The sequence below is a fragment of the Pelobates fuscus genome, chromosome 9 (assembly GCF_036172605.1).
Source record: "Pelobates fuscus isolate aPelFus1 chromosome 9, aPelFus1.pri, whole genome shotgun sequence".
Lineage (NCBI taxonomy): Eukaryota > Metazoa > Chordata > Amphibia > Anura > Pelobatidae > Pelobates > Pelobates fuscus.
This window is the reverse complement of record NC_086325.1, coordinates 73840780-73912868: the sequence shown is the minus strand read 5'-3', so window position 1 is coordinate 73912868 and position 72089 is coordinate 73840780. Positions and strand designations below refer to the sequence as shown.

The following is a 72089-nucleotide window of genomic DNA, read 5'->3' as shown; positions in this document are numbered from 1 at the left end:
TTGAAACTGCATTTAGCTTAAAGGATCACTCCAAACAAGAAAATCACTTTAGCTTGCTGAATTTTTTATGTGTACAGTGTGTCTTGGTTTTCATTCTTTTAAAAATGCAGAATTCCATAGAAGTTGGCACTTTTATAAATAATGTTTTTTTTATGTATAGATCATGCCCTTGCAGTTTTACTGCTTATTTTATTCACATTTCGGAGTTAAAGCCCTTTTGCGTCTGACAACCAGTCCTATTACTTGCTGCTTTTTTTTTAGCTCAGCTGAGATAAACTCAAGTACCAGCAATTTCTCAGAGCACCTGCTTTGCCAAGACTTCTCATTGAGCTACATTGGGAAGTCTGTGATAGGACAGCCACAGAAAGTCTGGGCACAGTTAGAAGGCAAGGGCTTACCAAGGCTGACAAGAGATCTGCAGCTTTTGCTAACTGGTTTTTGATATAACTCAAATAAAAAAAAAGCATAATCAGATGTTTTAATTTTGGTGTATATGTGAGGGCAAATAGTAATATCAGGCATAAGGCTTTTGCCTATACTAATAGTATTATTTTAGCTTTAAAACACTGTTTATAAAAAAAACCCCACAAAAATGAGGTGCTCACTATATACTTTAAGGCAGCAGTAAATCTTACAAAGATTCCCCAAAACCTTGTAGGAATAGAAACAGAAGACAAATACAAAAACTAGATAACCGTGCCTTAAAACACAGTAATGTACAAAAATGCAGTCAAATATAAATCATATGTACTTACTTTTTTTTTATTAAAAGTCTATGACTATAAAACTTTGCTGTTATACAGTGCATGGTATCTCACAGAAAAAGGAAAAAGAGAGTCAATAATAGTGCAGTATAACCACACTTCTGACGAAACCTCCAGAGTGAAACGCATAAAGTGTGGCTCTGTCTTCCATTTGAATAGCTTTTTATATTTATATTTTATCCTTTTAAATATAAATGTAATCTATTTTGAATTATTATTACTATTATTTTTTTTTGGCTTCCTGATCAACATATATCCCAGGTGGGGATCATAGCACCAAAGCGCTTTATACTAGAAAAAAATAACAACACGCAGTACATCACAGTTGAGTTGCATATTTTCCCCATCACAAAGGGAGAGAGGGGAAAGAGAAAGCAGACAAAAGAAGGAAGAAAAGGAACTCCTTTTCCTTCATCTCATTACATTATAACATTACTTTTATAACATTCATTAACATTGTAAACATTTATATTCATATTATATAATATAGAAAAATTTTCATGTTGTTTTATTAATGCTTCAATTCAATGAATGCCTTCCTTTCTAGTTTATCCTATTTTCATCTATCTTACAACTGTAATATACTCAATTTAATTTGTTGCAGTATCATTTAATTTAATTTAAAATTTCCTTAACCAAAAACATAAAAAAAAAAGTAAAATGGCCCCTGTTTGCCAATAGAGGCCTATGCACCCCTGGGAAAATAGCTTTTCGGTGCCATTAGCTGCCTAGGAATCTTCAAGGAAAGTGGCCCCTTCTCAACAATGGACTCCCAGGAAACTCCTGAGAAAGTGATCCCTGCTCGTCGAATGTTTTTTCCTGAATACTGGTTAGGCAGAGGACTTGTGCCTAGGCAAATGGTTTCTTAAAGGTCAAATAACAATTTGCAAAGGCAAAATCTTTTTCTGCCATAAATCTCCTAAATAGGGTCACTGTAATTTTCATATATGTCATATAAGTGGGTTAATATGGGTTGGAGAGAATATTAGGGTCCGTTTTTAGGGGTACCTAGAGTTATAGGTACAAATCCCTTTGTCTGTATTAGGAACATGGGAATGTATTTGCAATTTGGCTAATGACAACCTAACAGTATTTTGTTGGTGTTTGGCTCTTGAATTTGTAAAGTGTTTGAAATTTATGAGTCCCCACTAGAGGGTACCTTTGCAACATTTTTGGTGTTTGAATCATACAGTGTGTCACACTCTTGTACAAGCTAAAAGTTTTCTGGTGCAGTTTTTGCAATTGTGTGAATACACCTGTGGCATTTGTTTGGAGCCCATAGATTTGTGCTAGGACGTGTCCTTAGGGTTTGCACACATGCCTCTTCATTATGAAGGTCTATAGATATCTACCTACTTCAATAGTACATTATGCCATATTGAACACAAGGTAGCATTGTCCTGTCCCAAGTTGCCTCTTTCACTAAAACCACCCAGAGGACACCAGCACCTGGGCTTTGTGAAGCCTGGAGCAGACCTGCTAGGAGGCATGTCAGTTACCAAGATAATGTTGTTATTTTTTTATTACTTGGGTCTTTATAAACAGATTATAAAATCAGATTTCATAAATGCAGATTGTTTGTTAAAAAGACGTTTCAATGTAGAATTTATTAAAGGAACATGCCTACATTAAAAAACTATATTCGGTTTTAAAATTCAGTTTTGGCCACATCTATGCCAGGTACTTACTTTTTTTATACAGCAGTGAGTCCCTTTAATTCAAGGGAGGCTGTTAGTGGTGATAGTCTCCTTTTCCTGCTTGGATCAAATTTTCGCGACCATTTTTCGCAAATTCAAAATCAATTACCACAATCATTCAACAGAATGCTTCTCATAGGGAAGCACTGACTAATTATTCCCATAGCGTTCCGAAATAATTCATAAAAGTTAAAATTTATCTTGAAATCAGCATTTTTTGACATGGGGATAAGAGGGAGCTGAAATCCTTTAGGGATCTGGAGTATCGCTCTACCTATATCGACACATTGAATCGGAATAGCTGAAAGATCAATTTGAAGGTTTGAGATACAGCAGGAACAAAAATGCCTGCATGCTTATTAAACAGATGAAATGGCAAGTACGGTTCAAATTCTGTTTTTAGATATTATTTTATATCTTGATAGCTTCATTCCATCTTTTACTGACTTTTAACCTTTGAACTTTTTGTCACATAATTAGATTTTGCATTTTTGTGTACGCTCCTAGTGGTGGAATCAAATGCTTTCTGGGCGCCAACATTTATTTAGAAGAATGTAGTTCATGCGGAAAATTGTTTATACTTCGTGTCCACATCATATATCTGTTGCAGTTTTAGCTCCTCAATGACACGCTTAAAATATGATACCAAAAGAGTCCTGTCGTGACCCCAAGACTTTGTTAACTAGTTGCTGTTTTGGCTGGGGTGCTACAGGGCATAGCAAGCATCCTTGTCAGCAATGAAAATGGGATATTCATAAAGAAAAGGGGATTTTCGCAAATGAGCTGTTTTTACTTAAAGGGACACTCCAGGCACCCAGACCACTTCTGCTCATTGGAGTGGTCTGGGTGCCAACTCCCACTACCCTTAACCCTGCAAGTGTAATTATTGCAGTTTTTCATAAACTGCAATATTTACATTGCAGGGTTAACTCCACCTCTAGTGGCTGTCTATTAGACAGCCACTAGAGGTCACTTCCTGGGTTCTAGCACAGGTTTCCTGTGCTAGAGCGTCGCTGGACGTCCTCACGCTGTGTGAGGACCTCCAGCGTCGCTCAAAACCCCATAGGAAAGCATTGAAATTATTTTTCAATGCTTTCCTATGGGGAGACGTAATGCGCATGCGCGGCATTTCCGCGCATGCGCATTAGGTCTCCTCGGCCGGTGAGCGAGATTAGTCTCGCCCACCGGCCGACGTAATCATTAGGATGAGCGTCGCGGAGGTAAGTGACTGAAGGGGTTTTCACCCCTTCAGTAACCGGGGATTGGTGGGTGGGAGGGAGAGGGACCCTCCAGTGCCAGAAAAACGGATCGTTTTTCTGGCACTGGAGTTTCCCTTTAACACACAGTAATTATATGGGCAGTGCCAGTGAGGAATATCATCCAAGATTATTCAAACAGTGCAGTAAGGTGTAAAGAAATGTATGGCATATTATATACTACTGTAATACAGAAAAAATACATCATAAAATCATTATTCCATCATACAGGTTATGTTACAAATGATGTGATAAGAAACGGGATTTTTTTTATTTTTACGTTAATACTTCTGATTTTAAAGTTATTGTTCAAGGGGAACTGTCAATTTTTGGGAACTCACACTGTTCACCTATATCTTGTGTTAACTATTTTTACATAGGACGGCCCATTTTATTTCAAATGTAAAGATTTGGCAATCAACATTAGAATCCAATCGAATCCTGGCACGACAATAGCACATAAAGGATTGGAGGAGGAGAAAAAAAATATCTATGTTTATCTACCTCCTCATACTATGTTCAAAGACAATAATATAACAATGATTGACGAGGAGCCAAGATGGTGGCATCCAGCTCCATGATCCATCAGCAATGTAGATTCCTGCATTCAATTTAATTTTTCTTCCCTCACAAGTAAAATGTATATTAAACATTCTAGGAACTCTTCAGAAACGCACTGGCCTTACTGAATTTCAAACATGACTGTGTAACTGCGCAATTAGCCAACATGATAAAGAGATATATACCCTTACTGAAGATTACATGGTTAGACATAGAACATTGTAAGCTCGTTTGAGCAGGGTCCTCATCAAGCTATTGTTCCTCTAACATTTTGTAATTGTCTCATTTATGTAAATGCTAATAATAATACTAATAATAATGATATGCTTCCCTGCTATCTCTGGCCTCTGAGCAAGAAAATAGGTCACCTCGTCCACGCCCCAAGCAGTAAACTTTGTGTGAGTTTGGTTACTGTCAGGCTCGAATTTCTTACTAACAACAATGACTATATCTCTGATTTCCAAGTTATTGAAACACTGACTTTGCTCAAGGAATAAGATCTCTTCATATTTGTCCCACTTGAAAGATATTTTACACACAATGGATCTTTTAAGCTTGTTAGGCAAAAACAAAAGCAATCTCCATCGCCCCAAATCCAACCCTTAAAGTAAAACTCCAAACACCTTGCTGTTTGCTTTTTTTCATTTTGCAAAAAGTGCTGTCCTGTCCTATAGAAAATGCAGTAAATTAGAAAACAACATATACGTAGGTCTAGGACATTGATAGGCAACCTTCGGCACTCCAGATGTTTTGGACTACATCCTCCATAATGCTCTTACACCCATAATGCTGGCAAAGCATCATGGGAGGTGTAGTCCAAAACATCTGCCTATGCCTGGTCTAGGACAACCATACAAATGAGAACGGAGCTTAAAGGAACACTCTACTGCCAAAATATATAATATACATAAAAATAACTGTTTAGTAGATATACCCCAAAGGAAAACTTGCAAGCATTACATTATATATCTAAAAACAGCTAGCAAAACCTTCAGGTTTCTTGTCTGCTGCCTTTGCAAGCCCTCCCCTTCTGACCGCGCCCAGACTTTCTGTGGCTGTCCAATCATCGACTGCCCAATGGAGCTCAATGAGAAGTCTTTGCAAGGCATGTGCTCTGAGCTATTGCCGTAAGTTTAGTGCAAATAAGCTAACCAAACCAGGAAGTAACAGAACCTCTTGTCTGCTTGAAAAGCCAGGGGGTGTAACCCGTATAATTTATAAAAGTGTTAATGTCTGTTGAAATCTGTACTTTTTCCAAAATGAAAAAAGAGAAACTCACTTTTTTTTATTGAGGCAGAAAATGAATGGGATACAAAATAAAGAAGAGGGGATGCACAGTACTTGTACAGGATGGGAACACGTTAACACAACAGTACATCTCCTACGAATGGCAGCCTCATTTTATATTAAGCAAGCTTTTTCAGAGAGATACTAAACTGCATTAAATAACAATTGTGAGAGTAGCTGTGAACAGTGCAAGTGTATCGTCAGCGGTAAATTAATTAAACAAGTGTAAGGCAAATGAGAAAACAAAATCAATCTACGTTTGTCGTTGCTTGTCTGGTTATGGTAACTAGTTAGGTCTAAACGTTTAGGTACATGCTAGTTTGTGCCCAGCTGTATTCGCTTCGGTTGCTGTTATGTGTGAACTCAGAAAGCCTATCCCTATAACAAGGCATATAACAGTTGCTTTTAACCTTTGCTTTTATCAACAGCGATAAAATTTGTGGGAGTATATGTAGGTGCATTAGGTAACTCACTGTTGCATGAAAAGACGGTGTTGTAGTGTAACTAGTAGTGCGAGCATGTGAGTAGTGAGAGTGGCTAGACATAACAATAAAATAGGCATTTGCATATAGGCACGTTCAGGTAAGTGAGAGTCTCGTAGTGTCCCTCAATGTGGGGACTGACTGGACCAACTGGTGGCTGCTTACTGTCCCCTTGGTGGCGTGCCCGCTCATGAGGCACCGAGTTAGTCCTCTTAGCCGATGCCCTTTGCTGCTACTTGACTCTTGCCTGCGGCGTTTCACTTAGGGGCGCTTCTGGATCGGGAGATAGATTTATTGTGTATTGAAATGTCAGGCCAATCACCACCGTAGGGTATACATGTCCCGTTTTGGGGGGGAATTGAGTCTAGTTTAGCAAGTTCTTAATCACATGTTCCATGGGGTGCAGGTGTGTGCTCGCCGTCGCCTCCCGAGCCGACCCCAGGGCGCAGGTATAGTTTCATCCTCATCCGATTCCCGTGGTTGGTAGCCGTGTAGCAATCGCTTGGTCTTCCTGGAGGCCATTCAGGCGTGAGGAGAGTGGTAGTTGGAAGCTCCTGTCAGAGTGGAGCCCAGGGGCCCCGCCGGCTCTGTTGATGATGGCGGTGCTGCTTGTGCCGTGGCGGATTCCGTTCCAGCCCCAAGCCTTTTGGAAGGTCCGCATCTGTGTGCCACAGACCCGGGTATGCAGTGCAGCCGGGTCTTCCCCTTTATGGGCGCCACGGAGGGCCCGGATGGTGAAACGCCGCCTGCGGCGCGTGGTCCTCCGGCGTTGTGGGCGATGCTGTGGGGGCATACCCCATTTGGCCTTCGGCCCAGGTGGGCAGGTAGCCTGGATGGCGTGTGCTCCAGGTCGGAGTCTGCCCGAGCGGGGCCCGCTCGGCCCTTTCTTCTTGGCCTCCCTCCACTCCCGCACACACCCTGGCACCTGCAGTGCCATGCGCTGCTCCAGTCTCTCCCAAAAGCGCTGGAAAGTTCAGTCTTAGGAGGGCACTAGGTCGCGCAGAGCGGGGGATCGGCCGCCTCACCCGTCCGGCGATACTGCTAGGCCTCACTCCCGATGTCCTCGGCGGACGCGCCGTGCACCCATGGGCTGCAGACCCGGGGTACCTCGGTTGGCTCCGGAGGTGAGTGTGATCAAGCTGCAATCGTTTGTGCGGTTCCTGGCTGGCTGGAGTGCAGTATTTTCGGCTAGGAAAGAAGATTGTGCTCGGAGCTCTCACGAGGCACGTCCAGCCGCCATGAAGCTCAGGCCCCGCCCGAGAAACTCACTTTTAAGCCATAAAGTCTTTCAGCAAGCTAAAGTGCTTTAGGGGTCTGGAGTGTCTTTGTAAATGACTAGATGCTTTTTTGTGTGGATTGAATCAAACTGATTGGAGCGAGTACATCACACTGTACACTTTCTCCACCCTGTGTACAAAAGTGTGTTAGATAATGTACCAAGGAAGGCCCTTACTCCAACTCCTATCTGTCTGAGACATTGGGTGGTGCAATAGTAACAGCAATGATGGTTAATTCACCAGTCACTGTACTTGTAGTGGAATAAATGTAAGACTGCGTTAAAGAACTTTTATTAATTTCACTTCAAAGTGCGAACACCAAATGTTTTTGTTTCACTCAGGACCTAAATGGATCTGAGGTGGGGAGTAGCAACTGATTGTCGAGGTTGTCATTACAGGTAAATCAGTGATTTAATCTCCCTGAATCCCACCACCATTAAGTCAACTATTATCAAGAGCCTGCCATTATTATTTAATATCTTGCAAACTCCCAAGGGGTGGGAAATGGAGTCGAGGAAACTACCATCCTGTGCACTGTATATTAATTCACATACAGCCGGGGGAATACAGGAGAACATTGCACAGGCTCCTTCCTGGTTTAAGACAGGGTACCGGGGGATGGGGAGGGGCAAATGCTATTACAAAAGTTATGACAAAAAAGCTGCTTCAGTCACTAACATTAAGAAACTGAGAAATCCCTCTGTCATTAAGGGGTTACAAGCTTATATTGTTTTTTTCTTTTCTTTTTATAATTGTTTGACTTCCCTTGTTTGTTTGTGTTTGGTATTTACGCTGTTTACAGAGAATAGTCCAGTTAATTCTTGCATCAGCTGTGTCTTTGCACAAGTTGACTTATTGACCCTTAAGGATGCACTGTGGAGGTCACAGCACACACAAGGCATTACGACAGCCTGTACTCTGTGTGTATCCGGTCTGGGTCCAAGCAGCTGTTCGATTCCCATTGAAGGTTTGAGCTATTAGATCACTTGTGACTTGTATCTTATATCTCCAGATGATCAGATGTATGTTGCTGAAATATCCTGTATTTAAAAAAAACAAAAACCGAATATGGGAGGGTCTCCTATTATAGACTTAATAAATCTAAAACCAAGGCCTTAGCAATAAATATGTGAACCCCACAAAGTAACAGCTAGGATGCACACACCAATTTGATTGGAGAAGTCAATATATCACTTACTTAGGAGTGAAACTATCACCCCACACCCACAAACTGGTATCCTTGAATTATGTACCCTTAATCCACTCATGCACAACTATTTTCCAATAATGGAAAAACGTTCGTCTATCTTGGCTAGGCAGACTTAATACAACTAAAACGATGATACTCCCAAGACTTCTATATATATTTCGAATGTTTCCAATACAAATAGCCCCTATTATAATAAAAAAAAATGCAAACTACGCTACACACGTTTGTCTGGGGACACCTTAAACCTCGACTCCCGATTGCCCTTCTCCAACTTACACTCCATGATGGAGGAATGGGATTCCCAACGTTGATAACTTACTACAAAGCTGCACTCCTAGAGCAAGTGGTGAAACTCCATGTCCTTAAGGGCACTCTTCAGTGGGCGGATATGGAATGTGCCAAAACCCACACTCGCCAGCTCCAAGATATCCTATGGATCCAAAAAGACCTTAGGCCAGATACTTCTGCACTATACCCAACCACCATACTCACTCTACAAGTCTGGGATGAATTGAGACACTCTAAAATAGACAGAACTAAATTCTGTACACAAGCCCCTATTACGGCTCTTGAGACACTGTCTATCTAGTTGTCCTTAAAATCTTGGACAGCAGTGGGAATAGGTTGTATCCAAGACTTATGCTTACAATCAGTTATATTGCCTTTCCCAGAACTACAAACTAAATACAAGCTACCAAACTCATTAATTTTTCCATATTTACAATTGAAAAGCATTCTACACACGCAAGTGCGAGGAGCCCAGAAAGACAAATGTCCCTCGATGGACTACCTTATACTGATACACAACAGGTGCTATCTAACGCCTAATAAACCTAAAACTATATCTCTATGCTATAAAGCCCTGCTAGATACGGCATTACCGAACACTTTTTCTTATGTCAAGCAATGGGAAAGGGAGGGATTACCCCACACTACTCCAGACTGGTTGAGGTCTCTCAATGCCCTGAAAGGTATCACACAGTGTTTCTCACATATTGAGGCCCATAAAAAGCTGGTATATAGATGGTATCTCACCCCATCCCGCGGAAACAAAATCTATCCAAATGTGACCCCATTGTGTTGAAGATGTAGAAACCACATGGGTAATATGCTACATATATGGTGGGAATGCCAAGATATACAACCCTTGTGGACCATGGTACAAACAATGATATATGACTTACATGTCACGGACCTCCCACTCACACCGCTCATAAGCTTATTATTGCTGTTCCCTGACCAATGGAGGGCAGAGTCCAGACAAATTGCAAATATAATTATACTAGCAGCCAGAAAGCTTATAGCATTGAATTGGAAACAAACATACTGCCCTTCCAAGAAGGAACTTATTGAAACAACATACCAATATTATTTCAGATATGAAACCCCATCCACAGACTCATGCAAGAAAACCAAACACATAAGCAAGGTTTGGAAACCGTGGCTTAGCCTTATCTACAAACAGGATACATAGAAACAGAGTTGACAAAGTCATCACCAAGTCCAAGTTTATTCACAATCCCTCCCCCCTTTTTTTTGCTCATACTTCCCAATATAGCTAGGTTTCCAAAATTACATATTCGTAATCGATACAGAAGATACAACCAAGAAAATTTTGCCACCTCGGACTCCATTAAGGGTTCAGGAGAAAGAGGATCTCACAGGGAATAGCAAATACACGTATTGATCACTAACAATGTATTGCTGTGTTGTTGTCAATGCCGATTGGATGTGATGGATGATGTGCCTCAGCAGATTTACCCTATATATCACCCCTTCTTGCTTTCTTTGAAAAATTAAAAAAAACCCTCCCCCCCAAAAAACAAAGCAAAAAAAACAAACTAATACATGCGACGTGTCTCTACTGATCTAACGTTTCTCCTGTTACATGCTTCAGAAAGTACATATTAATAGAATTAGATATTTAATATCATATAACACCAGATGTCATTGTGAAGGTATAATACATGTTTTATACAAGAGCACCTCACAGCCTCCCAGCAACTTTCCGACCAGAATATAGGATAATATTATTTTACAATAAAATCATTTTTGTAGAGTAAAACTTGTTATTTCCTGTAGAAGATTGTTATCCCACATGGTCTGTATGTGTCTGGTTACACACTGCACAGGCTTCATCCACACACATATACCCATCTGAATTTACACATTCAAGCACACATACACTCTCACACTAATGTACACACACAATTTCATACTCACATACGCATTCAGTAACACACACAATCCCAAGAGAGACAATGTGTATGCAGGGTGGGCCAATACAGGAAGCAGGAATGTGATGTCTTATCAAACATGAAGAGTCCTGACAGATCATGCTCACTCTCAGGACTCTCACCCTATGTTCTGCAGATCTACAAAAGACGAGGTAGTGGGATGAGCTGACACAAATGGAGACTGATGTATAGAGGGACATGAATACACATATTAAAGGGGAGATAAGGGGACCGAGGCACAAAGGGACACATCTGGATATAGACACAAGGGTGGATTTTGGCACGTAAAGATAAGGGAAGGCATGGAGACAAAGACACAAGGGGGTTTTAAAGACAAAGACACAAGGAGTAACACAAGGAAATAGTCACTACAGGTGATATTGACACAGGAGGACATACCCACAAGAAGGAGTACTGGGGACAAGGGAGAAATATGGGTAATAGGTGCAAGGAAAGAACATGGATTATATAAATAGGCACAATGGAGGAATATAGATGATAGACACAAAGATGGGTATAAGGAAAAAGACCCATTAAAGGAATATGAGCAGAGATGGACATAAGGGGAGATGGAAACATTTGGTGGTGAAGTAGGAATTTGGGGAGAGGAACACAATTAGAAGAGGGGAGATAACGGGAGTGGATATTGAACGAGGGAAGTTGTGAAGAAAATTATATACTTTCTAATTCGTATTTTTTTGGTTCGGTAGATAAATCTACCGAACACTGACAACCCCCCTGGCTCATTAAGTTCAAAGAAAACCACAGGAATTTGCGCTCTCCCTATGTGGCGCACAAAAAGAGGCAGCGGGACTTGGGCTTCAAGTGTCTGGTAATCCAAATCGGACAATCGTCTTCCCGAACGCAGGTCAACTTCGCGAACGCCTGCTTCTTTTCCCCAACCAGCCACAAGATAGCTGTTGGGTAGGTTTGTTCTCACGAACCCAGGGAACAAATGCTACCTATGAGCCAGGGGCACTGTTCGTGGATTTGTTCGGTTTGGGACTCCCGAAATTGACCGACCGTTACCCATGAAACTCAAATTCATTCCTGTTTTACCCTTCATCTAGTTCAGGCTGATGTTTGGGTATGTGTCTGATTACTTGGCGGATTTACTTTTATGCTGTATTTTCGTCTAGAGAACTTTTGAATCAACACCTGAACTGCGAGCTATAATCACTCAGCCTCTAGCAGTTCGGGAGAAAGCGAACGAACGGGTATCTGAAATACCAGCGTTCTTAACAGAAGTAATTAAAGAGAGCTAATTATGAAAGACGTGAACTATGAGTTGGGAGCAGATGGAAGTTTCATTTTATGTTCTAATACAGGTAGAGGCAACAAGTGGCACTCTTGATGTTGAGGGCTACATCTCCCATGATACTTTGCCAGCAATATGGCAGTAAGAACATTATAAGAGATGTGGTCCACAGCATCTGGAGTGCCGAAAGTTGCCTACCCCAGTTCTAACGAATGCGGGTAGTACGTTGTGTGGGTGTTCATGAGTTGGGCTTTGGTGAGTGTTAGTTGGGGGATGAATCTTCTTGGGCCAGCCCTTTTCACACTCTCTCACACTCTATAATATACACACAAAGTACTACTACTACTGCAGGAAATACAGTAACTTTTACAGCAACACCATGTACTGAATTGATATTTGTAGCTGAGAAGCTAGAGGGGGAACAGGGATCAGCAGGGAGATCACTGCACTAGGGGGCGGCAGAGGGTAAGAGGAAGCTGCATTGAGAACTAGCTGCGGGCCCGGACTGCACCCCTGACACTCACAGCACCCTCACTCTCACACACACACACTGCACCCCTGACACTCACAGCACCCTCACTCACACACACACTGCACCCCTGACACTCACAGCAAAAGGGAAAGATGTGTAGGGAGACCTCCCCCAACACACACAACACACTTAGCCATTGCACACTGCAAGGCTTTTCCCTACATACAACACTCATCCTTCTCCACACACACAAAATTCTATCACCACACACACACTCACCCTGCAACACCGCACATACACAACACTTAGCCAACAAACCAACATACACAACAGTGAGCCACCAATATTCACAGAACAAAGTAAAGATGGCACTCATCAATTTTAAATGTAAAATGGTTGATTTCTAAAAACATTTATTGTAGTTTAAAAACATATCACTGTGAGTATTATTTCTGTGAAACTCAGTTATACAATCAGACAGATTAACAATATGGAGTTCCTAGAAAAGAGAGACATTAGGATAGAAAAGAGTTGCAGGTGAATTTGGGCACAAAATAAGGACTCTCTTTTAAATATGGACATTTGGGAGGTATGGTGATATAAAGATGCTGGGAGGCAAACTCACATAAATCATAGCAAAAAAAAAAAAAAAGCAAAAAACAAGCCCTCACGTAGTCCTGACTGTACCAATTTATTGGAATTACCACCAGCAATGTTCCAGCAACGTTTCAGCCTACTCACCGTTTCTCAAGTCTAAGGCTTGAGAAAAGTCTGTGAGTGGGCTGAAACGTGGTTAGTGTAAATCCAATAAATCTGTACAGTGAGGACTATGTGAGTGCTTGATCTTGTTTTGCTATCACCACCATTTACAGACCAGAGCCCAGTGATCTAGAAGGGTACCGCAATCCGACAACTTGCCGAGGGCCATGAGAAATCTGGCTCTAGCACATAGGTAGTTAAATGTGGGTGATACGGCCATGTCCCTGTTTGATCCCAAGGCCTTGAAGGGTGTCCCAGTCAGGCACCCTGCCAAAGATCTAGAGTGATCTTAATCTGGCTATGAGGAAATTAGGTCATAAACTAAGTTCAGGGAAAGCAATAGTAAATTAATTACGAAAAGTGATTGTGTAAGAAATGCTGCATTGATAGACTACTTACTCGGCATCCAAAACATGACAAGTTAGCATGTGTTAGCACTTAAGATGGACCGATACCATGACGTACATGAAAAAAGTGTGTTTATGCTATTAGCAGACAGCCCCTAGCAAAACGCAAGGATTAAATTGACATTTAACCTTTCTAAATACTTAGCTAACTGGGGTCAACTACCTTGTCGTAGTTTGCTCAGTTTTTCCTCATTAATCAAGTCAACTCTTTTGAAGAAAACCTGTGTGTTCTGGTATTTTCAAAACAAGGTTGAGATGAATTGAGGGGGGGGGAGTATTGCAGACTAGGCCAATTCTCAGGGGTGCGTGGAGTAGTCTTGGTTACCGGGCTGTATAATACTATTAGTAGAAAAACACTGGGTTGCCATAGAATTTACTGCCCTATTAAAGAACAGCTGTCATTAAATTTTCACTTCTCGTTAATTGCATTTAATGACACTATTTTTAAATGAATTATATTGAGGGTTTTTTGTTTTTTGTTAAACAAAATTTCACTTTTTTTATCTGCCTGAGAAGCCATGCTGGGTTAGAGTTTGTAATATTTGTAAAACAATACTTTTGCAAGGGGATAGGGAATATTACTGGCTACTCTTTTCATTGAATTTTTTCCCCAATGCATTTATTTTCATTATTTACTTATTTTAACGGTAGAATAGAAAGTGTATTACATTACCTTGGATGTGATTTAGACAGATCCCACATTTAACAGTGATATTGGCAGGTGAAATGATTTAGTTTCCTAAGAATACATAAGAGATCAGATGGACACGTACAAATTTCCATTGGAGTGTCGAAGCCAATAAAGTCAAGTGAAATTCCAATGAAAAATGAATCCTGTACTTTCAGATAGGGCCATTTGGCGCTCGTCTATTTTATATTCCATTTATTGCAAAATCAAAAAGTATTATCTTTAGCAAAATTTGTATTTATTTTTTTTTTAGCTAATATCTACTTTAGAGGTAAATGAGGGCCAAATTAGTAGAGTTGAGAATGGGTAGTAAAGTGTATGGAATGAGTATTTTTCCAACTGATTGTCCTATATTTTTTATACTTTGATCCTCGGTTCACCACATTTCACTGGTAAATAAGTGAAATCTGTAAATTTTTTTCTGGTTCACGTTAGAAATTGACAAACGTGTACTAAGCTCAAAGCTGCTGCTAGCGAATATGTAATTATGAATTTAGGTACCAAGCACCCAGTCGTCGTTGAAAATATTTTCAAAATTGTTGGGAAGTGAATCGTGGAGCTGCGTGTCTGGATAATGAAAGTATGTGCAGTTGTGTACACTGAAAGCATACCTGAAATGCAACTGGTCACAGGTGTCTCAGTTCTCTGTCAGATTGTCCATGAGCAAGAAATAAAGGATTTAGAATATTCAATATCTGATGCCTATGTAAACTGTATGGAAGATGTTGTGTTCTACCTTTTCAGTAATTAAAAGATGATAAACACGGGTGGATAAGCATGCTAATATGGTTCTGTGGTGTAAATATGTCTTTAACCCCTTAAGGACCAAACTTCTGGAATAAAAGGGGATCATGACATGTCAGACATGTCATGTGTCCTTAAGGGGTTAAAGAAAACTTTCCATAATTTGCCTATGATTAAGTGCCATGCTCTGCGAAACGCAATGGGCAGCTGATTTGGGGATATGTTTGCATTTTTTTTTCCAGTTACTTTGGCTCAAGTTTGCTGTATCATCAATTTTTATATATATTTTTTAAAATAAACATTATTTTTTAGCAGTTTAACAAATTATGGACAGTTTTCTTTAAAAACATATCTACAATGTGGAACAGTATTAGCAGACATATCGACCCTTGTACTTTTTCTGTATCTATGGGATTAAACATCCCTGCTTCAGGACGCTGGGATCCACTGCTTGTGAATGGGTAAGCGTTTTCCAATATTTGTGTGTTCTATCTAACTTTTAGATTTTTTTATTTTTTTTTGATGCAGTCGTATTTGGATTCCAGGATTTCTTTTTCGAGAGTCTATCTGAGTTTATCTGTAATTAAAATATATAGCAATATGTTAGAACCCTGAATGATATATCAAATTCTTCAGTTTCATTACAAATGAAAAAGTAATACGTGGATATTGAAACATTAGGCTAATTTCTTTGACAGGAGACATTCAAGTTGATGTCAGACTAGTTTGTACCGTATATGCACTGTCTCCAGCTGTAGGTTTGATTCCACACTACATCTGCCATGAAGTGGTGCTTACTTTATAGGTTTTCAACGCATGTGCAAACTCTGGAGATCACGGCATGACCCTGATACTTCAGTGGCTTAATGTATCTCTGCTTTTGTACCCTGTTCAGGACATTTTACATAGAGGATAGGAAACACAAATCATAGGACTGTGCACTAGAAGCCATAAGGACTGGACATCTGGTGCCTTCTTCAGAGAAGCATCTGATACAATGCTGGAACCAAGGACAGATTTGTAGGTGCTCCTTGGTAATACAATAAATACTTACAATATTTATGTAAAAAAATAAAATGAATTAAACATTAGGAGGCAGAACAAGCTGCCATTGAGAGACACGCATGAAAATGCGGTGGGTATGGAGGAAAGAGTCAACATACCTGTGACGAAGCTCCTATACCTAGTCAGCTTACTCGCTGCCACCAAGGGACCCTGGAGTGCTTGAGATCCAGTTGCTGAAGCTTGACTAGGGCCTCTGAGCACCTTTTCCACCTGACCAGACTGCAGCTCTCCTTCCAGGCAGGTATCGTCCCCTCTGCCTTTGCCTATTCAGCTCCTCTCCCAGATAGGCATCCACACCTCTGCCTACACTGTGACAGCACTGCCTTTACAATGGCACTTGTGGCTGTCAGGCCTAGCTCTTTTTAATATGTCACAGGACTCAGGGACCAAAGCAGCCAGCCAACAGGTCTGAAGACTTTGTTACTGGGATCCCTGAATAAACTAACCAGGACACACAGTTCCAAATGGAACCAACACACACTTTATTTTGGACAAGGACTTGCCTTTGGAGACTTGTAATACCTCCAATATATAACACAATCACAACTTTCTAAACTATGGAAACAGATGCATTTCCCTAATTTGCATATTGTAATTATACAAATCAACGCACTTTTTCGGTTTCACCAACAGAGGGTGCTGGAGAGTCATGACAAGTCTAAAATAATCCCCATTTAAAACAAGGGAATCCCAACCTTACAAAAATGGCAAACCTAAACCAGGGGGGAAAGCAGGCCAAATGTCTCCCGTTTACCTGCTTCCCAAAACAGAACCCCATTTTAGGCCAGGGCCCACAGGTGGTGGGAAGGAGGCTGACTTGCAGTCCTCTCCAAGAACCAAGGTAATGGAGGACTGGTTTACAATATCAAATAGGTAAAGATTCCATGAAAGCAAATAAACGTTGCTTAAAGCCTTGACCCTTTTGTATCCTGCCATGCTTTTGGCACTCTAGGCAGGTGCCTACCTTACGGCATATACAAGCATGTCCCTAACTGTAGGTCTATGAGAAATTCAGCTTCTATTACACAAATTCCAAGGGCTATATTTGTTAAAAGTGCATTTTTTTTTTCAATTAATACAAATATGTGCTTTTTTAGATACACAAAAAAGGATAAAACAGGGATGTACAAGGGATTTATGAAGGTCAATAAAGACACAAAAGGTGGGAGGAGGTGCGGAGCAAACTGCAGTTGGGGCGTTTTTATTTTACTTTTTTAAATATGGAATTTAAATAGTTTTGCCTCTGGTGGAGACAGTGTGTGTCCCATCCAATTAGAATAGCTTATCAGAGATGGTAACAGGAGAATGAATGCAGGTTGACAGTCTCGCATTGCTACTGTAGTAATGAACGTTTTTATTTCAAGTGCATTCTATTTTATCCCCAGACTAAATGTATTCTGATTTCACCTTTTAGCTCTACTAAAACCACAAGGTTAAAGATAGAAGTCCAGAGTCTGTTTAGTACAAGGAACAATTTTGGTGCAAATTAGGGGGTGGGATCGCACTTAGTTTGAGTTCTGTGTGTAAAGCGATATTTTCTACTTATTTCTGATCTCTATTGGCACGGTAACACTTGAGATCACCAGCCAATCTGTCGGGCTTGGGGGCACCTCTGAGCATATTTGGTGGATCTGGTCTTGCGGCCTACCTGGTGCAGGAGTTCTCCCCACCTGTAATTGATTCCACAGCCTCTACTCAGATCCCCGTTCTCCACCTCTACTAGTGGGGGCTATCCCGGCATTCTCCCCCTATGGCATTCATGCTCGTTAACCCCTTTGGTTCTTTAGAACACAACCTGCCTGTTTGAACTCTCTTAATATGTCGGTTGACCATGAGTCAGAGGACACCCGTCACACAAGTGATGGGCTTTTTCAAAGCTTTTGATCTTTTATGCAACACTTTTTGGGCAAAGTTGGAGTCCCAACAAAACTCTGGGTGCCCAGGGATCCCACAGTCTCATCTGCTGAGATTATAGGCAGAACCAGGTCTGTGGTGGAAGAGCAGGGCCTGATTGTGCTACTGAGGTCTTAGCTGCTGACCTTCTCTAGGAGAACACTAGCGGGATTTAGTCCCTTACACCACCTTCAATACACGGATTTCTACACCTGGAGTGTCTGGTCTGGCAGATATTGTGTATACAGTGCTACGGAATCCTATGGCGCTATATAAATAATAAAATAATAATAATATGACCAATAACCTACCTGGTGGCTGGTTGGCGGTTATCCTGGGGGCTTCTGCACCTAAGGACTTCTTAGCTACAGGACTCATGGAATCCAGTGACCTTGTAGTGGGGATGCAAGGTATGTCTGCCTGTGTAGACATTGGCTAATCCTGCGATCCAGCATTCGTGATCGAGACTGCTCTGTTCTAGATTACTTCTAAGCCACGATCCACGCCGGCTCTCTATTAGCTATCTATTTTATAAATGCTCTCAGCATTATTTATATTTTGCTTTTTTTATTTTATCTGGAAGATAACCTAATTTAGCTGTATAATAAATTGCAAGATCAGTTGAACCAGGAGGTCCTCTGATACTAACCTCATGTTTATTCTCTAAGTGCTATTAGTTTACATAGATACTCTGTACCAAGCTTGATAACTAAATGAAACCAGTGTATTATCTTAAATTGTTTCGCTGCTCGGTATTGTTATTTTTGTCTCCTCTCTATTACTCATCGGAACATCTTGCTGTCCTTAGGCAGACGTATATCTCCTATTATAAAATGAGGCACTGTCTGAATACATATTTATTGCTTAACATTGTTTTTCATCATTCATTGTATGGTCTCACTTGTGTGAGGAGTAATTGCCTCAATAAAAAAAGATTCACAAAATCAAACATATGTTGGTGCACATCGCATAAAACATTACTTTTCCACTGATTGCTACAGATAAAGTAATTTACTTGGGTGGGTATGGTTAAATGGCCCTAAATAATTCAAAGTCATTGTGCAAGCAAACAAGAATCCTATTTTTAAAGTGTTACGCAATGGAATATTGTCACATACAGATTAAAAAAAACAATAACACACTTAAAATATAATTGTTTTTTAATATAAAGGAAGTAGAAATGATTTGTCAGCAAACAAAAAAAAAAGTATGTTACCCACTTGGATTTATCACAAAGCAGCTACTACAGACTTGACTAAAAGCATAACATGGTAGAATGTTTCACAAAAGGTGAAAAAAATAAAAAATAGAAACATACTAGGACCATAATTTACAAATTTACCCTGCTACAAAACTGTAGATCTGAAACATTAAGAGTACACTCTAATATTCTATTATATTTTAACCTCATCCAGGAGGATATTTATTCCATCTAACACATTTAATTATTTAATAGTAGAGCAGTGTTATTCAAATAACAAAATCAAATTAATTGAGAAACTTTTTCCTTTAAATACTTATTTAAGTTTCATTTATATGAGCCTTGTTAATATTTGTTTGTCACGAGATGTTCCAAGAACTTTTCCTGCCAACTCAATGTGTATTCTGAGGTTTAACCCCTTAAGGACACATGACATGTGTGACATGTCATGATTCCCTTTTATTCCAGAAGTTTGGTCCTTAAGGGGTTAAAGGAAAACAGATGTTACATATTTGTTGCATTTTAATATACCACTTACATGACAAAAATTGAAGCCATGTAAAAAATAATGCATACGACATCTGCCCCATTTGTAAATGTTACTTTCACTTCTGCATGGTGACGTCTGGGGCTTTTCTTTTTTTTCTTTTTTTCTACTCCTAACAATGTAGCTACATGCATTGGCGTGTCGACATTGCTGCTGTCTTGAGTATACAATCTTGTGTGCATGAACGAGAACAGTGACATCATACGTTACATCAGAGGTCACATGCACAAGAGCTCCCTCAAGCTTGGAAAAAGAATGACATCAATTGGCATCAGCACTTAGTATCCTGAAAGGCAATAGGGCAGGGGTAGGTAACCTCTGACACTCCAGATGTTATGGACTACATCTCTCCTGATGCTTTGCCATTGTTATAGCTGTTAGAGCATTATGGGAGATGTAGTACACAACAGCTGGAGTGCCAAAGCATGTCAATCCCCAGGGGTTCCATGGCACAGATGTCATGGCCAAATTTCCACCAGCTACTGGCAGTGGATATTTTGAGCCCTGATATCAAATTACATGTATTTTTTTTTTTTTTTTACAAACCTTTATGTTTTCATTATAAGAGTGCGTTTGTTGATTATTCATTATCGGCATGTGTATAGCGCCAACATAGTCTGCAGTGCTTTACAATATTATGAAGGGGGAAATTTTACAATAAATGAGACAATTACACAATGTTACTGTAATAATAGGTTGATGAGTGCCCTGCTCGAAAGAGTTTAAAATCTAGAGGATCTAAATTGTGCTAATGGCAGATTTTTGCAATGCAATAGATTGTGTTAGAATTGGTTATTATCTGTCCACAAATTCAGTTCAACCAAAACATGTAAATCTACAGGCAAAAAGTGGCCAATTCTGTAAATGTGGAATTACTGTTGCTTATTTCCATAACTTAGTTCTAAATTTCAGCAGTTTGGTTACATTTGTACAGGCTGAAATCTGGAATACATTCAATCTCATTTTGGAGGGTACTTTGCAAAATCCAGACATTAATAAATCTTGTGAATGATGGTAGTCTCTTATTGTGTGAATTGGATCGGGGCATTTGGACTTTATTATAACAGTCCTGGTTTTCTTAGTATTTAAAAAGGAACAGAATAAGGAAATGCCTAAATCCTGAACTATTGTTGTGTTTTAAGGACTGTGTTAGGAATCACTGGTCTATAAGATTAGTTTTGTATTGTCTAGGATTAGCACCAATGATGTACAGACACATAGACAGTTATGTGAAAAGTGCACAATTAGCTAAAAACATATCTAAACATCAATAAACTGTTATTATTATTTTTATTATTATTAACGTTGAGTGTGTTTTTATTCCGCGTATCTATGCATTAAGAAATTTGTGCACTTGTTTATGTACATCATTATATATATCTGGACACATCATTGTGAACTTACTACAACTAGACCGTGACCTAATTTTTAGACATAAGAGTTGTATTTATCTGCTTAAAGTTGCAAAAGAAAAATAATCCCTTCTAACTCCATCACCATCTTCCTCTCACCTCCGCAATTTATTTCCCATTTAAATAATTGCACCTAGAAGTATATAGCCCTGCCCATTTAATAAAAAAAAAAATAATTGAGGGCAGGATGGAGAACTGCTCAGTGCAATTTATTTCGTAGGTGGAAAAGTTAGCCATTTTTGGTTATGTTTCTTGATAATTTGATTTGCTTGACCTCCAAACTGTAAGATGTTACAATATTGTTCATTTTCTCATGAGTTTCCTCCTTTTGAAGACCTAGACGTGTTGCAAAATATTAGGGTTAAAGATATTCCCACGATTGGCAATTTATTTGTGTCATATCCCTGCTATATTTGTACTGGTATTAAATTCCACATTTCAAGAAAAACAATATACGTCAGTGCACTCTGCTATATTTTCATATATATTGTTATTTTAATCCCGTGTTAAGGTTTCTGCATTATTTAACACAAATAAATATATCAACACTCAAATATATACCCTGCTACTGACCTAGAATTTGAGGGCAAGCCTTAAATTTAGTTTTTCCAGGGATGTGGATATTTTTAAAGCAATCCAATCAGAAAGAGATTCTACAATGCATAAAAAGGGTATGTATTCACAAATTAACACGCTTACTGTATTTATTAGATGACTTCATATGGGGGGGGGGGGGGGGGGAACCTAGATGTTCTGGACCACCTGTGATTTTGTGATTTTCAGCTAACTTCTGTCCATACAACACATTACCATAGAAAGCTACGGATTTGCAGTATGTATTTTAAAGATGTAAAAAAATTTTTTCTTTATTTCTTTCTTTATTTCAGTAGGGAATCATGTTTTAACATTTTGGGATTGTAACGGTAATTTATGCAGATTTTAATCATAAAAATAAAATAATTTGCAAAATATACAGGCTTGTGATTCACCCTTTTACTCCTCAAAATGATGGAAGGGTAGCACCCATGACAAGTGTGCCATGCACTTACATTAAAGATGGCACAAATCGTTTGCACAGCAACTGGAACCAAATAATATCATTGTTTGATGTTTCATACACTAGACAAAATTCTTAAAGATGTTCTATTGAATTTCCGTTCAGGCTGTGGTCAGAGGGTAGTCGTCGACTTCACTTTAGATGACAACACCTGTTTGAAGCGTCTTTTCAGATCCTGCATGTTGGGAGATCGGGGTCGCACAAGATGAAGTCCCCTGCGTTTCTCCCCATTACAGCTGAAGAGCATCTTGCCTACTTCTTGGCATAATTGGTAAAAAGCACCATATACTCCCTCATAGTTTTCACGGGCAGATACCTCAGCATAGGATCCGGTCAGTTCGTTAGCCAGTTGGAGACCCTCGTCAAAATCCACTTGTCTGGCCCTCAAAAGGTCAGCTTTATTGCCCACCAGAAGAAGAGGGATCTTGGTATTGGGGTGAATTTTACGTAAATGCTGGAAAAGAGGTCTAATCACCCGGTAGCTGTTGTAGTCTGTGATTGAGTATACAAACACAAAACCATCTGCCCAGTAGATGGATCGATTGATTTGTTCCTGGCAGGAAATATTGTCAGTTTCATCCTAAAACAGAGAAAAACAAATAGGAAACACTCAATCACCAGTGATTTTCTGCCCGTACCTTTTTCCCTTGTCCATCCTTCTGTCATTTGAACCATACACAGATTTCATGCTGCTATCATGTACATTCATGGTAACAGAGGTTTAACTAAATATCAGTGGATACTATGCATGGATGTTTTCAAAATATTTAAACAGCATCCAGCTATCTCCCAACCCAGACTGTGCTAAATCTGGCCACCATCCCTGGTTATCTAACAGGAGAAAGAATGGTGGTCCTCAGTGTTCTCCCTTCCAGTGCTCTTCACTCTTTCTCTCATATCTTCGAGTTGACACACAATAATATTAATTTTAGTCATATTTAAATTAATCACAGAAGGCTCTGATATCTATGCTACCCTCAGTATGAGGAACACAGGGGTTACTAAACTGAAGGACCCCATATGACTTGTATTCCTCATACAGGGCTTCAGCCCTCGATGCCTCCTCCCCACCAATGCCCCTGCCTGTCTCCTAGGATCCATTAAGCCATGGTTCTGAAGACATCTTTAAGAAAACACCATGGTCGACTGAAATACATATATATATATATACACACACACATTATAATTACATTTGCACAGGATCCGTTTTAACAAAAAGTTTAACATAACATTTTTTTATGTTGTATAATTCATGTTGACAGTTGGGTTATGAAAAATGGTCTCCAATTCTTATCTATCCAGTTTATTTCAGTATATGTTTATCCAGTGCTGATTTGCTCTATTGCTAATTATGAGAAAAAAAGTGAATCTCTAAAACAATCTACATATGATCAATGGGGCAATAAGAAAACAACTCACAGGCTACACTTGCAGATCTGTGTAAACACATGCCATGAAGTCAAATTTTTATCTGATAGATAATGCTACATGCAATAATAGACGTTTTACACTCTCCAACGTTTCGCAATTTTACATTTACTAAACTGTGCTAAAGTGCTGCAGTTTACTAGTAGAAGATATCTCTTTCCTGTAGTACCTGACACATGCCCCGTCACTGACAAATTTAGCCAATAAAATCTACAACTTGGCATGCTATATTCTAATTCTAGTAGAACATGATTATTAGTGTTTATATGTACTGTTAAACAGCACTGTTGTTTGTGTACTAATTCTTCCAAAAAAGCAGAATAGGAACTTTAAATGGCATTGTTATATCCTTTGTAAGAAACTTGCATTATTTGATTTTTGCCCTTACAGTTAACCTATCATCCACTAATTGCATGAAAGTCCATCCTGGTGAGATCAACAGCAAATGTATAAAGCAAAACATATAATAACCCGAATTGTTTTTCTTCTCTTACACTATAGAGACTATAAACAGCAGGGCGACTGTCTCTCAAACTCTAAATCAGGGGTGTTTGAGAGATGTTTTAAAACGGAAGGCTCCATGACGCTTTGCCCTTCCTAATGGCATGCAAAGCATCATGGGAGTTGTAGTTCTATAATCTAGGGATCTATCGTTTGGGCACTCCTACTCTAAAGGATACAAATGGTATAATTATTATTATTATTATTATTATTGGTTATTATTTATATAGTGCCAGCTTATTCCACAGCGCTTTACAATAAGAGGGGAATTTACCAAATGAGACAATAACAAAATGTAACAGGAACAATAGGTAATTGAGGATTTGCTCAAACGAGCTTACAGTCTAGAGGAGGTGGGGTATAAAAACACAATAGGAAGGGTATTGAGAGAGACAGCAAATAGATGTGGTAGGAAAATAACAGAAGTGGAGGTGAGATTGGAGTGTGGCCCTATAGGAGAGAGCGAGTGGAAGGTTTGAGAGATAGAAGTTACTCTGCCATAAGCAATCCTGAAACAATGGGTTTTGAGGGACTTCTTAAAGGATTGAAGACAAGGGGAGAGTCTGACAGGGGTAGGCAGGCTGTTCCAAAGGAAAGGAGCCGCCCGTGAGAAGTCTTGAAGGCGTGAATTTGCAGTAAGGGTGCGAACAGCAGACAGGAGAAAGTGACCAGTGGAGCGGAGAGACCGAGAGTTGGCATACCTAAGAATCAGTGAAGAAATGTAAGAGGGGCTAGAGTTGGTTAGGGCTTTATAGGTAAGGGTTAGTATTTTGAATTGACATCTGTAGGGTACAGGAAGCCAGTGTAAGGATCGCCAGAGGGGTGAGGTGTGAGAGGAGCAACAGGAGAGAAAGATCAGCCTGGCAGCAGCATTCGCCACAGATTGTAGGGGGGCAGTACGGCTTCTGGAGAGACCAATTAGGAGGGAATTACAGTAATCCATGCGAGAGATTACTAGAGCATGAACAAGCTCCTTGGCAGCATCTTTTTTTTTTTTTTATTCTTTATTTTTGTAGTGCATATCAAGAATTCCTTGGCAGCATCTTGTGTAAGAAAGAGACGTATGCTGGCAATGTTTTTAAGCTGGAATTGACAGGTTTTAGCAACCGACTGGACATGAGGTGCAAAGGTGACGCCAGGATCTAAGAGCTAAGGGATTCTGCAATGACTTTTAGGGATAGACTGTAGCTGCATGTGGATTCCAAATCTATAGTTTGTACTATAACATAGATGGTGTACAGGTTAAGATTAAGTGGAGGGCTTAAAATGAAACTGAATATTTTTTAAAATATACACGTTGGTATGTAGTATACATGTCAGTGGCGTACACACAACCCATGGGGCCCTCCCCCCCCCTGTGCTTACTCTGCGCGGGCCGGGGCCACAACACATGGCGGCGGGCACCTGTACGCGGCAGTATGTACGCCCATGGCATGCAGATACACATACACTTAAAGGACCACTACAGACACCCAGAATACATCAGCTCAATGAAGTGGTCTGGGTGCCAGGTCCCTCTAGTTTTAACCCTGTGGCTGAAAACATAGCAGTTTCAAAGAAACTGCTATGTTTCACTGATGGTTAATCCAGCCACTAATGGCGGTCTCATTGACAGCCGCTAGAGGAGCTTCCGCGATTTTGACTGTGAAAATCACAGTGAGAAGACGCTGAACAACCATAGGAAAGCATTGAGTAATACTAGCTAACAGACACACACATTTACTGACAGACACACACTCAGTGACAGACATACATACACACTCACTGACACAGACACATACACATACACACTCACTAACAGACACCATACAGACTCACTAACAGACGCACACAGTAACACACTCACTGACACACACAAACTAACACACACAAACACACTGACACAAAAACTTACACACACACTCTAACACTAACACACACACTCCCTACCTTTGGGACTGCTGACTGAGGGGATTCCCTGGGGTCCAGTGGTGTTGCTGGGCAGCCGGTCACCGGGCAGGCTGGCAGGCGTGCGAGGGAGCACTCTCCCCTGAGTGCTCCCTGTTCAGCTCCCTTGCGCGCCGCATACTGATGCCGGAGCCGGAATATGACGTCATATTCCGGTTCCAGCATCAGTGCGGTGCGCGAGGGAGCTGAAGAGGGAGCACTCAGGGGAGAGTGCTCCCTCGCGCGCCCGCCGGGTGACACCAGGGCCAGCCTCAGGGGGCCCTGAGGTGGCCGGCTCCTGGTCCCCCCAGGAGAAGAGGCTGGCCACACTGGGTACATCGGTATGTACGCCACTGATACATGTATATATTATATTGCATTCCCTGTAATCATCGCTACTAAGTTTGGTGTCGCGTAGTGCAATGACTCATTTTGTCCCCTCCACCCTACCATGGGCCTTCTCTGGTAACAGACCACATGACATTCCTGGTGGTCCACTTGTGAACTCCTCTGGTCTGCACATTCACCTGGTGCAGACATTGTGTATTTTTGTAACAAGATGTCACTCTGAGTGTCAGAGCATTGGTGCAGGTCACCACAGCAACTTTTTAATACTACCAGCGAAAGTGCCGGAGCTCGCAAGATCAACGATCTCCCTCACCGGCCCATTGATGGAGACTGCAAGTTCTGCATGGGCCAACCAAAGCATGTTTTGCCATGGCACGTGGCTCCATCTATGAAATTATACATAGCACATAACCAGAATGAGTTTCAGTGCACTTAACAAATGTAACAACAAATCACTGAATATATATTTTCTTCCCAAGTAGAATTTAAAGCAATCAGTCTACACTCCTTACAATTAATTGAATCAACAGCTGCTAAACAGATGCTATAATTACCCAACTCTATAGTAGCATGCAATGGATTCCCTTGATTAATGGATTATCAAAGTGAAACACCAGTAAAGCCACCCACATGGCAGTACGTGTAGTAGTGCAAAACTAAAATAACAATTAAACAAAATTAGCAAAACAGTCCATTCTAGAACCTACAATGCAGGGTAAAAAAGAGGCAGCAAGCCACATTTGCATTGCATATCTGGAGATACCATCAACCAATCCTGTTATTAAAAATAAATAAAGAGAGGGGGGGCGGGGCATGACTGCCATGCCGGAGAGTCGCATCTTGCCTGGGCTCCTCTCCTACTCGGGCAATACAAGCCATTATTAACAAGTTCAAGCTGAAAAAAATCACTCACCCACCGACTTATCTGCACCCCGACCTGCCTGCAGCACACAGCGGAGGTTGGAAGCGAGACAGAGGCACACCGGCAGCAAAATCGGACACATGCGGCCTATTCAAGTGTGGATAGAATGGGGGTAGAGTGTGGATAGAATGGGGGTAGAGTGTAGATAGAATGGGGGTAGAGTGTGGATAGAATGGGGGTATGGGAAGCAGGGTTTATTATGGCGGCAAATTTTAATTTAGTTTTAGTCATAGTCTTTTGACTAAAAAGCCATTTTAGTAATCTGAATTATTTTAGTTTTAGTTGACAAAATTAACAGTGATGGGAAGCCCTACAGAGACAGTCTCCTCTCCTTATTTATGAAGCAGATGATCAGACTGATACATATTCTCCTGGTGTTCTATTTGACTCATTTTATCATGAGCAGCACAGCGCTACGGAATTTTGCTGGCGCTATATAAATAATAGAATAAAAATAATCATGAAATCATGCTGATGATGTCTGTAATTACCAAAACATAGATATCTGCCCCTTTCATATAGACATGAACAGAAGATCATCCCCCTCACAGCCAAAAGTGATATACAACAGGTACATGTGTTAAATTTCCTCTTCCCAGAAAAATTCATTCTGTGGAAACCAATTCTGCTGCTAGATTAGTAATTGATTAATGAGAAAGTTGTCCCAAATGTGAAGGTGATAGTTGGCAGATCAGTAGCTATAATGACTGCCTCCACCCATTAAGTAGCACTGTTCTTATGCAAGTGATAAATTGTGTACACATATTATTAAAATCATAAACCCTGTTGACATACTGAAAATAAATCTGCTTTAAATGGCGTTTAGGTGAAAAGCCAGGAATTCTTCATGTGTAAATCTTATTATGTGTCCTTTTGGTTGGGACAGTTCCACTGCTTAGAATAATCTGGCTATTTTTGGCAAAGTAAAAAGTCTGGTGATCTATTCGAGACCCTTGGGCTAGGAAAACATAAGAACGCAATACTGCAGTTCTCACGCTTGGAGGGAATATTCTTGTTTTACCCAATTTTAACTGATTTCTGTCATTGTTTCATTTTTAAAAGCAAACTTTTTAATCTTAAACAGGTTGGATTACTCACTAAACTCTTTTAGGAATGAAAAAAATCTGAATGGAAAAATTGCCAGGTTGTGATTATGGCTGTGTTTGAGAATTTATCAGAGCTAAAAATAGCTGATCTGGGGGGTGTGGCTTGGCTACGGATGGAGTAGGACGCACCCTGCACAAGCTCGTAGGCCCCAACCCGCACAAGTTGCCACCCCAGGACCGTTGCACATAGCCCCTACGGGTCAACAGCCGAGTCCCAGGGATGACTACCTGTCCACGCCACAGGGCCTCCGAAGCACCCTCTCCTGGCTCCAGCAGCTTAGCGGGCTCCACTCAGGAATCCACAAGGGGAGAGACACTGATGTCTGCAGACCTGGCGGCGATATCCGCAAATATGTTCACCCACAGAGACAAGACCGAAATGGTAACTGAACTCCACTCCTTTATCTGCGAGAAAATCACGGCAGTGCACAGAGATCTCTCAGCACTCGAACAGCGGGTAGATGACTTGGAGGAAAACCGCCTGCAAACATCCCAACATCTGCAGGCCACAGAATTGGCCACATCACGGCAAGGTTACATAATCCTGGATCTCCGGCGCCAAGTGGAAGATCTCGACAACAGGGGCCAACGCAATAATATTTGCGGCAGAGGCATGCCTGAATCAGAAGGGGAATCCCCCCATTGGCTACTATCGGGCCTGTTTGCACATATTTTAGGGGAGGAGGCCCCACCAGAGTTTGGCATAGAGAGCGCCCACAGGGCACTCAGAGAGCCCAGAAGAGATGGCCTACCCGAGGACTTGATCTGATGTCATTTCAGCTTAAGGAAACTATAATGAGGGCAGCAAGAACTCAACGTACCATCAGATACATGGACTCCCAACTATCACTTTACCAGGACCTATCAACCCTCTCTCTGGACGCACGCCGAGCATTGAAACTGCTCACCAGCCTGAAAGGAAGATACACTACAAGTGGGGATTCCCGTTTAGCCTACAAGCCAAAGTCGACAACCACTGGCACATGGTACGTTGGCCTAACGATGACCCTGCTTTTTACGGTCTGTGGGCCTACCGAATGTACCAATCCTGGACTGGATCCTAGTTTACCCACTGGCTCAGCCTACCGGCCCGACCGCAACCACCAACTTAGCCAAGGGTGCCGCGCCTAGGCCTCGCCAACGAATAAGGAGACAAGTGGCACACCCCCAGCCGTGCGGCCCCACAGAGACTTGCCTCGCACCCTGACCCTCTGCAGGCACCAGGACAGTCAGAGCCGGGTATGTACTGTACACCCTTGCACCCCGGCACACTCCCATTGGCCCGAACTGAATATATTTTGAGGAGAGCCAAGACTGGGTGGTGAGTTGGTTGGAGAAGCCCTAGGTCGGCAGAAGCCCCCTCAATCCCACACTGGGCACTACAAGGCACTTCGGATTTGGGTGGGTGGGGAGCCGCGGGGAAAGGATGGCAGACTTATGGGAATCTGGCTGGAAACCCAGGAAACCCGCAACTAGGGCAACTCCACCATGCACTGTCATACCTGGCACCCTGGCCCAGGCCGGGCCGAAGGAAATAGTCAGTGGCTGCATGTTAGGGAGCCCTTGCCGACAGGGGGGTTGCGTCTGGGGGGGAGGGTGCCGCACGCCTTTAGCTCCAATAAAATCTAACTCGTACCAGGAGTAGTTATGGTGCATAAGAGATACAAAAAATCAATTAATATTATATTTGCTAAATTATAATAGTCCCAACAGTAGAAACAAAGTTTGTATTTTAATCTCATTCCTTTGAATACTGTTTCCACATAGATATACAACTATGTACCTATATATACACAGATAAATGTTTAGATAAAAAATGTAACAGAAGGGGGAAAATTCTCTCTCGGTTATATAGAGGAAGGAAGTAAACAAAATAGTCTATCACATATATATCTAGAAAGGCTGGATAAATCAATAGCAGCACACTAATTGGTCTGAAGGGTATGTCAACTAAACGGTGAGAAAATATTACATAAAATAATTCATGTAGAATACACCTCATGCAGTAAAAATGCAGTCTAAATGCAAAATAGATACAAATTAGCAGCAATAAAGTATCAAAGTGTAAGTCCCAGAGTCCACAAATGTAACAGCTCATACCAATAATAAGCAGAAAATCCCTGCTATGGAAACTGCCAGGGAGCCTGCCTACTAAACTGCAAAATCTAGTATCAAAACTAAAATCCCATTGTTATAATAGTTTGATACATCGGATTTAAGTGGGTATAATCTTTCATATGTAAGAAGACCACCAGGATCTGGATAGAATAGAAAGTGCAGAGACATCGTGCTTTCCAAATAAAAATGTATTAGTACATAAAATAAGTATTAAAATCCACGCACAACTTCTGCAGCACCATTAGATACGCTCAAAGAGTCTCAATCCTAACAGCCTGGGTGCTCCTGTGTGACTGTCTACTTTGTGCCAGCTTGGGAGACAGCTGGGGAGTCCGAGATGAGAGACGGCTGTTTAGATGATAACCGTGTTCGTTCCACTGCGGCTCGATGTGCGTTCCTCTGTGCAGACAGTTTCCAGATAGTGAAGATTGATGAAACCTTATGGGTTTCATCACACACTGCTGAGTACACACAGACAGACTGCTGAATGCACACAGGCTGCTGAATACACACAAGCTGCTGGGAAATCGGAAGGGAGACGGTCAGTGCTCCCTCTGGCCGCAGCAGCCTTAATGCAGCCCCCAGCATCTCTCTCCAGCCCCCAGCAGCTCTGTCCTAAATTCCCTCAGACTGTAACAGGCAGTTACAATCCGAGGGAAAATAATAAAAGCACATGGCCTTGCAAGTTGCCGGGACTGTCGCGAGAGAGTTAATTGCCCGGGACAGACTCCAGCTTGCCAGGACTGTCCCGGCAAAAACACAATAGTTGGCAACTATGCTACACACAACTACACCACTGCTTTCAGTTGGCAACAGTACATATACACAGAGTGGTCTTTTATTGTGGCCAGCCTTAGGCACACCTGTGCAATAATCATGCTGTCTAATCAGTATCTTGATATGCCACACCTGTGAGGTGGATGGATTTTCTCGGCAAAGGAGAAGTGCTCTCTACACTAATTTAGACAGATTTGTGAACAATATTTGAGAGAAAAAGGCCTATTGTGTACATATAAAAAATATCAGATCTTTGAGTTCAGCTCATGAAAAATGGGGCAAAAACAAAAGTGTTGTGTTTATAATCTTATCCGGTATAAATCCAAATTCAAACATACAAACACTGCCCACAAAAAAAAAAACCCTGCAAGGATGGTCAAATCTTAGTTCTCCAGTGGCAACACATCATAGGAGATGTATGACAGGTGGGAATCTGCATTTTGGCTACCCTTGCGCTAAGGGCACCTAAAAATGTTTTTGCACCAGAGCCCTCATTACATATGTTCTGCCACTGCCTCTCTTACTTTACACATTACTTGGGTCTTTGCAATAGCACATACATAGTACACATTGCTTGGCAATGCAATAACCCATGCACATTCCTGTGGGCTCTGTAATACCCCATACACAGTGCACATTGCGTGGGGCTCTGTAAAACCCTATACACAAAGCACATTGCTGGAGGGAGCGGGGCCCTGTGATACATGGCTGGGGGCTCTTCAATACCTCATACACAGTACACATTGCTGGGGGCTCTGCAATACCTCATACACAGTACACATTGCTGGGGGCTTTATAATATCCCATACACAGTGCACATTGCTGGGGGCTCTGTGATACCCCATACCGAGACTGAGTCAGTCCTTGTAATTCTGGTAACCAGAAAATCGATGGCTTTACTCTCTCCAACTTTCTGTATCTTCCTTTCCTGTAACTTCTTTTATTTAAACACCCCCTGTGTGCAGGTATGGTGGAACATAGAAATAAAAGTATGCAAAACATAACATAAAATAAAAAATAACCTTATTGTGTTTATGAGAATTTGCAATACTGAAGATATAGCAATACAATGGAAAGTTATCTTCTACAGGCCAGAGTCTCAATCTCTTGTCACCCTATTATGGATATAACACATACTAGTGTTTTGGGTGTAATAGTAAGCTACCAAAATATGAAGAATTAGAATTCATTCATACAACATAACACTCATTTAGAATACCTAGAAAGATGATATTTTTATCACTCCTGGCTCATTAGAGGCTGGAATAGGCTGGTAAAATATGCAGACCACCCCAGCAGCATTTTAATCCATCAAAATGTTGTCTAATTCATGTGAAGGGAAAAGCACAAGATATATACAGATCATTTGGAATTTAAAAGCCACACGATGATAGCTCATTTCTTAATTGGTTTCTCTGTAATTTTAAAATGCTTGGTGATCTGTATGTATGCTCCTGTGCTGTATGCAATGCTCTCCCTTTCACAGTAAGAAGCGTGGAAACTTAGCTCCTTCTACATATATAGAGTTTTCATGAGTCCCCGCTGCACTAGAGCCTTGAATCTTGTTCTTCTACCTTTACATAAGCCAGTCATCATTTTGACATCTTGACATGCTGCCAGTAATTGGGTGGGTTAGTAGCAGAAAGCCCCAGCTTCCATTAAGCTAGGAGTTGTTAAAATGTCATCTTTGCATATATGTTGAATGTGAATAATACTGTGATGACGGGAGTATAATGCATAGTGATGTGAGATGGTCCTGTAGAACGGAATGGATATTGGAGTTTAATAGAAGAAAATATGCCTATTTTAAAAAATAATTTTACCACAATATTGCTATGTCTGCAGATATGCAAAGTTCTTATGTACACACAAGGCAACTTATTTTTAGGCTATACTTCGCTATAAATATTCCTTTACACACATCATTCCACCACTCAGGGGCAGCAACATATACAGAGGTAAGATACACCAAGAGAGCAATTGTAAGTAGAGTGAGAGGGTAATTGTCAGTAAGGTATTACACATATGTCAACAGAAAATGACTAAGAACTGTTAAGTTTGATAATTCCAGTTTTGGCCTCCCCTGTGATGCAGGTCCATATGTCTGTGCTGTGAGTGTCAATAAAGTTGTTGCTGCTCCTGTTGTCCGTGTTGTTCTTTTATTAACCAAAATTTCCTCTTTGTTGAGCTTGATCTCTCTGAGGGAGTTAGAAAATCTGATTTTAACTATGTATGTTTTGCAATTACAGTGAGGGGAAAAAAGTATTTGATCCCCTTCTGATTTTGAACGTTTGTCCACTGACAAGTGTATAATTTTAATGGTAGGTGTATTTTAACAGTGAGAGACAGAATAACAAAACAAAACGCATGTCAACAAAGTTATAAATTGATTTGCATGTATAGACCGATCATTTCTTTGTCGGTGGACAAACGTTTAAATTAACAGGAAATCAAATCATTTTTCCCCTCACTGTAAGAGCCCATTTAAACATTCTGTTTGGTATGTCAATAGAAAACCCTAAGAAATAGGATTTATGAATTTTAACAGCAAATTTGAATTTTGGGATAGATGATAAGAGTGGGAAGAAAATTTTAATTTTGGGATGAAGTGGGATGAAGAGAGTTACTGGATGGAAAGGGGTGAGTAAACTGAAGGGTCAGTGTACATATTTTTTTGGGCTTGACCTGTCTGTTAAATTCTAACTTTGCTAGAAAAAGAAATATGTAAATCAAACGGAAAAAAAACATGCTTACATCCAGAAAGGTTTTTTTTTTTTTTTTTTTGTTTTTTTTAAAATTATTAATTAAAACACTGTAGGCACTATGACCATTTCATCTTATTGAATTGGTTATGGTGCCTGGAGTCCCCTGGCACTGTTCCTCCATTCATTGTTAAACCATTTTTGAGTAGTTTAACACTGAAAGAAGGTCCCTGGCCCCCGTAGCCCCATGCCCATTGTGGGTGTGTCTAAAGAGAGAATACACAATTTTTTCTAGCTATACCAATTCATATCAGCAATGGGCTATGTGATAGGCTAAAAGTGGTCAGTTGGCACTCTTAACCACTCACAGCTGTCCATTGCTGCTCGGCCAATGCTTACTCATTAACCTGAGCAGAGGGGATGGGCTGCTGTGAACTCTCGTATATCACAAAATCATTAAAAATAGCTTAATGCTGAAAGAAAGGATAGAGCCAGAAGACCCCAGACACTATAACCACTTCAATAAGATAAAGCAGTTACCGTGCCTATAGTGTCCCTTTAATGATACAAATATTTGCGACAGTGTGGCATGCTACTGAAAAAATTCACAAAACAATTGTCCGGGGGAAATCAGTCCACAGTTGATTACAACTGAACCTAAATCGTATAATAAATTCAATTTAATATGTGCAAAAATGTCTTACATGGAACATTGGAGTTACAATCAATCTGAAAAGACTGTATGTTTGTTCACTCACTGCTTCAATTTTAGATGCACGTTTGCTCAATCCTTATTTCTGTTTATTTTTCACGTCAGACATGTAGTTGTAGTCCAGCTGTTTCTTCTCCAATATGTTTGTGGCCATGGCTCTTTAATTGCAGTAAGATTTACATAGGCAGTTCAGTATCCATGACCTCCATGTTATCAACTGATGGATGAGTTTGCCCTGTGTTTTGAGTCAGCAGTTAGGACTTCTCTTCATCAGGATAAAGCCAGTGGGAGATATTAAATGCCTTGTTTGGATTTGGATTAAATGCTAAACCTCGGTTTCAGCAGGAAAAGCCCTGGCTTGAGTCATATGACTCAGAAGGTTTGCTAATAACATCTGTCTCCTGAGTTCAATAGCCTAGTACAAAGGCGATAATGAATTATACAGAAGGAAAGCATACTTACAGAGAAAGAGAATCTAGAGAATGAAAAGGTCGTCTCTGAAGTTATGGGCATTAGAATTAGTGGAAATTAAGTAATATATTACAGTAATAGCAGTTCAAACAAGGTGAGAGATTTCTAAACAAATGTGTATTGTAATGAGTGTCACTTTGGAAAGAAACATATCATGCTTTTTTGGACTGCTCAAAACAGAAAATGTCTGAATACAGTGTGTTGATGTAATATATTAAGAGCCAGTTCTCTGTCACTCATTGACACAATCCATTGCTGTTGATTACGATGTTGACTAAAATAACCCCTTGACCACTGTGTACACTGTAAGCCTGAATCATACAGGGGGAGTACGGGCCCTGTGACAGGTACAGGCTGGCCACTGCATTCAGATGTAGACCTTTTCAAAAGCAGGACACCAAGCAAGCCACATAAAAAGGTATGTTAACAGGAGGGTGGCTGCAAATATGAAACCTATGATGTGTATGTATCTGACAGTTTGTGTATGTCAGTCAGTGTGTGTATATGTCAGTCAGTGTGTGAGTTTGTGTATATGTCAGTCTGTGTATCTGTGTGTTTATATCAGTCTGTGTATCTGTGTGGTGTGTGTACATGTCAGTCTGTGCATCTGTGTGTATATATCAGTCTGTGTATCTGTGTGTATATATCAGTCTGTGTATCTGTGTCAGTGTGTATGTGTATCTGTGTGTCAAGCTGTGTGTATGTATCAATAGTGTGTATCTGAGTGTGATTGTATGTGTCAGTGTGTGTATCTGAGTGTGTGTATGTGTCAGTGGGTGTATTTGAGTGTGTGTATCTATGTGTGTGTGTCTGTCAGTTTGTGTCTAAATGTGTGTGTGTCAGTGTGTTTATTTGTGGGTATCTGTGTTAATGTGTATATTTATGGGTATCTGTGTTAATGTGTATATTTATCTCTGTAAGTGTGTATGTGGCAGTGTATATGTGTATGTGCATATATCCCAGCAATCAAATACAAAAACAAAATGCAAACAAACCCCTACATTCAAACATCCACACTACACACAATAGCACAACTGCATTTAGGAACCAATACTACATGAAATACAACCCTGCATTCAAACGCAAACACTACACACAAGTAGACCACTGCATTCCAATGGCAACAGAACATACAAATACACCCCTACGTGCACACACATTCTCTGTAAAAAAAAAACCATGCCTACATTCAAATGCACAAACACTGCTGCATTGTCACAATATGCAAATATATGCAAATGAAAACCCTTCTCGTGGGTAACACAATACCTGTGACAAGGAACCTTCTGCGAACATACATCGCTATGCAACACAATATCCATGCAAAAGTTTGTAACAGTGTCTGGACTGTCTGACAGAGTCTTGTTTGAGTTCATAAGCGGGCACATCCTTTCTGGGCAGGAGGATATATCTAAAGCCCTCCACAAGCCCTCTTGTCTTTTCACTTTTCAAGGTGATGGGGGATTGGATTAGCTCTTCCCAATAACGCAAAGGCAGAGGTGACAGGAGCACCTATAGCAAAGGGGATACAAGTTTGGCAACAGGCACCTCCCTTATTACCACCAGTGCCCCTAATCAAGGAACAGCCACGTCTCACTCCCACTCAGTAACTTGAATGAGTCTTGAGATAAGAGCTGACGTTGCCCACACCCCCATCAGAATCCTTAATGCCCCCACCCCCCTTTTTTTTAAATAACCTCCGTCATAATTATAGTATAAAAAAAATTGTGTTTTAGGAAATGTCTATTTTTGCATTCTGTTTAATGTATCACTTGCATGCAAGGGATTAAGGGGTAAGTGTAGTTACCTAAAAGGTACTGTTTATTTTCAGAGAGAAAATTATTCTGAACAACATAATACATGATTTGTGGGGACATCTAGAAAAATGTGCTTTATGGACACCCCAAAAAAAATAACAAATAACTTGCTCTTCTACACTGGAACGAGACTAAGCTTAGAAAGGATGAAAGAAGATAATGCACGTACAGTTTGAAAATGTCATATGGATTTAAGGATCTTGGTAGTTGTAGCTCATAGAAAGCCCTTTAGCCTTCTATGTAGCTTAAAGAAAAAAAATTATATGAAAATTTAACATTTCAGGCCAAACTGAAGTAAATTCTCGAAACTATTTCCCAGCTTGTCTAAGTTTGTAATTCTCTTCAGTTCTTATTTTAGTGAATGATACTAATGCAGTATTCAAAACAACATGACCAAAAAAGCACTAATATGGTCTGTGGTCATGTTCACTTAAAGGGACACTATAGGCATCAAAAGAACTTTAGCTTAATGAAGCAGTTTTGGTTTATAGATCATGCCTCTGCAGTCTCCCTGCTCATTCCTCTACCATTTTGGAAATAAATCACTTTGTTTATACAACCATAGGCACAACTAAACACTTCCTGTAACGAGTTATCTAATGCTTACACTTCCTTTATTGAAAATTCAGTTTAATTTAGAGTTTCATATCACCTGCTCTGTTAACAGCCTGCTAGATCCTGCGGGAGTCTCCTGTGTGGGACTGATGTTCAATTTACAGAGCAGGAGACAAAAACCTCTGAAACAAGTTAACATTTGAATAAAAATTTAACCTTTTTTAGATGCGGCAAGGGCAGCATGGGCAGAAACAAAAGTGTTTTTTTTTTTTTTTTTTTTTAATTCTTTATTTTTGTTGTGCAAAAGCTTGACAGGCAGGTTTGATATGCCACGATAATAGTGACATGCATTTCAAAAGACATATTTCTGTGGCAATCAAGAGAAAATGCACATTTTTTTTTTCAAGAGTAATTAACAAGCAGAAACACGGTATGTCAGATAATGAGATGGCAGTAAGCACATGTTAAACATATCGAGAAGACTAGCGATAACAATGTTTAAAATAAGTGAATCTATGAACATGTTAAATTATATCTAGAGTTAATCTTATGTGCCAGGTAAACGTTATAGCATATGAGGCACTAATATAGAGTCACAAACTGTCATTTTTGTGGGATGAGAATTCCTAGGCTTAGCTAAAATAGAAGTTGTGGAAGTTTAGGTGAGACATGTTTGATAACAGATTTGTGACTCCGCATGTGCGTAAGTTGCTGATTTACATGCTTTCCATGTCTGTCCTATGTGTTGTAGTTACAGTATGAGTGAGCGTGGAGCGTTAATAGGGCATGCATGACTACCTACGATTCAATTTAAAAAAAATACAAGAAAAACAAACAAATAAAAACTTGCTGATACGACTTGGTTGAACTCGGGGTCATGGCAACCTGTAAGCTGTCAGACATATAGGCTATTTGGCATGAAGTTGGCCAGTAGTAGTCTAACGAAAAACTCATAAGACATTAATATTAACATGCAGTTATCAATGATATATGCAGTGAGCATAAACGTTTGAGCAGTACCAAGAAGTAGAGTTCAGTGTTAAACAGCTAGCACGGTTTAAAGAGTTGCAGAATGGACTAGCCAGGGTTTATTGCGGCAGAGGTACCAAACAGTGTCCCCCGTGCGTTCCTGCGATGTGAGTCCTTCTTTATCCAATTCCCAGCAGGGGAAATGATGTAGGAGATGCGTGGGGGTTCGAGATGTCGGAGCTGCAGTCTTGGTGTGAGGGTCCCCTCCAGCCCCAGGCCTGTGTTGAGGGTGGCATCTTCTTGCCACTGGCTCGAGAGCTCGGTGAGTTCGGGGCAGTCCCTTTGTGGGTGTAGCAGTTGCTGCCGGTGTTCCGTCGCCGCCATCGGCGGGCAGTCTTCCCGCAGGGTGGCTGATGCTTCGGAGGCTCTCTCCGTGCGGCCCTCAGCCTGGGCGGGCTACGTGTGTTTGCAGTCAGCGTGGGGTATGTCGTTCTGCCCGGAATAGGGCACCTCTTTCCCCCGACCACAACCCCAGTCTTGCATGCTAGTGGTGAAGACGCACTTTGAGCCGTCGTGTTCTCTCGAGTGTGGGGGCCCTTGTATGTGCCCATGCGGTATGGCGTTGCTTCCTGCCCTTGGGCTTGACAATGTTTGCGGGGTCTGGTTGCCTGTCTGGGTGCTTGTAGGAGATGCCTGTAATGGCGCCGCCTGGTCGTTGGACGGATCCATTTGGACACTAATTTCACTGCCAGATGGTAAGCCATTCCGCGATCGCCCAGCAGTGACCAGAAGTTCGCACAAAGACGATCAAAGTCCCCGAGAGTGTTTAGGGTTGATTGGGCTTGTGTGCTTCGCTGGGCAGCCATCTTAGCTGCTTCCCAGAGACCTGGCTATTGCTGGTGCCGTGCTGGCTCAGGAGGACAGTCACCTCTGTGCTTTAGTCGTCGCTTTAGGTGCCGGGATATCCCTCTCCGGCGGGGGGGGGGAGATGTATTCCGGGGAGACTTCCAGGTGAGAGGCTGCAGTCCCTTGCTTTATCTGGGTAGGCCTCTGGTAGGCCTCAGGTCTATCCCCGGGTAGGAGCCTCAGATTACGGTCGGGATGCTTGGCTCTTGGCTCTATAGGGCTAGGTCTCCCTTCTCCGGGTCGCCCAGCCGTCGTTTTGGGCCGCTTTTGCGCTGTTTTTAATGGTTTAAGAGCGATTTTGCACGGAGCCCATGTCCAGTGCGACCGCTCGGCATGGCCGCTTAGCTCCGCCCCCCGAAACAAAAGTGTTTTAATTCATAAATGGCAGAGAATTGAGCAGTGAGACTTCATGTGCATGATCTATAAACTAAGGCTGGTTCATTAAACTACATGTTTTGGGGCCTACAATGTGCCTTTAAGTTTCTCTTAACAAATGGGGTTAATTAACACTTATCTAAAGGCTATATCATTATGGGCCATCTCAAAATGTTCAATGAGAGCAATGAACAGCAAGCGGCATTCCTGAGCATTCACAAAGTCTAGCAATTCACTAAAAGTTGTCAATTTTTCATTTCCCGCTCTATCAAGTCTCAACAAAGTATGTTGGAATACAAAACACGCATACTTACCTGTTATTTTCACTTGTGTGGCACTGGAGCTAGTTACTCTGAGTGTTGTATTACTGAACATTTTACAAGCCCTCAAGCGAGAAGCAAAGAATTGAAACGTATTTAGATGAATTACTGTGTTTCGTGAAGTACTCAGGAATGTGGTATGCTAGTCATTGCTCTTATTGTACACAGAGAAATCCCATAGGGTTTCAATGAAAAAAAAATAAAAAAAAATAATGAATAGTAGATTTAGTGGTACTGAATGATAAACAGTAACCAGTGGCAGTATGTATAGTAATGTAATGAATGAGCAGGTTAATTTCACTGTGCACTCAATTTAAATGACAAAACGTTTCCTTGATGTAAACTATGCAGCGTATATTCAATATATCCTTGTCTAATAAAACATTGGATTCATTTTACAAAAAGATACACTGACAGGGTTTTTCAGTAAAGTGAGAATTCAAAGTGAATTTCAAATTTAGGGCCAGAGAAGCCAAACTAAAAGCATAGCTGACTTAGGGATTTTTTTCATTTTGACTATTTTGACCTTAGACTTGAAATTGACTTTGAATTCTCAAAAATGGCTAGAGAAAAATACATACGTTTCTCAAGTCATTTTGTGAATGGGGAGCCACAGATTGGCTGAGAGTGTCAGCTGACTGCTCTCAGCCGATCAGCAGCAACCCTGCCCGTGGCAGCCATAATCTTCTCTTTTTAAGCTTTTCTGCAAAATGAAGGACAGGGGGTAGAGAGCTAAGGTGCTGGAACACAGACTTTGGGTTAAATGTACGTGAACAGTTTAACCCCTGAAAGTGAGCCAGCGCCAGGAAACTCCTGGCACCATAACAGCTTTACGTTAATGAAGTTGTTATGGTGCCCGGAGTGTTCCTTTACAATAGCAATGTAACCTCTTAAGGACAAATTGTTTGTCACAACAAAGCCTTTAAGGATCAAAATGGTATGTCCCAGTCATTCTGTAATTTTGATGCTGTGTAGAGCTGTAAACACAAATAAGTATAAGATTCTATCCTAGCATATGACCTCTATGAATCAAATTGTGATCCTTAAAAGGTTATGAATGTGGTTCATAATGGGTTGATGTCACTTAAAAACGAACATATTAATGATAATGCTCATTTTTTACAGAACAAACAAGTATTTTTAATTTGTTGTGGTAATGTTCATGTCATGTATGGTGTTTTGGTGTGGTCATCGCCAAATGCCAAAGTCAAACTCTGGGTAAGGCCAGGAAGCGCCTCTAGTGGCTGGCATACATTGCAATTTCTCTAAAACTGCATTGTTTGTAGCTGCAGGTTTAAGGGAACAGGGACACTGCACCCAGACCATTTCAATGAGATGAAATTGTCTGTGTTCCTATAGTGTCCCTTTAACCCCTTAAGGACCAAACGTCTGGAATAAAAGGAAATCATGACATGTCACACATGTCATGTGTCCTTAAGGGGTTAAAGAGTTTCAGTTCACTGAAAAATCTTCCCCTACATGCATAGACTCTTATTTAGTCCTGTATCACCCAAATGGATGACCTTGGTAGTATATCAGTAACATTTACAGAATGCTGTTATGTGGCTGTGGGTTACTTTGTCATTGACGCAGAGAGTAGAATACAGTCAGTCCAAATCTAACTTGTCCTAATTTGGCCATTTCCTCTGTAATACGAGGCTCATACAGGAAACCCTCCCAATAACTAGACTACCAGCAGCTGTTCCTGTGTATACTGGACAGCTCTTGGAGTTATTCATGAGAACATGAGGCTTTAATTCTCATAGGATGACATAAGGGAAAGCTTCCTAATCAAAGGCTATTGCCTGCAGTGTCAGAGTCACTAGTAATTTAAGATTATTCTTTACTGGATTTTAACTCATAAATCCTTGTTAACTCTGCCTTACTAATCCCTTGGAAAGCTTCTGATAAGCAAGTTTTTATACAAAGATCTTCTGAAACAAATAAAATACAGGTCATCAAGGTATTTTTCACGGGTTTATAATATTTCTAAAGCAAGAATTAATGTAGGTTGTTGTGGCCTTTAAAGAGTTCGGTTTTCCAGATATGATGCCAGGAGTTGTTTCTAAATCATGGACTGTTTTCTAATACTGTAGTTAATATGATCAGTGGCGTCTCACATACAGGGGTCATATAAGGAGCAAAAGTCACACATGGCACTCAGTAACACTGGAAGGTGTATAAACTAGAGATCTGAACCCGGAGTAAGAATTTTTTGACCAACCGACATGACCCTCCTAGCATGTTTTTTCTTACGTTTTATTGAGTTCCCTTTTACTGTGTTCTTACTATGTTTTATCTACTAAATATACAAAAATGACACCAAAAAGTGAATATTGGCAGACCTCAGGAACCACACCTGAAAGGCAGACGCAGTGTAATCTAATACAAGCCGAAACATGAACTGTTTCCAAACCGATGTACTCGACTGAATATGCCTTGTAACTAATGTTCTATCACAAGTGTGTATACCAATGTCATACCAAAAATAAAGAATTTAAAAAAAAAAAAAAAAAGTCACACATGGGGGCCATTAATAATTACATGTCCCACTAAAAATAGCAAAGGACACATATGCTACTTATACAGACACACTATATACAAACAGCAATTCTTACTTGTTCGCTCAAGTAAGAATTGCTGGGAAATAAAAATTATTTTTAAGATTTAAACCAAAACAAAAAATTTGCCAAGTCAGTTCTCTGCTCAGTTTGGCTATTTGGACCTACATTTGAAATTCCTGGAAATTCTCAGTTCAGTAAATAACCGTTAAAGCTTTTTGCTTTGCATCTCCATACATGCTACACAATGTTGTGAGTTGTATTGCTTTGAGCTCTGGAGCTTATTCATACACATTGCTTATCGCTTTGAGAATATAACAGCGGGATAAACCCAGGCACCCTCGACAATAAAACTCACAGGAATGTGCAATATGTATGAGTGTATTACAGAGTTCCTTAGGTATGATGATCCCAGGCGATCTGTGGGGGAATACATGATCTGCACCTCCTCCAGGTAGAGCAGACCATAGTAAATGCTCCTTCTGGTCGAATGCTTCTTAAAGGGACATTATAGTCACCGGAACAACTTTAGCTTAATGAAGCAGTTTGGGTGTATAGAACATGCCCCTGCAGCCTCACTGCTCAATCCTCTACCATTTAGGAGTTAAATCCCTTTGTTTATGAACCCTAGTCACACCTCCCTGCATGTGACTTGCACAGCCTTCCATAAACACTTCCTGTAAAGAGAGCCCTAGTTAGGCTTTCTTTTTTGCAAGTTCTGTTTAATAAAGATTTCCTTATCCCCTGCTATGTTAATAGATTGCTAGACCCTGCAAGAGCCTCCTGTATGTGATTAAAGTTCAATTTAGAGATTGATATACAATTATTTAAGGTAAATTACATCTGTTTGAAAGTGAAATCAGTTTTTTTTTTTTCATGCAGGCTCTGTCAATCATAGCCAGGGGAGATGTGGCTAGGGCTGCATAAACAGAAACAAAGTGATTTAACTCCTAAATGACAGTGAATTGAGCAGTGACATTGTACACTAAAACTGCTTTATTTAGCTAAAGTAATTTAGGTGACTATAGTGTTCCTTTAAAGGTTGAGGAATCCAGAGGTGCTTCTAATCATTAACTGAGCACTGGGACATTACGTGGACATAAATTGTGATCTGAATCTGTTGTATTTACTATTTCATCAGTACAGTTATTTAATTTGTATTTAAAATACTGCCAAATCAGCAACATAGGGAATACAAATATAAGTAACATATTGCAAGGGGCACATGGTGTGCCACAGCACGGGGGAGGGGAATAAAAGCTCTTCCCAGGTCCCCTTGTTTGTGACTTTTTATATTTATTCGTCCATGTAATGCAATTCACAGGACTGTAATATAAAATGGTGCCATATGCATCTATCTATTACTTATTGGCAACAAAGAGCTTCAAGAATAATTAGATCACTTTTCTATTTTTGTATAGCTAGTGCACACCGTCACCTACTTCTGGCTGGAGCCATTTTATACAAACGTTAATGCTACTGAGCTACAGTTATATTATTTTTGCTGTGCAAACATTTTTATACATAACTCTCCTACCCAATTGTTAAAACATTTGTAGAAAATGTAATTTCACAACCATCTAAAATTGAGGTCAGACAGTAAATATCAATGAAAAACCAGCACATCCTCCTGACTTCATTATGACATATTTTATATTAAAAAGTGGACCTCGGACAGGATGTACTAATGCTGAAAGATGTGGTTATGTCCTCAGGGCATTTGTATAAATCCAAAAAATTTACTTCTTGCACAGCCCATCACAGCACATCATTAATGCACATCATTTACTGGGACTCTGGAGCAATGGTTAGAAATCCAAAACGGAATTATTTTTAATACTGAAGGTGTGCAAGCTCGAGTATTCTTATTTGGTCTTTGTTTTGGCCCAGATAAATCCATGAGATGTCTAAGCTTGCCAATATCCTTAATGAATAATAACATCATGCTAAACATAAGCCAAAGTAAAAGATATATTTAAAGTGTCAAATTATACAAGCGGAAAATACATATTTTGTATATTCACATGGAATGTCATTTTGCCATATTAAGTGAACGCAGCTCTATACCTCCTCTCCCATTTTAGTTTTTTTCACTTGAAGTACACTCGATCTATTCTCTATGTGTGTAACTGTGAAAATTCTATCTCAATTTCTGGATCACATTGCCTCCTGGCTCTCTTAATTCGTCTCTTCCCACATCCCTTCACTTTATTATATCAGGTGCCATTTCTGGACTCACGCAGTACTACTTCCAACAAAAAAGGATTAGGATCCAAGAGAGCCCTAGTCATGCTACCAGAGTGACCTCCATCTTTCGCTCTTCACATCACGATGGTGAATGGGGCCAAGCTAATGAATTGTTCCAGGGTGTCTGTCTCACCAATGGGCGTAGGCAGCTACCTAAGGTCATTTTATAGTTAATCCTACTCTACTACCAGAGAGACGTCAAGTATTATTGGTATTCTGCCATTTCTGGACATAATTATTTGACATTCCTTTACCTCTCTTAGACCACATCCTAGTCTGTACTCGTGTCTTGGCAATCTCACGCACCCTATAAGGATTATAACATCCCACTGCCCATGAGCAAAGAAGTCCTGTCCGACATCACATCCCTGTCCTTGCCCAATATCACCTCCACATAATATACAGAATAAGTGTTCAGCTCTATCTACCAAATAGAGCAATGCTTCACATGCACAGCTATTCACTCTATATACTTTTTGAATAATTTTACTGCACGCATCTTAGGTACGGAGCTTCAAGGTATTCTTGTTAACACAGAGTAATAACCATAAGATGATGATGATTCCGTGAGACATTTTACAGTTTGTGATTTTGTTGTGCTTTTTAGCACCATGCACTCCAGTTACAAATTCACTATTTTTTATTATATATATATAAATCTTTATTTTTCAATTTAAAAATGTTTCATTCATATACAGCTTTTCAAAGATATGTTTAGAACACAGAACCATAAGTTGCATTACAATAAAATGTTATGCATAATTAACAATAAAGCCATGTTCATATGTTCATATGCTCAACTTCTGCTGTATCTACAGTCATACAATCATACAGTAAGGAAAAAAAAAACGATACAGTTCTTATCCGTACTCTCACCTATCACTGCAGCTTAGGGGTGGCTATCTATAGGGGGGAGGGTTTGAGTTTTATGGTTAAGATATCTAACCCAAGGGGCCCAGACTTCATTGTATTTCTCTCTAGAAATCTTATTTAAAGCTATCCCAGCTTCCATACTACATTGAAATTCTATCTGTGTACATATATCGTGCCAATTTAATGCGCCCATATTTCTCCAGTTTCTGGCCAAAACTATTTTTATTGCCATGCATATATGGATCATAAGAATTTTTAGTTTTATGTTGCTTTTTGGCAGATCTAAATGAAACAAAAACATTTGAGGCGTAGTAACAACTTGATCCTCATAAATAAAGTCTACCAGTTCCGATAGCATTAATTTCATAGGTTTCAACTCCTCACAGTCCCACCAAATGTGGGAGAATGAGCCCAACTCCCTACCGCATCTCCAACAATCTGGTGGGAGTGTGGGTTGAAACCTATGGAGGCGAGTAGGCACCAGGTACCAACGGTATATAATTTTAAAGTACACTTCCTGTATATTCACCCCATGTATATATCTTTTAACAGCTTGTAAGCTCGAAATCCAATCCTCAGCCGAGGATGAGAAATGGAGTTCTTGTTCCCATTTATTCAATGCGGACGCTTTATCTATTTGCCTTTGGCTTCTTATAAATTGATTAAATCTAGATGCAATTTTTTTTTTTAAATGGAATGCTACGAACTGGTCAATTGGAGAGGTTTCCGAAAAGACTTTTCCCATAATAAAAGATTTTATTCTTAAATAGTTAAATAATTAATTCGAAGGGAGGTTATATTTAGACTGTAGCGTTGGAAATGATAAAATTTTTCCCATTCTTGAATATTTATGTCCGCAATATATAGTTTAAGACATGTTAATGGGGCGTTACTTTTTTTACAAATTCACTGTCAAACCACCAGAGATATAAGGGTTCAATATTACAGAGGTCCGATTTTTCGATATCTAACCAGTTTGGTCTTGACATTGTAAAATTATCGCATTTAATTAGGTGTGCTACCATGTTGTTCATATATAGTTTCTGTATATCTGGGAAAGAAATTCCCCCTTCTTTCCAATCTCTCTGTAATATTTCCAATGACACTCTAGGTCTCCTATCTTGCCATATATAGTCTGATAACTGTCTTTGAAGACCGCGTATCGTCTGGCATGACACCCTCAGCGGGAGATTACGAAATAAAAATGTCAGTTTGGGGAGAAGGTAGGAGTTTACTGCTTCAATCCTTCCTAACCAGGACAGTTCCAATTCCTTCCAGTTTTTTAGGATACTCCTAAATTGGGTGGAAATTTCTATATAATTAAGTTCTCCAATTTCTCTATAATCTAAAGATAGTCTTACCCCTAAATATTTTATGTTCCTTGCTTCCCAGTCACATTTAAATTCTTTTTTAAGTTTGTCTACCCCAGGTCCACTTAGACCTTTTATCAGAATTTGTGTTTTCTTTATATTTATTTTATAACCTGAGAGTTTACTATACTCGTTAATAAGCCGAAATACGGCTGGGATAGAACTAATAGGGTCTGTAAGGGTCAATAGAACATCATCTGCATAAAGTGCAATTTTGTTCTCCAAGCTGTTCACTTTTAGCCCACTGATATCATCATTCTGTCTAATCGCGGCCGCCAGCGGTTCAATAGAGAGGATATATAGCAGGGGTGCCAAAGGACATCCCTGTCGCATCCCGTTTCTAATTGGGAACCATTTTGATTGAAACATATATCCTGAAACTCTGGCTTGAGGATCTTTATATAACGCCATTGTGCATTCCTTGAAGAGACCCTCTATGCCGAAGGCCTTCAATACTTCCTCCAAGTACTTCCAGTTAACCCGATCGAAGGCCTTCTCGGCATCGAGGGTAACCATAGCAAAAGGAGACACACTTTGATCCGCATGATATAAGACATTCAATAGTTTCCTAATGTTATCCGATGTACCCCTACCTTCTACAAACCCACTCTGATCTAGATGTACAATATCAGGTATATTATGTTTAAGTCTATCAGCCAAAATTCTAGAATAAATTTTAATATCCAAATTATTTAGAGAAATTGGTCTATAATTCGAAGTATATATTGGATCCTTAACTATCTTAGGAATTGGTATTATAGAGGCCTGGAGTAGTTCCGATGGAATAGCTTTATAGTTAGCGAAATCATTAAATGTCCTTAACATAGTTACATAGTTACATAGTTAGATAGCTGAAAAGAGACTTGCGTCCATCAAGTTCAGCCTTCCTCACACCTGTTTTTTGCTGTTGATCCAAAAGAGAAAAAAAACCAAAAAAAAAAAAAAAAACCCCCAGTTTGAAGCACAATTTTGCAACAAGCTAGGACAAAAAATTCCTTATTGACCCCAGAATGGCAGTCAGATTTATCCTTGAATCAAGCAGTTATTACCCTACATTGAAAGATTATATCCTTGAATATTCTGTCTTTGCAAGTATGCATCTAGTAGCTGTTTGAACATGTATGGAGAAATTATATCATTTAATTTTTTATAAAAAATTGAAGAAAACTATTAACATGTTGTAATGTAAAGAATGTTTAACTAAGCATGTATACACTTTTATTAGCCATAGCTTGCATGAATGTAGAGCGCCTAGACAAAGCGTACTGTCTAAACTTTATTACATATAAAATGAGGTTGATAATCATAGGAGAATTTGACAATATGTTATGACGACACTAACCTGTACAACTCTTGAAAGTCTCCCTCTCTTTTTTTCTGTACCCCTATAATCACATGCCTCAATAAAATAAAGAATAAAAAAAAAAAAAAATTGAAGAAAAGCCATCTGGGCCTGGTGCTTTAAACGCTGTTAATGCTTTAATGATGTTACTAATCTCCTGAGTGGAGAATGGGGCATTTAATTGACTTAGTTTCTCCATAGATATTTTTGGCAAGCTCAGTTTATCCAAAAACTGCTTTATTTCCCCTTGCGATGGCTCATTAAATTTTATATTATATAGACTTTTATAATAATCTTCAAATGCATTGGCTATTTGAGTTGGTGCAAAATATATATATATTTTTAAATTCTTTATTTTGGTTGTGCATTGTTGAGGACATATGAAACGTATACATGTCAAATAAGAGCTTTACATCTTGTATCAGGCAATAAAATTATACATGTTGAGAGCGCTGCACATTTTTTTTTTTTAAAAAGGGAAGAAAAAACATTAAGGAATAGTGGTGTTCAGTGTGTTGGGTGTAGGTAAGTGAGGAGTGTAGTCTCCTAGGTTTCGCACTGACTATGATTATGAGGTACATAGATGTAAAGGTAAGGTGGCGAGTCGGTTACAGCTTTCTGGTGAGTATGAGATCAGACCTTTAGATGAACCTGCATGTAGTCTGTAGGTGCGTGTTTTTAAAGGCCAATATAGAAGCCGGGTGCTGCAATTGAGTATGTCGAGTAATGCGGAAAACCACGTTGTAGGGAATATTTAAAGGTGATATCACCGTTTTGAGATCTAGCTGTATTTAAATGTAAACTCGGGGCTAGGTATAGGTCTAAAGTTACGTGCAACGGTTTCCGTGTTGGGGTGTTCGTAGTGTGAGTTGTGCCCTCATCTTTTCAGGGAGGGGGAGCTGTTTCGTGTAAGGCCGACCTCTCGGTGGAGGTGTTGCCCCTAACCAAGGGAGTAGCGGGGGGGGGGGGATTATGAATGATTCAGTGGTTGTGCATGTGTGGCTAAAAAGAACCGGACTAAGCTTATAGTAGGCATCACTTTATGGGTGCCTGGTGATGTGGTAGAATGCCTAATCTCCCTACTCCTGGATGGTGCAACACGAAGATCGTGTCCTCGTGTGGGAGATTCTGCATTGGTAAACATATGAAAAAGAAAAATAATTATGTATAACAACATTTGGAAAAAATAAGCAAATAAAATCACAGCATTAGGGTTTTTGCAACTTCGCAACTGTGCAGCTTAGAGCTGCTGGTTGAGTAAGACCCTTCAATGGGTTTAGGACGGTCTAGGAATGTCTCTGCCAGTCAGGTGTTCAGCTGGCTATTGCTTGCTGTTCGCGGCACAAATGGTGTCACATTGGATGGGTCCCATCCGTGGGTGCGATTTAGGCCCGTCGGCTCCTGTATATCCAGAGTTGCAATGAGCGCAGGAATATCAGTCCCTGTGGTTATTTTACGGATAGTCCCTTTGTGTGTGATAAGAAGTGTTCGTGGGGGTCCCCACCTGTAGGGCACTCCTGCCGCCCGTAGTTGGGCCGTGACGTGGGCCAGGGATTTTCGCCACTGCAGGGTGGCTTTGGATAAGTCCTGGTAAAAGGACAATTGTGAGTCCTCAAATGTAATCGGGGTCTTGTTTCTTACCGCCGTCATTATTTGCCCCTTGTCGTGAGGTAGTGCGCAGCGGAGTATGACATCGCCCGGTGTTGTAGTGTTGGTAGCGTTAGATGTCGGTAGGCGATACATCCCAGCGATATTTACTTTTTTGGCGGTGGCGGGTGGCAACACTGTGGCTAGTAGTCGTCTTACATAGTGTGGTAGTTCCTCCTGAGGTATGGTGGCTGGTATGCCCCTGATTTTAATATGGTAGCGGCGGTACCTGTCCTCCTGTGTTGCCACTTGTATTGATAGAGCCTGTTGAGCTGCCTGTAGCAATAGAGGTCTGTATGTCAGAGGTGTCTTGACAGAGCTCTTTGACCTCTGCTTCTGTGGCTGCCAGTCAGCCTGTGAGCTGCTGCATGGAAGATTTCAGGATGGGCAGGTCAGCAGCCAGTAGGCCCTGAATGTCCTGTAGCATAGCAGATAGGATTTGGAGGTCCTGTTTGGTAGCAGGCTCAGAGTTGCTAACAGAGGCTGTGGGCTGTGGCTGTGTGTTTTCTTTTGGGCTTTGCAGCTGGGGTGCTGCAGGGCAAAATATTTTTTACTTCCAACTGTTATATAGTTTATGGATTGAAGTTTGTTTTTATTTTTTAATTTATTTGAAAGATTTTTCCCTGTTTTGTTATTTCCATAATACCATCTCTGCTTTAATATTATCATTGCGTTATTAATTTTTTCTTGAGTTCGTACTAATATTCTTTTCCTGATCTCCTTAATATCCTCCAGAATTTTATGATCTATAGTGAGTTTATGTAGGCGTTCTTGTTTTGCCAGATCAATATAAAGCTCATTCAGCTCTTTTCCCTTCTTTTTTTTATATTAGCACCCAATTTTATAAGACATCCTCTCATATATGATTTGAAGGTACACCATAACATGGCATTGGAGACATCCCCTGTGTCGTTGGTTTCAAAGAATTCTCTAGTCTGGATACGCAGTTCTTCTACGTTAATTTCTGATTTTAAGAAATTTTCATTTATTCTCCATCTATCTCTACATTTATATTCAGCATTATTTTTTATAACTAAGCTTACAGGTGCATGGTCGGACCATGTTATAGGTCCAATTGTCACCTTATTGACTCGCTCCAAAGTTTCAGCTTTAACCAAAAAGTAATCGATTCTGGTATAAGACTGATGAACGTTTGAATAAAACGTAAAAAATAATCTCGCTCTTCTGGATTACATGTTCTCCAGGCGTCGTATAAACAGTTTTTTGCCAAAAAAGTCTGCATCATTGATGGTGCTGTTCTTTAATTGCCATCTATATGTGCGGGCTTAGTTCTATTCCTATCTATTTTATTATCTATAATGCAGTTAAAATCCCCACCGATAATTAAACTTCCAGACGATACGCGGTCAATCTTTTGCATCAGATTTCCCAGAAATCTATATGAAAGTTGGTTTGGAGCATAAACATTTACTAAAGTGTACAAAATGTCATTGATTCGAACTATCACTATAAGAAACCTACCACCAAGGTCCGCCTCCTCATGTATCAGCTCATATTTCAAGCCACTTGAAAAGAAAATTGCCACCCCTCTTTTCTTATTCTTTCCTGCCAAATTAGATCTATGGACTACTGGAAATTTTTTGTAGTTCCATAATTTGGACGTAGAGTTAACCCAGTGTGTCTCTTGGACAAAACCAATATCTGTTTTACTGCCAGTCAATAATTTATACAGATAGCCTCTTTTCTGTCCTGAGTTTAAGCCCCTTGCGTTAATAGATAATATATTTCACTATTTTATTTTTAAATATTAACTTAGTTTCAATGAAAATAGACTGAGGAAGCTTAGTTGCCAATGTGAACAAGGGTTTCACTGTCCTGCAGTTAGTTAGGGTAACAAGATGTTTAGTTTTTTAGGTTAAGATTTTGATCTGCCCTTCTTTTGCTCCATATTGATTGAAAATGAACGAAATGTTCACATGTAAACACACACACACACACATATATATATATATAAGTTATAAGTTACATTTTATCAAGTCCCTGGAGTGCTATCTTTGAATCTTCCGTTGTATTTTGGCTGACAAGCACCGGGCATTGGACTACGGATCAGGTGGAGTGCAAGATTATTTGGTTTTTTTATATATATATATATATATATATATATATATATATATATACATTTGTTTGCCTTTTGTTGGTAAATGTCAGGGGTCAAGTTCTGGGGAAAAAAATGTGGGTACTAAACCAAGATCTTACACCCCACCCACAAAAATAAATAAATGATACGCTAGTCCTACCACCATGACCACTTCAAATCAATGAAGTGGTCATAGTGGCTGTAATAACCCTTTACTAATACACTTCTGCTACTCTGAATACCAGAGGCTGAATACTAGAGAGCAAACCCAGCATGGCAGCTCAGGACCCTAAATAGGGGACAGCTAGGATGTATGGGAAATGGTGCACTGTCCAGGCGGGCCAGATCTCCCATCAGTCAGTGTGGACTGTGCTCTCTCCCTCTCTGTCAGTTTTCCTGTGCACACTGAGCTCAGCTACCTTTATCTAAGAAGTCTGTGATTTTACAGACCCCTGGGCTGCTGGCAGCTCCTGGTTCCAGGCAGAGAGAGCCTTGCTGGGCTCTGCCTTTACTCCTTCTCTTGGAGGCGGACATGCTGCCCAGCAGATCACATGCAGCACTGGGAGCAGCAAGCGTGCCAAAGGCCGCAAGGTCACTGCCTACCATAACATATCGGGTAGAACCGCCGCAACCTGGCCTCGCACGGTAACACACACACGGAAAGATTAGTCTCTCAGGATAATTACAGTAGAAGAAGCTATGCGGGCGGTGAGGCTGTGGAGGACATGTTGTGTCCTGGCAGACAGTCTGTTAGAGATACATTTGGCTGCTGTGACATTATATAACAGCAGGACAATGATAACATTTCCTCAGATCAGATCCTTGTTACAGCTAGAAGTGTTGGACAGTGGGAGTTGTGTATTTTTTGTCACTGTTTACCCATAACAAAGATGGCGTCCCCAGTGTGAGCTGTCAGGTTAGGTTACAAGCAGCGACCATCCCCCCATGTTTCCTATATATATATATATATATATATATATATATATATATATATATACATTTGTTTGCCTTTTGTTGGTAAATGTCAGGGGTCAAGTTCTGGGGAAAAAAATTTGGGTACTCAACCAAGATCTTACACCCCACCCACAAAAATAAATAAATGATACGCTAGTCCTACCACCATGACCACTTCAAATCAATGAAGTGGTCATAGTGGCTGTAATAACCCTTTACTAATACACTTCTGCTACTCTGAATACCAGAGGCTGAATACTAGAGAGCAAACCCAGCATGGCAGCTCAGGACCCTAAATAGGGGACAGCTAGGATGTATGGGAAATGGTGCACTGTCCAGGCGGGCCAGATCTCCCATCAGTCAGTGTGGACTGTGCTCTCTCCCTCTCTGTCAGTTTTCCTGTGCACACTGAGCTCAGCTACCTTTATCTAAGAAGTCTGTGATTTTACAGACCCCTGGGCTGCTGGCAGCTCCTGGTTCCAGGCAGAGAGAGCCTTGCTGGGCTCTGCCTTTACTCCTTCTCTTGGAGGCGGACATGCTGCCTAGCAGATCACATGCAGCACTGGGAGCAGCAAGCGTGCCAAAGGCCGCAAGGTCACTGCCTACCATAACATATCGGGTAGAACCGCCGCAACCTGGCCTCGCACGGTAACACACACACGGAAAGATTAGTCTCTCAGGATAATTACAGTAGAAGAAGCTATGCGGGCGGTGAGGCTGTGGCGGACATGTTGTGTCCTGGCAGACAGTCTGTTAGAGATACATTTGGCTGCTGTGACATTATATAACAGCAGGACAATGATAACATTTCCTCAGATCAGATCCTTGTTACAGCTAGAAGTGTTGGACAGTGGGAGTTGTGTATTTTTTGTCACTGTTTACCCATAACAAAGATGGCGTCCCCAGTGTGAGCTGTCAGGTTAGGTTACAAGCAGCGACAGGGCACTGACCGTGTAACCTGGCAGACACTGAGCTCGGTTAATAGTAGTGAGAGGCCAGTCTGTCTCCTCGGGGCAAAGGGCAGGTCCTGCAGAACTACTAATGGGAACGGCGTTCCTGCTGTGGAAAAAGTACAGGAACGCGTTCCTGCAGGACTCGAGCCCTGGTTGATGTGCATTTGATATTTGGTATTTAAGGTGGGTCTGTCAAACACAAAAGGGTGGCTGATAATATACATTTCGGATAATTAAATAAAACTAACTCTGTGGCTAGCAATCATACAGATGAAATGAATTCCTGACTTCTCCTGTATATCTGTGGTGTATAGCTTTATTCTGAGAGCATGCAGATGTAATATGTAAAGATCAGTTAAATATATAATGTATTATATACATGTCATAGAAAATTGACAAGGTGGAAATGTTCTATAAGAAAGAGAAGTCCCTTTAAGGGACTTGGTGGTATGTTATAGGAACCTAGAGAGGTTAACCCTATAAGGCAATAATGAAAAAACTGAATTATCTATTGGGCTATGAAAGACCCAAAAGGCACAATGAGGTCCCTTTAAATGATCAAAATAAATAATTAAAAAAAAAAAGTTTACAGTTCATCGAATACAATTATAACTACAGGGACGGACTATGCAAAAGAAAATAGAAAGAACCAATAAAAAAAATTAAAAAAATGTTTTCCTAAATTACTCCATGATACCATATTGTGATGGCAGCTACACTAATGTTTTACTGCTGCAATTGTTTTCCCTTCGTTTGATCAGTGAAAGAAATCAGCATTTATTGACTGTCTACTAACCATCAATCATGTTTTTTTCCATCAATTATCTTATTTTTGGCACCACGGATAGAACTCTGAATCACGAAACAAGCAAAATGCTTTGTTTCATTCGTCACATGGTGACTCAGAGTAATTCAGCTGAATTGTTGATCGTCCCAAAAATTGAACAAATTGCTATTCCTTTTAAATGGTATGCACAATTCTAATTTAAAAACCATTGTTACGATGGCATAGATTGCCTGTGGTCTCTCGTTGAGGGCTTAAATGTTCACATGTTTTATATTGAAACCATACTTGAGAAAAAAATGCATGTGTCGAAATTCTTCTGGATCATTCTTTGAAGTTTACATAAAAATTACTGAAAATTATTTACGCTGCGGTTTTCCATATTTTAATTTATCTGAATATTGCAGTCAGAGTGGAAACAACTAAAACTGCCGGTATTGCAAAATGGCTAGTGACCTTACACAGGGGTGTCCAAAAGCTAAATCCTTAAATGTTTTAAAACTACAGCTTCCATGATGCTTTGTCATTCTAAAGACATTCTAAAGACATGAAAAGCATCATGGGAGTTATAGTCCTACAAGATCTGGGTATCTACCTTGTGGGCACCCCTGATCCAAATGCTATAATAATGGGAAGCATAGGCAAGATGTTGCACCATTGGAGATATAATGGGCATTTGAAAATATTGTTTAGGTTATTAAAGGGACACTGTAGGCTCCCAGACCACTTCTGCTTATTGAAGTGGTCTGGGTGCAATACCCCATGTCCCTTAACCCTACAGTGGTAATTATTGCAGTTTCTGAGAAACTGCAATAAGTACCTCAGAGGGTTAACTCCACCTCTAGTGGCTGTCTACTAGACAGCCACTAGAGGGACATCCTGAATTGAAACAGACCTTTGGTCCGGTATCTAACGCTGGACGTCCTCACGCTCTGCATGAGGACTTCCAGCGTCAGATTTTTTTCCCATAGGAAATCCTAATCCGAGCGCAGCCATTGCTGACGTCGGTGGGGGAGGAGCATGGGCGGTGTCTGACCCAGCGCTGAGGGACATCGACGCTGGATTCAGTTAAGTCACTGAAGAAGTTTTAACCCCTTCAGTGCCACGGGAAGGGGCGCGCGAGGGAGTGGGGCACTGAAAGATTCTGTAGGGCCAGGAAAACAACTTTGATGTTCTTTGTATATATTAAAGCGGCACTGTCATGCCGAATCCCGTTTTGTTTTTAACCCCCCTCCCGCCTCCACTACATCCAATCGACCCCCTAGTCACCCCCAAATGCCCCTAAGCCCCCCACATTACCTCTTTTTAATTCTTTATCTTCTGCCCCGATCTTTATTCAGGGCGCCGCCATCTTTGTGTGGGTAGGTGAAGTCCCTGTCGGACACGTCATCTACCCACACTACACAGACTGTGAGATTCCCGCACATGCCCAGTGAAACACCTGGACATGCGAACGGGAATTTCACCTATTCATTCATTCATCAGACAGACGAATGAATGAATAGAAAAAATCAGATGAACAAACTAACACTGTGTTCGTTCGTTCAGTTTATTACAAGGAGGGAGCTACCGGCGTGCAGCTCCCTCCTTGTAATATGTAACTATAGAAGCGGCAGGGAGCAGTGCTCCTCGCCACTTCCTAAGCCCCCCATGTCCCCCCCTCACTCTATGGGGGTCAATATGACCCCCATAATAGCACAAGGGAGATTAAAATCTCCCCAATACCCCTACACGCTATACCGCGAGTAGGGGCATGTCCACTAAACAGTGAGCAGCCTGTGGCTGCTCACTGTAAAAAAAAAATGGTAATAAGGGGGGGACCTACTGTCCCCCCCCCCCGGGCCCCACCCCTGCGCGGTGGGTGGGGGCCCTAATAAAACAATAAGGGGGGACCTTCTGTCCTCCCCCCCAGCCCCCACCCCTGAGCGGTGGGTGGGGGCCATAATAAAACAATAAGGGGGGGGGGACCTATTATCCTCCCCCCCGGCCCCCACCCCTGCGCGGTGGGTGGGGGCCCTAATAAAACAATAAGGGGGGGGGACCTACTGTCCTCCCCCCCTGGCCCCCACCCCTGAGCGGTGGGTGGGGGCCCTAATAAAACAATAAGGGGGGGGGACCTACTGTCCTCCCCCCCTGGCCCCCACCCCTGCGCGGTGGGTGGGGGCCCTAATAAAACAATAAGGGGGGACCTACTGTCCTCCCCCCCTGGCCCCCACCCCTGAGCGGTGGGTGGGGGCCCTAATAAAACAATAAGGGGGGGGACCTACTGTCCTCCCCCCCTGGCCCCCACCCCTGCGCGGTGGGTGGGGGCCCTAATAAAACAATAAGGGGGGGGACCTACTGTCCTCCCCCCCTGGCCCCCACCCCTGCGCGGTGGGTGGGGGCCCTAATAAAACAATAAGGGGGGGACCTACTGTCCTCCCCCCCTGGCCCCCACCCCTGCGCGGTGGGTGGGGGCCCTAATAAAACAATAAGGGACCTACTGTCCTCCCCCCCTGGCCCCCACCCTTGCGCGGTGGGTGGGGGCCCTAAATGACCCCCCCCCCATCAAGGTGACTAGGGGTCCCAAGCCCCTAGTCACCCCCCACCCAAAACATTCTATCCCCTACCTACCCCCCTCACCCTAAAAATAGTGAGGGGGGAATAAAATAACTAACCTGTAAAAAATAAAAAATAAACTTACCATTTGACGTCTTCTTTTTTCTAAATTCTTCTTACTTCAGCCCCCCAAAAGGCCAAATAAAAATCCATAAACCCGCTGTGTAAAATGACACAGAGCACTGTGATTGGATGGTTTGAAAACCATCCAATCACAGTGATCTGTCATTTTACACAGCGTGGGAAAGTTCTTTTGAATTTTCCCACGCTGTGTAAAATGACACAGAGCACTCTGATTGGCTTAAACCAACCAATCATTGTGTTCTAAGCCTAATTGCAGGGCGGGGCAAGGCTTTATAAGCCGTGACCCGCCCTGCGGAGCTCAGTACGCGGCGTGCCCTCCATGGGTGAAGATGGATTAATTTTTGTTTGCGCTCGTTTTTTTTTTTTTTTTAAAGTGCGACGGGTTTATGGATTTTTATTTGGCCTTTTGGGGGGCTGAAGTAAGAAGAATTTAGAAAAAAGAAGACGTCAAATGGCAAGTTTAATTTTTTTTTTTTACAGGTTAGTTATTTTATTCCCCCCTCACTATTTTTAGGGTGAGGGGGGTAGGTAGGGGATAGAATGTTTTGGGTGGGGGGTGACTAGGGGCTTGGGACCCCTAGTCACCTTGATGGGGGGGGGGTTCATTTAGGGCCCCCACCCACCGCGCAGGGGTGGGGGCTAGGGGGGAGGACAGTAGGTCCCCCCCCCTTATTGTTTTATTAGGGCCCCCACCCACCGCTCAGGGGTGGGGGCCGGGGGGGAGGACAGTAGGTCCCCCCCCCTTATTGTTTTTATTAGGGCCCCCACCCACCGCGCAGGGGTGGGGGCCAGGGGGGGAGGACAATAGGTCCCCCCCCTTATTGTTTTATTAGGGCCCCCACCCACCGCTCAGGGGTGGGGGCCGGGGGGGAGGACAGTAGGTCCCCCCCCCTTATTGTTTTTTTTAGGGCCCCCACCCACCGCGCAGGGGTGGGGGCCAGGGGGGGAAGGACAATAGGTCCCCCCCTTATTGTTTTATTAGGGCCCCCACCCACCGCTCAGGGGTGGGGGCCGGGGGGGGAGGACAGTAGGTCCCCCCCCTTATTGTTTTATTAGGGCCCCCACCCACCGCGCATGGGTGGGGGCCAGGGGGGAGGACAATAGGTCCCCCCCCTTATTGTTTTATTAGGGCCCCCACCCACCGCTCAGGGGTGGGGCTGGGGGGGAGGACAGTAGGTCCCCCCCCCCTTATTGTTTTATTAGGGCCCCCACCCACCGCGCAGGGGTGGGGGCCGGGGGGGAGGACAGTAGGTCCCCCCCCTTATTGTTTTATTAGGGCACCCACCCACCACGCAGGGGTGGGGGCCAGGGGGGAGGACAGTAGGTCCCCCCCTCTTATTGTTTTATTAGGGCCCCCACCCACCGCGCAGGGGTGGGGGCCAGGAGGGAAGACAGTAGCCTCCCCCCCCCAATCTTTAACCCCCGCGCAGGGGAGGGGGGGTGTTTATTAGTTTTTTTGTTTTTTTTGTTTTTTACAGTGAGCAGCCACAGGCTGCTCACTGCTTACTAGACATGCCCCTACTCGCGGTATAGCGAGTAGGGGCATATTATTTACTAATACTAAGTAATCTTTACTTAGTATTAGTAAAGTTGGCTGAAAGACCAATTGAGGTCTTTCAGCCTTTTAGTAGATAGCTCCCTGATACCGTGGGAATTAGGGAGTTATCTACTAAGCGGCTGCAAGATGCAGCCGCGGCAATGAATAGGATCGGAGTTTCATTCATTAGAATGAAATTCCGATACAAACAAAGTACCGAATTGCATCCTAACACCAATGGAGAAACAGTGCTCATTCTGTTAGGATGCAACTCGGCAGTTTTGCCGGCGTTCTGTCTAAGTGACAGGATGTTCGGCAATACTGACAGGAAGCATTGTGGGAACAGGGAGGAAAGCTAGGGATCATGGGAAAATTGCTCTGACCAGCGGAAATGAAGCACACTTTGCTCCTCCGCTGGTCAGAGCTGGTCAAGCGGAGGAATCCCATAAGACAAAGAGTCCCTACTTTGTCTTATGGTTTTAAAGAAAACTAAAGAAGACAGGAAGAAAAGAAGAACAGATCCTGAGAGAAGAGGAGAAGAGGAAGAGATTGAGGAAAGGTAAGTTCGGCATGACAGTGCCGCTTTAAAGAATAACTAGAAAATAGTAGAAAATAACTAGAAATGTTATATAGGTAAAACATAGAGTTGCTAATGAGAAAACGGTACATACCAGATGTAGACGTAAAAAAAAATCTGTATGCTAAGATTTTGGTCTATACATATAGCACATGGAATTTTTGTATTTAATATACAACAGTCATTCTTTTAATTAAGCTCAGTGGTAGAGTGTGTCTATATATAGAGAACTTTCAAGCAGACAATCTGCTTTTCATTTAGCCAAAGACTTTAAAAGTGTCTTCTAGTGAGCTATCTCACATGTGCTAAGCAGATCACATTACTGTGCTTGAAATATGCCTGCAATTGCTACGTGTCCACGTATGTAAAAAAAATTGTATTTCCTTTTAACCCCTTAAGGACCAAACTTCTGGAATAAAAGGGAATCATGACGTGTCACACACGTCATGTGTCCTTAAGGGGTTAAATTCTTCAAAGCTCAGAAAAAAAAATCTGCATTATATTAAGGAATTCATTGTTTTGAACTTTCCACTACATTCGATATCAGTGCAAATGGATTCAGGATCACACAATCTAGATATTGTAGACAAAATAAATTATTGGAAGAATTGGCTCAGCAGCCTAGTACTTAATCCCTGTTGTCAAAGTCCTCATTTAATGAATGTGTTAAAAAAGGTTTCTGGAAAGGTGGGTATTAATGAAGTGGTAATATAATTGACTGTAATTTTTCCAATGGAAAATAAAATCCTTATTTTCAAAGTTTCCTGGGTTTGATGGAAAAGTTACTGTTAAGTATCACCTGCATATCTAAAGTTTGACTTTGAGAAGTACTCATTGGGCACAGAAACCATGCTTCCACAACTATCCCAGAGTTCCCGGTTTTATATGCTAATGAGCACAGACAGGCATTGTGCTTCAAACGTCTACAGATACACTTAGCATTGGACACTGTTTCAACACAGCTTTTTAAAAACCAAATCATGGGCTATGATCATTATTATTATTTTTTTATAAAGCGCCAAAAAATTCTGCAGTGCTGTACAATGGATCCAAAAGAACCAGTGAACAAAAACCAGTTCTGGTCTGGAAGCTTAAGTTTGACAAGACAGTCCTGCATTCATGTTCCTGTTCCAATATTCATGACATTTACTGATAGCATATTTCATCTTACAGCACTGACCATACAATAATACCATTAAAGAAAAGTCACAGTGGAGCTATATCATCAGTTAAAAGGTACAAATGTGACATGCCACTTAAAGCAACACTGTCACCTTCTGTGTACTTTGCAGAACTTACAAAGATCAGTGACATCGCCACTGGGGGTCTGGTGGCTAGGGAGCAGGGAAAGTTATACATACCTGCTCCTGTCCCTCGTGTGCAGTGCCATCTTTTTCCAGCAAGTCCTCTTTAGCGCCAGGAGATAAAATCACTGCTGTACTCTCATCCATGCGCAAGAGTATAGCATTGAGGTCTATGGAGGAGACCCCAGAATCCTCCATAGACAGAGCCAACTCAAGGCGGCCATCACTTGTGACGGCATTGGGGATTTACACTTCTAGACGGCAGATGTGTCAGGTGTAGGAAAAATACATACGACATAAGTAGCCCCTACTTTGTCTTGTGTTTTTAGCTAGAAATATATGAAAATTTAAAAAAGAAAGACAGACAAAAGGAAAGAGGATGAGAAGAAGTATCGATTGAGAAAAGGCAAGTACAGCGTGACAATACCGCTTTAAATCCTCTGACTACTCTGTCAATTTATAAATCTATAATCATTTACAGTGTCCAGTGTTTATGTACGAAAATTATTCTAATGATTCATATAGGTTTTTAACTACATAACAAGGCAGAGTATAAGATAGCAGATGCCTTACCTCCATTGAGACAAACGGTGTATCCTGGACCTGAAGAGAAATTTGTTCCCCATCAATTGTGACTTTTCGGGAATATAGTGCTCCTGTGGATTAAGAAAAGCATCCATAAGAATAAATTTCCCCTGTGCTTTAGGCACCAAAAAAAAAAAAGCCAAATTCCCAAGGACAATAACACCACCTTTAACCCCTTAAGGACACATGACATGTGTGACATGTCATGATTCCCTTTTATTCCAGAAGTTTGGTCCTTAAGGGGTTAAACATGAAACAAGAGAGAGACAAACAAGTTATCATACAAGTACTTGTACATGTCCCAAAAACACTTGCACGGGCTAATCAGTTTCCTAATGATAGAGTATAAAGGGAGTGGGGGGAGCAATTCAGTCTCTCTGTTCTACTTACAGTAATGAAGAAATTGAGTTTGTTTAAGTGCTCCAAAAAAAATATTCAAAATATGACGGGGCATTAAGGTTTGACAAATTATCTTTGCGGAGTACATTTCTCACATATTTTTGGAAGGAGACGTGTCACAGTAATGGCACAATACTTTGTTTACTCTGCAGTAAAACCGAGAAGCAATAAGGAATATATGCAATGCTTTTATTATGCCTGCTTTACGTATACCATAAAACACATTTTATATTCTGGCCCCATAAAGAGATTCTTTATCGTAAAATTGTTCTTTAAGTGCACGTTATGTTTGTGGATTTGAGAAGGGTTTACTACCTGTGTTAATTAAAGTGTGATTAGGAGAAATGTAAAAAGCTTGTCTAGGAGACGAAAACATTATACATCCTTGTTAATGTCACCATGTTTGTTAATTCTGTTTATTTTGCTCTCTCCTGCTGTTTCTATATTGCTCAATGAGGTGCTCTGGGCAATCGCTGCCTCTTGAGTTTAGCTTCACTGAGCTAACTAAAACAGGAAGTAACAGGACCGGTTGTCCTATTGACAGCTGAGGGTGATGTAACCAGGTTCATTTTAAAAAGTGCAAATCTCTATTGAAGTCTGCTTCTTTTTGGAAAATGATAAAAGAGGACACACTCTTCACACTTAAAGCACATCAGCAAGCTTTAGGGGTCTGGAATGTCCCTTTAATCAGAGGCTCAATTTAGAGACCAAATCAAGGCATTTACCATAAGGAGACACTGTCATTGCCTCCATAATCGCCTTCAATTTGGAAATGGGGATTACAAATTATAATTATTAAATATATCAAAAATTGGAAATATTTTACATGAACACCAACTTGGTCCTTGTTTATTCCTGTCTATATTTCCAACATAAGAGCTTGATAGAAAATATATGTACCGTACTCTTTTTTCCATGTTAGGCATGCAGCTTAAGTGCTCTTGTAACGTATTACATTTTTATCTCAGATAGAAACACAACCCACTGGCACACACACAGAATTCACACCGATTGCACAACATTTGACTAATCTGGTCTAATGTTGTGTTAAAGGACGGCTGCAGCTGGACTCCAACCCCATTATCCTCAGCCCAACAGAGAACAACAGAGATATTAATTAGGTAACTCATAGAGAATAGCAGGCTGTGCAGCATTGTTAGCAGCATTGTTAGCGTAATTCCAATATGCACAGGAGAGGTAAAAAAGGGTTTTACAGACACATCTAAAAGCTGTGTTCGGTTTGTGAGCCCATGCTGGGCTATTGAGATTCTGTCTCCACCCATAGGTCAAACTTACCAGTGTTTGCCTCGTAGTCTCCAATAAACCTCTTTGTAAGAAATCGTACGACCAATGCTGAGACAAAGGGACATAAAATAAATTGTTTTGTTAGCAGTATATCTGGATGGCAAGTACTCATAGAACATGGTATATCTATAAAACATCCAATTAACACGCCACTAAACAATTTTATCTGCTGCATGATGGCGTCTATTCATTAACAGTGAACTGGGCCCACTTAGGAAAAGAACTGCAATGGGCACAAATCAACGGGTATATTCACCAACTGGAGAAATCTGTTACACTCATGGACTGGATGTTTTTTATTATTATTAATAATAATAATAATATTATATCCACACAGTTTAGTGAAATGTTCGCTTGCTTTCCATTTGGGCAATAATTCTGAACTTACTGGCAAAGTAATTCTTACCTAATTACGATAATGAATGCCACAGGTTTTATTTATATTGACATGCAATAGAATGAATATAAATAATACAGGTATACTAACATTGGAAATGGGCAAATAACGAGAATATATGATAGTCTTCCAGTTTACAAAAGTTTAGCAAAATATTGTATGTCTGATTTATATGCACCTTAAAGGAACAATATGTATTCCTTACTCTACAGTGTTATAACAATGATTTTGATTATCACCACCCCCCATGTGAATTAAAAAGAAGAGAATTACTTAAATTTACTCCCCTTGCACATTCGTCTCTTTTTGGCCACTTCCACCTTTCCAGCTGAGATCATCAATTTTGATGATATTAGCCAGTGGTGGAACTACCGCAGTTGCAGGGGTCGCAGTTGCGACTGGACCTGCCACTTCAGGGGGCCCGGCCGCCCTGTGGACCCCGTGCGACTGCGGTGCCCGCCGCCATGTGTTGCAGCCCCCGCACGTTAAGGCGACCATCGTGTGGCCCATGCTCTTAGGGCCACCTGATGGAAATTAATTTCTAGGAGGCCCAGTCAGTGCTGTGGCGCTTTAACAGCGTGACCGGGCCCCATGAGATGACATCACAGGTGGGTGGAAGTGACAGCCTCGGTCACTCCTCTCAGCTTACACCGGGAGCCACGCAGGAGGAAGAGGAGAGAGTCAGAGTGGGAACTCTGAGTCCCATCAGGCTGAGCCAACACTGGACCCCCGGGATAGTCACCCTCCTGCACCTAAAAGGTAGAAAACAGGAGGGTGACTAAAACATTTTGTATATGTGTGTGTTTGTTTGTTTGTATGTGTGTGTGTGTGTTTGTGTATGTGTGTCTGTATGAATATTTATCTGTATGTGTGTTTGTATGTGTGTGTGTGTATGTCTGTCTGTGTGTGTATGTGTGTGTGTGTATGTATGTTTGTTTGTATGTATGTGTGTTTACCTGTCTGTGTGTCTGTATGTATGTGTCTCTGTCTGTGTGTTTGTATGTATGTGTGTCTGTATGACTGTGTGTGTGTGTCTGCATTTAACAGCAGCTCTAAGTTATATTTGATATATGAAATGTAAAAATATCAAAAATGTCTGTGATCTTTAAAAATGTCAACCATTGCATATGTATCAAGCTTTGTATTATAAGTGTCATTCAGTATAGAATAATATTTATTGAATTTGCTATTAAGCATCATTTGCTTTAACAATATTTAACATATTATCTGAGCTACGTAATGGGCACACATTAATGGGTACATTCACTAAACACCAAAGTGTAGTGAACTGAAAGCCAAATTGCAAATGTTATAGCCCAGCTGAGGCAATAGTGGAGGTGTGAGGCTTCCACATCAGCATTTTTTGGCCTACATTTTGTAAATTAGATTGAAATTCACTGTCATTCAGTGTTCAGTGAAGAAACCCTGCATCTAGTTTCTTCAATATTATTATTAAAGGGACACTCCAGGCACCCAGACCACTTCTGCTCATTGGAGTGGTCTGGGTGCCAACTCCCACTACCCTTAACCCTGCAAGTGTAATTATTGCAGTTTTTCATAAACTGCAATAATTACATTGCAGGGTTAACTCCACCTCTAGTGGCTGTCTACTAGACAGCCACTAGAGGTCACTTCCTAGTTTCTAGCACAGGTTTCTGTGTGAGGACCTCCAATGATTTTTCAATGCTTTCCTATGGGGAGACGTAATGCGCATGCGCGGCATTTCCGCGCATGCGCATTAGGTCTCCTCGGCCGGTGGGCGAGATTAGTCTCGCCCACCGGCCGACGTAATCACAAGGAGGAGCGTCACGGAGGCGGAGACAGTGGCGAGGGACATCGCCGCTGCCCCAGGTAAGTCACTGAAGGGGTTTTCACCCCTTCAGTAACCGGGGATTGGTGGGTGGGAGGGAGAGGGACCCTCCAGTGCCAGAAAAACGGATTGTTTTTCTGGCACTGGAGTTTCTCTTTAATGTTTATAAAGCGCCAACAAATTCTGCAGCGCTGTACAATAGCAGGACTAACAAACAAGTGTTTGTAACAAGACAAGCTGGACGCACAGGAGTGTATCAATAAACTCTGAATTGACGAATGAATGGGTAAATTTAGAACAAAACATGGCACATTTTTTAACAATCTTGACATAAATTTGGCAACATGCTCATCGGTTCCCCACAAACAACTCAAAGGAGAGTTTAACATCTCTAAAACAAAAAGTAGGGGGTACTAAATATTGTATATTCAATTCACTGTTTAGTGAATCAAACCCAAACCTGACATTACACCCCAGAAGTGCATGGAAATAACAAATATATATAAATAGTTAAATTAAAGTCTAGACGATGTTCCCTAATGTAACTATCCCACTGGAGACTCATGGATCAATATATATCAAATATTTGCTTTTTGCATAAATCCCTTTCTGTCTAAAATGTATAGATCCTTTTTTTTCTTCTTTCATTGATTAATTTCGATAGCATCTGGGTCCAAAATATACAGGTCAGAAAGATAACCTATAGATGGCACACTTAAAAGAATGTAAAAAGGCTTCTGGATAACATCTATGTCTAACATTAGACTGAAATTTTTAGACATTTCGTAGAGAAGTTAGATGAGAGAAACGTTGTTTTGCTATAGTAAAGTATTCAATCATCATATATTCAATAAAACAGACTTCAAATGTTGTTCTCACTTCCCTGGTTTGAAATTTCTAGTAAGCACTAAGTGGCTATAATATCAATAGAACAGATGTAAATCACTAACTATCTCAAAGAAGTGCCGATTACTTAAAAAACTTTTCCCCATCGCTAAGCATTAGTTTATTGCATGTAGGAGGTTGAACTAACAGAGGATATTGTTATATTAAGATTTCACTTAAACTGTCAAACTTGTAAATTATTTTATAATGCTTTATGTTTTGAAACCTCGTCAGTACGCAGTACGCTACGTATGCTGTTAGCAGTATCCCCAAGATCAATGGTACTGTAACAAGGAGTGGCATTGCAATAGGAATTGTATGGAGGGGCAGTCATGACTGGGCCCCAAGTCACAAAACACTTTAGAATCCCTAAACCCTTTGGCAATTCATCCACTGGGAATACAGAGTGAGCAAGTCCTGCTCTCTCACTATCTAAACTGTAAGAGATGAATGAGGTTCTGCTTATCACATCTGTACATCCATTTATCACTCTGCAGAGGATCACAAGGGGACAAAGTAAATATTTTTCCGCTGTATCACTGAAGTCGTCCATCACAAATACATACAACTTGGTTTATATATTAAACACGGAATTATTGTGTATTACTATTTTCAACATTTATATAGCACCAACGTATTCTGCAGCGCATTATATTTTAAAACTGTGAATATAAGAGCAAAGTAGAAACAAACTTAAAATAACATTTAAAAACTGTCTGTTTTTGCCTAAACTTTGCAATTCGGTTTTAATTCACAATAATGCAATGTGACATATTAACTATACGTGCCTCAATACGGCGCCTTCTAATAAGTTTCACTGCTGGCAACAAGCATTTTAGATTATTTATAAACATTTTTATGTATATTAGAAACTTATATAATATAATGCGTTAGGCTATATATTACTATTGTTTGCCAGAAATTAGGAATACAAGGAGGAAATGAGGAAACGCAATATGCTGGTAGTAAATCTGTACAGCAATCGACACTTCTTTTAAGCGTTATATTGCCCATGGAAAAGGACGGAAGACAAACATAATGAAAGTGTACAATTTAAAAAATAACTTTTCAATCTTACCTGTTTTTCCAACTCCGCTTCCCCCGAGAACCACAATCTTGATGTTCCTATTCGGGTCACAGTCCACCAAAGGGTATTCAGGGATTGGAACTAGAAGATAGTTGTGGGAATACTGTGACATAGTCTATGGGAACACAGTAAAGATAACTATCTAAAAGGTGTGATGTGTTATTATTTTTAAGTTCCAAAGCCTAGGCTTCTTGAAACCAATAACATTGTTTGTATGTAGGTCAGAGTCTGCTCAGACCTCCCTTGCCACAACACAGCTGTCCCCAAACCAAGGGACTCGTTCAAAGGCAAAAGGGGACTTTCTTCTTTTTCCCAGCTTGAGTGAAAACTGATTCCTGCAGTTCATAGCCAATCAGAGCAAGAGTAATGACATTCCATGGGGAGGAGATATGGGAATGGCTGATTTTAACTGTATCTCCTCGGATACCTAATTCATTTTGAATGGAAAAACCTTCTACACATCCTCAACTGATAAAGAAAATGTCAATGTATTATTATAACTCAAAGCGCAAAAAAATAAAAAGATTTGCTGGAGCATTTTTAAATGCTAAATGTTTTAGCTATGCTATTATTTTATGCACAATTTAACTTCTTGTCTATAACATTTTTAGCTGCAAGAATAAACACTGTTTAACTGTTAGAATTTATATAGCGTCAATATATTCTTCAGTGTTTTACAATTTTACAGTGGGTTATAGAAAACAGTAAGTAACTGACAGACAAAATAATGTATACAAGAGGTGATGAGGGCTACTATCTAGAACTAATTGCAATTTAAAGTTGCTTACTTAACAAATAGCAAAACCTTCCCAAAACTAATATTTGCCAGTGTGCGAACAATGCTGCTTATTTTATTCAATAATTGTAAAAATGTAATATCGCAGACTCTCTCCTTGGCAGACAAACTGTGGATATAAAAGTAACTGTAATTGTACAGCGCTGCTGAATATGTTGGCGCTTCATAAATGCCAGTAATAAATAAAAAAAGATTGTGCACTCATTAAAGAGAACGCAATATTCTCTAGATGGTACCTCTATCCATAACATCTCCAGCATATTTATTCCCGTATATAATGCAACTATCCCAGAGTATGTGGAGATATTACTACCGTTGATGGACTTGTCCACTTATCACAATGTTGTGGCAGGATGTGTTAAAATTAATTTCCGATTGCCTGCATATTGATTGGCAATTTGGCCTGAAGGTAGCAAATTCTGAAGAGCTTCGGCCTTATCAGTAAATCTGTCTAAATCTGGGTTATTAATATTATGGAGATCTTGACGGCACATTAGACACAAATAGATGGACAACTTGGTGAAACTTGGTAGTGTGACTCTGTCGAGCAGTGAATTGCTTATCACTTTTATTATGGTTGCTTGCTTGATACTCTGTCCTCAATAAATATTATATATTTTTTAAAGTAATTGTGGCACTATCAACGTAAAAATAAAGGTTTATAAACTATGATGGGCTCCTACAACATTGTAAGCTCACAAGAGCACAACCCTCTATCCTTCTGTGCTAGTGTGTAGCTGGTATGTATGATATGTTAAACTTTTATACAGTTTGTTAAACTAAACATCAACTTGTCTGCAACTGTGTCTTATTGTACAGCACTGCAGAATGTAATAGTGCTTTATTAAAAATAAATCATAAAAAATAGACTGCTGGACTATTCCATCAAGTAGCATTTGAGATTCTGTATAGAAATGGTTAAATAAAACTTTTCTTCCTCCAGTTTGAGAAAGTGTTCAAGCTTGAATGATTTAATCCTTATTCTTCTAAGACGCCCAGCTAGAGGGAGACACAGAACAATGAGGAGGAACTGGGACCCTGAGTCAGTTGTGAAAAATGCAGGTTTTCCACATGATTATGCAACGCAAACTTGTTAAGATGCTCCTGATAAAAACATTTACCAAGCTATTGATTTACCTAGGAAATGGAACCATATACATTTAGACTAGTTAGTGTTAACATTTACATAAGAAAAAAAGTTATGTGTGAGTCTGTCTAAATAATATAAATATCCGACCTAATTTTCTTTTTAGCCGCCTGTGACAATATGTACGGGACAGAATGCATGCTGGGATTCTCAGAAGAAACATCAATATACAAGGATTAGAATCGTTTTAGTTCATGTTTTCTCTGCAAGAGTATATTTGCAGCAAGAACATATTATCAGCTGAATACAGTAAGATAGATCAATATATTTTTTTTTTTTCTCACGGAAGTTGATTTAAAAAAAAGTACATACTATTTCCAATTGATAAACCCTATCATTATCAAGATGTCAGTAAAGCATGGTGTAAATCAATAATAAAGCTCACATAGTGAAACTGTGTGCAGCAACAGCTCAAATCGAAACAAAACAAAAACTTACAAAAAAAAAAAACATGAAAGTATTTTATAAATAATTTCTTCAATAGTCATAATCCATATTTTTTTTTTTTTTAAAAGTGTTTTATTGAATAAAATATGTAGTGTTCTTTTTTTTTTTAATTCTTTATTTTTGCACTCGATAGGGAAGGCAAGAGTAACACAAACTTGTAGGCTTGCGCAGAAGCCAAAATATACAGGAACATACATTTAAATACAAATATAACTTCTCTAGCAAATACAGCAATTCACATTATGCATTCTGTATCACTTGCCCCCCTTCGAGGGTTTTTCGTTTTTATAGTAACATCAGTTAAGTTCCTTATTAATATATAGGAGAGGCATATCTAAAAATAGCGTTATGATAGATCCCGTGCAGTAGTATACAATAATAAATAACCTCTTCCAGAGCTCCAATTATATATCATTCCTACAGATTATCCACCTCCGGAATTCCAGGCTATCCGCCTCTCTACTTATATGTTGTACTACTAGTCAGGTTCTATGCCCCGCGCATTAGCCCTGAGACTACCCAAAGTAGGAGTAGCCCTAGGGATCCCCGCCTCTCCATCAGGACAGATGTCTGTGCTAGGAAGGAACTATAGCCATACGGACTGAGACCATACAAGTTAAAAAAAAAAAAGAATATAAGAGAACACCCTAATTTACTAAGGGTTATGGAAAGATATAAAGATGAGAGAGGAAAAAAGGATAAAGAAAAGAAAGAAGGTCTAAGGAATAAAGAGGAGGGGGGGGGGGGGGAAGGAGGGCGAACGAGCTGAGGACCCCCCAAGCAGTGATCTTAATATTATCGCATCAAGTATCTCCATTGCCCAGGGCACTATTGTCCCATGGTTCCCAAACTTTTCGGAAGGCTGCCATGGTTCCTCTCATCCTGGCCGTAAGATCTTCCATGATCCTGCTGTCCTTTATCCTAGAGATCACCCCTCCGAACTCCGGCCCTCCAGGTGTTAACCATGCCGCTGCTATAGTTATACGCGCACTCAAGGTGATCATACGCACTAATTTCTGTTCCCTTCTCGACCATCCCTCTATATTTCTATTTAACAGATAGATCCATGGGTCTAAGGGGAGGGGTCTGCCGAAGGTCTGCCTCAGTAAATTTTCAACAGCCTTCCAAAAGCCCCGGAGCGTCGGGCATTCCCACCACATATGAAGATATGTACCCCGGAAACCGCAGCTCCTCCAACAATCATCAGAATCTAATTTGTGCATTTTGTGCAAAATGGCCGGGGTAGTGTACCATCTGAGCATGGTTTTCCATGCCTGTTCTTGCTGCGTGACGCATATAGATGCGTTCTTGGTTGCTTCCCAGATTTCCTGCCATTCAATACCTTCTAGTTCTTCCCCTAAGTCTTGTTCCCATCTGTCAATGTACGCCAGTCTACCTCATTCTTTAGTTTCCGTGCTAAGATGAGCGTATAGGAGGGTGATCATCCCTCTGGGGGCAGACGCATCTCTGCAAAGTCTCTCGTAGAAGGTAAACTGTCCCTTGGCCGCCGCTATAATATCTGGTTTCCTAGCAAAGTCCCTTATCTGAAGGTATCTAAAATAATCTGCTGGGGTCAGGTGGGTGTTTTGTTGGAGGTCTTGAAAGGGGATCACAGCCCCCTCTCGGTAAAGTTGGTAATACCGTTGAACCCCGTTTTTTTCTATATTGCGGAAATTCCTTGGGGCCATACCCGGTGGAAATGCTCGATTCCTAAGTATCGGAGTCATAGGGGAAGGAGATGAGGTGAGTCTGAACTTGGTGCAGTTCACATCCCATAATCGTAGAGAATTAAGGATGGCCGGGCAGGTTGCTCTGATCATGGGCCTATGTTCTCTCGGGACCCACATGGTGAATTGGGGAACATCGAGACCGACCATCAAAGATTGTATTTCCACCCATCTCCTTTCTGTAGTGTTCTTTAAGGTGTATGTTTAACCCCTTAAGGACACATGACATGTGTGACATGTCATGATTCCCTTTTATTCCAGAAGTTTGGTCCTTAAGGGGTTAAACCTTGTGACACTGTATGCTTTGTATCATTATGGCAGTTCTTCTTTGCTGTTTGCCTGTGGTGA

General features: G+C 40.8%; 1 protein-coding gene across 1 annotated transcript; it reads right to left on the bottom strand.

Annotated features, from left to right (window-relative positions):
- Positions 1 to 21195: 21195 nt before the first annotated feature.
- LOC134572832 (ras-like protein family member 11A-like) lies at positions 21196 to 67924 on the bottom strand. Its single transcript, XM_063432072.1, has 4 exons — positions 67616 to 67924; positions 63437 to 63493; positions 61730 to 61812; positions 21196 to 22854 (listed from the first exon to the last, which is right to left on the bottom strand). The coding sequence occupies exons 1-4, from the start codon at positions 67734 to 67736 to the stop codon at positions 22387 to 22389; spliced, it is 729 nt and encodes a 242-aa protein (XP_063288142.1). The 5' UTR covers positions 67737 to 67924; the 3' UTR covers positions 21196 to 22386.
- Positions 67925 to 72089: the final 4165 nt, after the last annotated feature.

What these genes read in the sequence shown, in the direction of transcription:
- LOC134572832 (XM_063432072.1), bottom strand. Translation starts at nt 67,736, where the DNA reads ATGTCACAGTATTCCCACAACTATCTTCTAGTTCCAATCCCTGAATAC. An exon ending in AAGCGGAGTTGGAAAAACAG is followed by an intron (nt 63,494 to 67,615) that starts GTAAGATTGAAA and finishes CCTTTGTCTCAG; the next exon opens with CATTGGTCGTACGATTTCTT. An exon ending in AGACTACGAGGCAAACACTG is followed by an intron (nt 61,813 to 63,436) that starts GTAAGTTTGACC and finishes CTTAATCCACAG; the next exon opens with GAGCACTATATTCCCGAAAA.